The sequence below is a fragment of the Mauremys mutica genome, unplaced genomic scaffold (assembly GCF_020497125.1).
Source record: "Mauremys mutica isolate MM-2020 ecotype Southern unplaced genomic scaffold, ASM2049712v1 000658F_np12_obj, whole genome shotgun sequence".
NCBI classification, from domain to species: domain Eukaryota; kingdom Metazoa; phylum Chordata; order Testudines; family Geoemydidae; genus Mauremys; species Mauremys mutica.
This window is the reverse complement of record NW_025423025.1, coordinates 141,165-211,142: the sequence shown is the minus strand read 5'-3', so window position 1 is coordinate 211,142 and position 69,978 is coordinate 141,165. Positions and strand designations below refer to the sequence as shown.

General features: G+C 55.5%; 10 non-coding genes across 10 annotated transcripts; 4 read left to right on the top strand and 6 right to left on the bottom strand.

The window, feature by feature from the left end:
* Positions 1 to 3,754: 3,754 nt before the first annotated feature.
* Positions 3,755 to 3,836, bottom strand: TRNAS-GCU. Its single transcript has one exon. It is a non-coding gene; the product is annotated as a tRNA-Ser (tRNA).
* A 15,786-nt stretch (positions 3,837 to 19,622) lies between these two features.
* On the bottom strand, positions 19,623 to 19,695 carry TRNAA-CGC. The gene has a single exon. It is a non-coding gene; the product is annotated as a tRNA-Ala (tRNA).
* A 112-nt stretch (positions 19,696 to 19,807) lies between these two features.
* Positions 19,808 to 19,881, top strand: TRNAI-AAU. Its single transcript has one exon. It is a non-coding gene; the product is annotated as a tRNA-Ile (tRNA).
* Positions 19,882 to 23,802: 3,921 nt separating this feature from the next.
* LOC123357454 lies at positions 23,803 to 23,995 on the top strand. Its single transcript, XR_006575555.1, has one exon. It is a non-coding gene; the product is annotated as a U2 spliceosomal RNA (small nuclear RNA).
* A 14,204-nt stretch (positions 23,996 to 38,199) lies between these two features.
* Positions 38,200 to 38,281, bottom strand: TRNAS-AGA. Its single transcript has one exon. It is a non-coding gene; the product is annotated as a tRNA-Ser (tRNA).
* A 5,632-nt stretch (positions 38,282 to 43,913) lies between these two features.
* Positions 43,914 to 43,986, bottom strand: TRNAR-UCG. Its single transcript has one exon. It is a non-coding gene; the product is annotated as a tRNA-Arg (tRNA).
* Positions 43,987 to 51,871: 7,885 nt separating this feature from the next.
* Positions 51,872 to 51,944, bottom strand: TRNAF-GAA. The gene has a single exon. It is a non-coding gene; the product is annotated as a tRNA-Phe (tRNA).
* Positions 51,945 to 53,445: 1,501 nt separating this feature from the next.
* On the bottom strand, positions 53,446 to 53,527 carry TRNAS-UGA. Its single transcript has one exon. It is a non-coding gene; the product is annotated as a tRNA-Ser (tRNA).
* Positions 53,528 to 57,741: 4,214 nt separating this feature from the next.
* TRNAS-ACU lies at positions 57,742 to 57,823 on the top strand. The gene has a single exon. It is a non-coding gene; the product is annotated as a tRNA-Ser (tRNA).
* Positions 57,824 to 60,066: 2,243 nt separating this feature from the next.
* On the top strand, positions 60,067 to 60,140 carry TRNAT-UGU. The gene has a single exon. It is a non-coding gene; the product is annotated as a tRNA-Thr (tRNA).
* The last annotated feature ends 9,838 nt before the right edge of the window (positions 60,141 to 69,978 follow it).

The following is a 69,978-nucleotide window of genomic DNA, read 5'->3' as shown; positions in this document are numbered from 1 at the left end:
GAATAAAGGCCTCTGGGCATAGAGCATGTTCCTCCCCTGCACACACACACACACACATACAAACACACAGAATATCCCTAAGGAATTAGAATCACCTGCTGCCTTCCCCTGTCCTGCTGGATCCCCAAACGAGGATGCTCTTCAGCCTAAACCCAGGTCCCCTCTTTTCCCAGTGCCCCTCAGTCCCAACCCTCAGTCCCTCCTATGCTCACTGCTCCTCACTCCCAACCAGAGCCTGCTCCTCTTCACCCTTCTCCTCTGTCCCAACCCACAGCCCCCTCCTATTCCCAGTGCCCCTCAATCCCAACCCACAGCCCCCTCCTATTCACAGTGCCCCTCAATCCCAACCCACAGCCCCCTCCTATTCCCAGTGCTCCTCAATCCCAACCCACGGCTCCCTCCTTCCCTCCAGCAGCAGGTGCTTCAGACCCCCTCAGGAAGATTTTCTTGCAAGGTTTCATGTATGAGTCTGCATGTGGATTTTACAGTATGTTGGAAATAGGTTGGGTTGCTTGCCGAAATGATCACTTGTGGCTGGTGTTGGATTCCCAGTCTCCATGTGATAGGGGCAGGAGAAATAAAGGGTTGTTATCCTTGTTGTGTGAATCGAGGGCAGCACAACTGTGCTTGGCAGACCCCGATAGAGGGACTCACCCTCAATTCAATAGCACTTGCTAGGCAGGGGACATAGTGACTACAGTGCCTTCTTATTTTCCTCCTTTTCCACCCAGGATGGCAGGTGAACTCTACAGAGGCACCTCTGGGCTTGCACTGACTAAGGACAACAGCTGTGAATGGGGTGCAGAGAGGGGATGGCTCATGTTAAAGGACTTTTGGTTGCCGGACTTACAAATCGTAGGGAGAAGGACACTGCCCAGCTTATTTGGGGAGTGGGTCTTTCCCTCGTGGTTTATGTTAATGTGTTGGGGCTGCTGACATGACTTCTGCTAACCCTGGGCTTACATTGCAGTGTAGACATACCCTGAGAGGGCATCTATACTGTGATAAAATCCCGCTGGCCTGGATGATCTGATTTGGGCTCCTGGGGCTCAGGTTGTGGGGCTAAAAACTACAGTGTAGACATCTGGGCTCAGACTGGAGCCCAGGCTCGGAGACCCTCACCCCTTGTGGGGTCTCAGAGGCTGGGCTGAAGCCCAAGTGTCTACGCTGTTATTTTATAACCCTGCAGCACAAGCCCCACAAGCCTGAATCAACTGACCCAGGGTTTGAGAATAGTGACTTGGGAGTGTTAATGGCAGTGTAGACATAATGCTAGGCTATGTCCATACTGCAATGAAACACCCAGCGCTGTCCCATGCCAGTGCAAGCTCCCAGGCTAGGGCCGTGGGGTGGTAAATTGGTAGCGTAGACATCTCGGCTCAGGCTCAATACCGGGCTCTGGGAGCCCTCAAGGTTGGGAGGGAGTTTAGCAAGCAAAAAAGGTAGAACGGCAGTGGAGTATTACTCTGGACTCAATTGAATTTCTCCATTGGTCTGTCTGCTTTTTGGCAGGTACTATTACAATTACTGCTGCATTCCTTATTTCAAAGGGTGGTTTAGGATTTTCATTCTCACACACGGTTGCACAAAAGCAGGACTCAACCCTCGGTGCCAAACTAAATGAGCTGCCCACAGGTTCTTCAGCAACAACGAGCCATTCAGTGTGAGAGCCCAGACCTGCCCCTGTCCCAGAGGAAGCAGGATCATCTGTGACAGGCTGGAACACTGACCTATCAGCTCTTAACTCCCAAACTTTCAGTAAGTCTGTTATCAGTGCCTGTGAGTATATTTTTAAACAACTATACTGGGCTGGACCAAAGAGCACTGTGTTTTGTTCCTCCCACAGTAGCCAATACCAGGTTGCCCAAGAGTTAGTCAACAAGGCACCACTGGCAATTGAAACCCAGGATCTCCTATTTACAAGGCAGGTGCTTTAACAGCTAAGCCATGGTGCCTGCCTGTGGCAACACAGCACAGTGTCTGCCCACACCTGACTCCCTACCATCCCCACTGGGGCCTGAAAAGATTTGCTTGTGTTTGGATTCTGCAAAGCAGAGGAGCAGGTGAGGTTTTCCTTGCAAGCTGTGTGTGTGTGTGTGTGTGTGTGTGTTTGTGTGTGTGAATCTTTGGCCAGGTCTGCACTACAAGGTTACTTCAGCATCATTATATTGCTCAGATGTGTGAAAAACACACAACGCTCCCTCGGTCAGCAGTTTTTGGCTGGTGCACACACTGCAATACCACGTCTGGCGACAAAATTGCCCTGTTTTGGTGACAAAATAAAACTACCTCGACGAGAGGCCTAGTGCTTTTTGCAGCAAACTTAAAGTGACAAATGTCAGTGTAAATGCTGCTGGTCATTATTTATCACCATAACTGGCCTCCACCAGTATCCCACCATGCCTGTCGTGAACTCGCCTGCCCTGCATTCCTGCTACAGAGGCTGGGCCCCTCCCCTTTTCATAGCTCCAGAAAGTTCTGACAGCTGAGCCACTATCTATACCGGTATTAGCTTGATAGAACTGCATTGCCAGCCTAAGAAATGTAATTTAACACCAACCTAATTTTGTAGTGTAGACCTGTCCAAAGAATCACACACACACCTTGGGAGCAAAACTTCATCTGCTTCTCTGCTTTATAGAATACAAAACGAACAACACTTCTCAGGGCCCAGTGGGGATTGGCAGAGAGTCAGGTGTGGGCCATCTTTATCCCAGGAGAGATGGACTCTAAGGGTACGTCTCCATTGCAATGGAAGCCCAGGTGTGGCACGCTGTGCTCAGAGCAGCACCGGGAAGCCCCATATTCACCACTCTCATATAATGATGACATGGGTTGTTCAAAGTCTGTCTTGTGATGTATCATTTCAAAAGTCTTGATCTGTTGAAGATTAATATCGTGTTGGATTGTGTGTGCTCGCATTGGTTGGGAAGTTATGAAGTTTTGCTCTGTGTGTTTTACTGAGATATGTTATGAGGTTGAGAAATGCCCCCCACCAGCCTTTCAGGTGTGACAAGGGAGGAGCCAGACTCGCTGCTGGCCCGTTGAAGGGATCCACAATCCCAAAGACTATCCCAGGAACCGTGTACAATGCAGACTTCTCCGAGATAGCACAGAGACAATGGACACTGCTTGACTCACATGGTAACAAAGGAGCTTCCTAGCAAGTTGGAAGAAACTATGAAAGAGGGGAAGAGACATCATGACTTGGCCTCTCTCCCCCACAACTCAGCAGCTGGAAACACACCTGGAGGACAAAGACTGAACTGATTCAGAAATCAGAAGAGAATAATAACAATAATACTTTCAAACCAAAGTCCCCAAACAGACTAGTATTAGTTTTTCAGCAGAAAATTTTCAGTTTGGGGAATTTTGTTTTCTCAGTCAGACCTTGCCAAGGGAAGCAGGGAGAAAATGTTGGAGTTGCCTCCTTCAGAACAGCTTGGCCTAGACACTAGCTCTGGTTCACTGCTCTGGCCTTGCTCGGGGTGAGGGTATTTTAATAATTTGGGCAGGTCCCAGGGTGTTTGGGGGAGATGATGAGGATGTTCCCTTTTGAGATAAAAACTAAGAAATACAGCACTAGAGAATTTCTTTTTTAAAGAAATCTGGGATTTAGACATTTTATTTAAAGCAAGGGAGTTCTGAGTTTCTGAGAAGGTTTTTGTTTGCAAGAAGCAACATTGTTTGATCTGTCATTGTACCAAAGGGGGAGATGGTTGTCTACAAAGGAGGGGTGAAAACTAAACGCATCCGATGAAAATGGGATTTGAATCCATGCGTGCAAAGCACAATGGATTAGCAGTCCATCACCTTAACCACTCGGCCACCTCATCTGAGCTGTTAGAAAACTGGACAGGAGGAGAAATCTAAGGTCAGCAGAGCTAGGGACAATAAGGAGTTTTTAAATACTAAGCGGAAGCAGGGGCTGAATGAGCTCCCCCCTCACATCTAGTGAGGAGCTGGGGGAAAGACTTCAGGAACAGACCGTGTTTGCATAGACACACCTACTCTGCCTAGCTATGCAGCATGATGGGGCCGCTTTCCCAAAATGACCAGTTTTGGCTGGTGGCGGGTTACAAATCACTTTAGGATTGAGTGGAATGAAACGTTATTATCCTTCCTGCATGAGTGAAGGGCAGCAGAACAGACCTAGTCCGTCCTGATGGAGGGGTCAGTGGGTGAGAAATAGCTTTTATTGGACTGCATAGATGTGATTGAGAACATCACCCTAAACCAGTGGTCCCCAAACATTTCACACTGTGCCCTCTTAGCCATGGCTGTGGCCCCTCGGAAGCCGCAGTCAAGAACCGAGGCTGGGAGTGGGGCTGTTGCTTGCTGGGGAGAGGGGTGCAGACAGAGGTAAGGGGGTCGAGGCTGAGCTGGGAGCCAGAGGCCCAGGCTGAGGGTGGGGTTGGGGAAGAGCTGGGGCAGAGTGGGGCTGAGTGCTGCTCCCTCCATGGGGGCTGGCTCAGGCCCTGAGGTGCCCCCATGAATGTTCCTCTGTGTCCCCCTAGGAGTCATGCCCCACATTTTGGGGACCACTGAACCCTACTCGCTAAGCAGGGGCTAGTGATGCCAAAGCCCAGGGAAAGGGAGAACAAGTGCGGGGCCCCAGCACTGGAGCCATGTGAAGGGGCTGCAGGAGAGGGGCAATGGCTGGTGGCCCAGGGAGTTAAGGGCAAAGGGGGCACAGGAGGGGGCAGGAGTTAGGGGTGAAGGAGGCGCAAGGGTTGGGAGTGCAGGAGCTAGCGGTAAAGGGGGAGTGGGGATCGTCCAGGGGCAATGGGGAAGTGCCAAAGTACAAGCTTTGCCCAGGGCACCATTTCCCCTAACGCTGGTCTGAGCAAACAACTGGAAATGACCCTTCAGTGAGACCAGAACCATCGTGTAGAAAAGCCTCTTTGTTAAGTGGTGGTGGCTGAGGGCTTAGGGAGATGGGTTAGAAAGCAACAGGCGTCTTTCTGTGGAGGTTTGATTCTTGCCTGCTGGGCAAGGCTGGTGTGTGGTGTCTCCATGGCTGCACGTTCAGTGTCTGATCTGCCACAGGGAGCCAAGTCTAGGACATATTCAGAGGCTCTATGCCAGGGTTTCTCAAACTTCCTTTCACTGTAACCCCCTTCTGCCAAAAAAAAAAAAAACAACTTACTACATGGCCCTGGAAAGAGGGACCAAGCCCCTTCACACTGGGCAGAGGCAGAGGAAACAAAGCCTGAGCCCTGCCCCAGTTAGGGGAGGGCAAAACCAGAGCTTGAGGGATTCAGCCCTGGGTGGTGGGGTTCAGACATTTGGCTTCAGCCCCAGGCCCCAACAAGTCTAATGCCAGCCCTGGGTGACCCCATTAAATCAGAGTCACATCCCACTTTGGGGTCCTGACCCACAGTTTGAGAACCACTGCTCTATGCTGAGGGGAGAGAGTTTTCCTGTGGGTGCAGTTATGCCACTTTGCAAGAGGTGGCAGCTATGTCAGTGGGAGAAGCTATATTGGTGGGTGTGCAAGCTGTGGTGTTTACCACATTTAAGAAGTTTAATCAAACCCCATTTTTAAAACCACCTGTGGTCTGGGAATGGCAAAGGACCTCGATGAAGCAGGGTCTGTCCTTCAAAGTCCAGGAGATCACGATTCCATAATCAGGTCATTGTGGGGGTATAGCTCAGTGGTAGAGTGCTTGACTGCAGCTCAAGTGATCCTCAAGTGGTCAGATTAGATGCTCTAATGGTCTCTTCTGGCCATAAAGTTGACTAATTTCTGAAAAACGGAGTGTAGCATTGGGAGCAGCGTCTGATGTTTTCCTGTCTATCCGGCTTGTTTCCTAGAACGAATGCTCCTTGAGTGGGGTGATCCACAGGGAGTAGCTCAAACCTCCACAGTGCCTGGGCAGGGGCAGGACATTAGCACAGCAAGGGAGGGGTGTGGCAGTGACATCACAAAGGCTTTTTGCAGGACCTCAGACTATTGGTCAAAGGTGGTGGGGAGGTGGTGACCTCACAGAGAGATGCTGACATCAGCCAGGCAGGACAGGGGCGAGTGGCCAGGGAAACCTCAGAGACCCTATGGCTTCGCTTCAGCAAGTCTCCTTCTCCAGGTCTCTCTTTGAGGACTGAGAGAGTATTCGGGTTCACGGACGTGAGCGCCAGGAGGAACCTCTTCCGAGTTTTCTCCTTCCCTTTTCTGATTTTACTAGAAAACAGCCGTCCCTGTTTAGAAGGTAAGAGCCTCCTGGAGGTTTGAAACCTGTTCAGTCTGATCCATCTGGTGACAGTTGAATTCTAGGCATGGAAAAGACGAGCTTAAGGAGGCAGAATTTTATTTCACACTTGGGATTATGTCCCATAGAATCACTGGGGACATTAGGGTTTGTCCTTTTTGTTTCACCTTTTCCTCCATCCCTCCCTCCCTCCTTTCTCTTTGTCTCTTGCTTCTTTTGTCCTTTCTCCTGTTCCCCTCCCAACACCAGGAGCAGTGTCGGGGTGTGTTTGGGGCGGGGGCAGAGAGGGGGATGGGCGGCACTGGGGGAGGGGGAGCTCGGGGGGGTGTTTGGGGGCGGGGGCAGAGGGGGGGAGGGGGGACGGGCGGCACTGGGGGAGGGGGCCTCGGGGGGATGATGGGGGCGGGGGCAGAAGAGGGGGATGGGCGGCACTGGGGGAGGGGGAGCTCGGGGGGGGTTGGGGGGGGGGGCAGAGAGGAGGATGGGCGGCACTGGGGGAGGGGGAGCTTGGGGGTGTGTGTTTGGGGGCGTGGGCAGAAGAGGGGGATGGGCAGCACTGGGGGAGGGGGAGCTCAGGGGGGGGTTGGGGGCGGGGGCAGAGAGGAGGATGGGCGGCATTGGGGGAGGGGGAGCTCGGGGGGTGTTGGGGGCGGGGGCCCACATGGGGCTGGGCGGCACGGGGGGAGCGGGAGCTCGGGGGGGGTGTTTGGGGCGGGGGCAGAGGGGGGGCCGCACTGGGGGAGGGGGAGCTCGGGGGGGGTGTTGGGGGCGGGGGCAGAGAGGGGGATGGGCGGCACTGGGGGAGGGGGAGCTCGGGGGGGTGTTTGGGGCGGGGGCAGAGGGGGGGCCACACTGGGGGAGGGGGAGCTCAGGGGGGTGTTGGGGGCGGGAGCAGAAGAGGGGGATGGGCGGCATCGAGGGATCTCGGTGGATGTGGGGAGCGGGGGCAGAACATGGAGAGGGGCGGAACTGGGGGAGGGGGAGCTCGGGGGAGTGTTTGGGGCGGGGGCAGAGAGAGGGGGAGGGGCGGCACTGGGGGAGGGGGAGCTTGGGGGTGTGTTTGGGGGCGGGGGTTAGAGAGGGGGATGGGCGGCACTGGGGGAGGGGGAGCTTGGGGGTGTGTTTGGGGGCGGGGGTAGAGAGGGGATGGGCGGCACTGGGGGAGGGGGAGCTCGGGGGGTGTTGGGGCAGGGGCAGAAGAGGGGGATGGGCGGCATCGGGGGAGCTCGGGGGGGGTTGGGGGCGGGGCAGAGGGGGGACGGGCAGCACTGGGGGAGGGGGCCCGGGGGGGTGTTTGGGGCTGGGGCAGAAGAGGGGGATGGGCGGCACTGGGGGAGGGGGCCTCGGGGGGGTGATGGGGCGGGGGCAGAAGAGGGGGATGGGCGGCACTGGGGGAGGGGGACCACGGGGGGGGGTTGGGGTGGGGACAGAGAGGGGGATGGGCGGCACTGGGGGAGGGGAAGCTCGGGGGGGGTGGTGGGGGGCGGGGCCGAGGGGGGGATGGGCGGCATTGGGGGAGGTCGAGCTCGGGGGGGGGTTGGGGGCGGGGCAGAGAGGGGGATGGGCGGCATCAGAGGGAGGGGGAGCTCGGGGGGGGGTTGGGGGCGGGGCAGAGAGGGGGATGGGCGGCACTGGGGGAGGGGGAGTTCGGGGGGGGGTTGGGGGCGGGGGCAGAGAGGGGGAGGGGCGGCATTGGGGGAGGGGGGAGGGGGAGCTCGGGGGGGTGTTGGGGCTGCTCAGGAGCCGCCTCGCGAACGCCTCAAGGCCACGTGACGCCCTCTGGGAAGCTCCGCCTCTCCCGAGACAAGCCAATAGGAAGAGGAGGCAGAGCCCTGACCAATGGGAGCGCAAGAAGAAACCTGCCCCCCCCGCCAGTTCCAGTGTGAGGTTGGGGGCTGCAGTGACCAGACCCCCCAGCAGTGTGCATCGGGGGGGGGCTGCAGTGACCAGAGCCCCCAGCAGGGTGCATCGGGAGGGGGCTGCAGTGACCAGAGCCCCCAGCAGGGTGCATCGGGGGGGGGCTGCAGTGACCAGAGCCCCCCGCAGGGTGCAGCGGGGGGGGGCTGCAGTGACCAGAGCCCCCAGCAGGGTGCATCGGGGGGGGGCTGCAGTGACCAGAGCCCCCAGCAGGGTGCAGCGGGGGGGGCTGCAGTGACTAGACCCCCCAGCAGGGTGCAGCGGGGGGGAGGGGGCTGCAGTGACTAGACCCCCCAGCAGGGTGCAGCGGGGGGGGGCTGCAGTGACCAGACCCCCCAGCAGGGGGGCTGCCGGCCGTGGGGTTCCCTGCAGTCTGGTGCCATTCACAGGGAGACCCGCAATTGCCTGACCCCCCCCCTGTCCGAGCTCCCGCCCTGCCCCCCTGCCCACTGACTCTTGATGAGCCCCACCTGCGGTGTCACCACTACCCCCCCCGGCTGTGTCACCCCCGCAGCTTCCCAGCCCCCACCGTGACCCCGCCCCACACTTCCTCCCTGCAGCCTGCCCCATCCCCCCCCCGAGTCCCAGCTTCACCCCCCGACATCTCTCCAACCCCACCTCCCCCCATCGCAGCCTCTGCCCCCCAGTGCCCCGGCCCTGCTCCCCGGGGGGGGCTTGAGAGGCCCCCACCCCCCGGCCGCTCCACTCCCCACAATGGGCAGCTGCTGGCACTGAGGAAGGGGGGTCTGGGCCAGGCCAGGTGCTGGGCCGATCCTGGTGAAAGAGAGACGAGCCGGCAAGGCTGAGAGGCCCCTCCCTTGTCTGGGGGGGGGACAGGGGCTCCCACAATTTGGCCAGTGTCACCCTACCCCATCCAGAGGAGACGTCCGCTCCCAGCAGGCCGTGCTCCATCTCCAGCCCCGCTGGGGGGAGCCCCCAGTCCAGCAGTGTCCCCCACCCCGTCCCCATCAGCAGCCAAGCCGGGAACCTGCCCCTTCTCCCCTGCGAGGGCTGCAGGACTCCCTGCCCCGCAGCACCTCTCCCCCATGTCCCCGGGGTGGGGTGGGGGAAGGGGGGATTCCTTCTTCCCATGGCCCAGATCCCACCCCGGGCTGCCCAGACGGGAGCCAGGGGCTGCAGCAGTTGGCTGCTTCCCCAGGGCTACCAAGGAGCCGCCAGGAGAAGGGACGAGATTCTCCACGGCGCTGCAGCCGTTCACACTGGGACCCGTCTCACACGGGGGAAACTGAGGCACCAGGGAGGGCGAGATGGGCTGCGCCAGCTCCGATTGGGAGTCTGTGGGAGAGCCAGGAATAGAACCCAGGAGTCCTGGCTCCATGGGCAGCTTGGGACTCCTGCATTTGGGGAGGCTGGGCGGGCCCGGACTGTGGCCCTGCCCCAAGGCCTGCTGCCACTCAGCCTCCTCCTGCTGAAGCCCCGCCCACACGCCCCCTCCAGCCCCGCCCACACGCCCCCTCCAGCCCCGCCCACACACCCTCTCCAGCCCCGCCCACACGCCCCCCTCAGGACCCCTTTGTTCCACTCCCCTGACCCCCCCGCCCACCTCTCACGTCTCTTCCCCCAGGCCCTGCCACTTGTGCCTCTTCGCCCCTGCCCCAAGGCCCCCCCCACCTGCCTCTCTGCCGTTTGCACCCCCGGCCTCTCCCCCCACGGCCCCATGTGGCCGGATGGAGCTTGGGAAAGGGCGAAGTGAGGATGGGGCCTTGCGGGGGAGAGGACGAGTGGGAGCAGGGCCTCTGGGTGGAGCACAGGCCAGGTGCCTCCCCGGGCCCCTTATACCCACTGCCCCTGCCTGGCTCCCGGCCTCCCCGGCTCTAACCACTAGACCCAGCGGCACTGGGACAATTTGTATAGTGGGAGGTGCTGAGAGCCAGTGAACAAACCTATAAACCCTGCACAGGATGGAAACCACTTCAAGCTGGGGGGGGCACCACGACTCGCCCCCACTCCCTTCCCAGAGCCAGTGGTGGGACCCGGATACCCTGGCTCCCAACCCCCCACTCTAACCACTAGCCTGCACTGCCCTGCCACAGCTGGGGAGAAGAACCAGGAGTCCTGGCTCCCAGCCTGGTCGTGGGTGGAGCAGGACGTACTGGCCATGGGCTCAGCTGGGCAGCGCTTACCATTAGGCTGGATGGTATCCCAGTGCTGACCTCCAGACCCACAGCTCTGCTGGTGCCCCTCACTCCCGACCCGCAGTCCCTGCTATCCAGTCCTGATCTCCAGACCCACAGCTCTGCTTCTGCCCCTCACTCCCGACCCGCAGCCCCTGTTATCCCATTCCTGACCTCCAGACCCACAGCTCTGCTGGTGCCCCTCACTCCCGACCCGCAGCCCCTGTTATCCCAGTCCTGATCTCCAGACCCACAGTTCTGCTGGTGCCCCTCACTCCCGACCTGCAGCGACTGGGCTTCCCGCGGAGCTCCCCAGTCACTGTGCTGCCGGTGCCCCTCACTCCTGACCCACAGACCCCTGGGCTTCCTTCAGCTCTACCGGTGCCCCTCACTCCCGACCCGCAGCCCCCTGGGTTCCCCCCAGCTCTAGTGGTGCCCCTCACTCCTGACCCGCAGCCCCTGCTATCCCAGTCCTGACCTCCAGACTCACAGTTCTGCCGGTGCCCCTCACTCCCGACCCGCAGCCCCTCCTATCCCAATCCTGATCTCCACACCCACAGCTCTGCTGGTGCCCCTCACACCCGACCCGCAGCCCCCTGGATTCCTCGCTGAGCTCCCCAGTTACTGCGCTGCCGGTGCCCCTCACTCCCGACCCGCAGCCCCTTAGGCGTACACCAGCTCTGACGGTGCCCCTCACTCCCGACCCGCAGCCTCTGCTTTCCCAGTCCTGACCTCCAGACTCACAGCGCTGCCAGTGCCCCTCACTCCCGTCCCGCAGCCCCCTGGGTTCCCCCCAGCTCTAGTGGTGCCCCTCACTCATGACCCGCAGCCCCTGCTATCCCAGTCCTGATCTCCACACCCACAGCTCTGCTGGTGCCCCTCACTCCCGACCCGCATCCCCCTGGATACCCCGCTGAGCTACCCAGTTACTGCGCTGCCAGTGCCCCTCACTCCCGACCCGCAGCCCCTACTATCCCAGTCCTGACCTCCAGCCTCACAGCTCTGCTGGTGCCCCTCACTCCCGACCCGCAGCCCCCTAGTCTCCCTCCAGCTCTGCCGGTGCCCCTCATTCCCGACCCGCAGCCCCTGCTATCCCAGTCCTGACTCCAGACTCACAGTTCTGCTGCTGCCCCCTACTCCCGACCCGGAGCCCCTTAGGCGTCCACCAGCTCTGACGGTGCCCCTCACTCCCGACCCGCAGCCCCCTGGTCTCCCTCCTGCTCTGCTGCTGCCCCTCACTCCCGACCCGCAGCCCCTCCTATCCCAGTCCTGATCTCCAGATCCACAGCTCTGCTGGTGCCCCTCACTCCCGACTTGCAGCGACTGGGCTTCCCGCAGATCTCCCCAGTCACTGTGCTGTCGGTGCCCCTCACTCCTGACCCACAGACCCCTGGGCTTCCTTCAGCTCTACCGGTGCCCCTCACTCCCGACCCGCAGCCCCCTGGGTTCCCCCCAGCTCTAGTGGTGCCCCTCACTCCTGACCCGCAGCCCCTGCTATCCCAGTCCTGACCTCCAGACTCACAGTTCTGCTGCTGCCCCTCACTCCCGACCCGCAGCCCCTCCTATCCCAATCCTGATCTCCACACCAAGAGCTCTGCTGGTGCCCCTCACTCCCGACCCGCAGCTCCCTGGATTTCCCGCTGAGCTCCCCAGTTACTGCGCTGCCAGTGCCCCTCACTCCCGACCCGCAGCCCCTACTATCCCAGTCCTGACCTCCAGCCTCACAACTCTGCTGGTGCCCCTCACTCCCGACCCGCAGCCCCTCCTATCCCAATCCTGATCTCCACACCTACAGCTCTGCTGGTGCCCCTCACTCCCGACCCGCAGGCCCTTAGGCGTCCACCAGTTCTGACGGTGCCCCTCACTCCCGACATGCAGCCCCTGCTTTCCCAGTCCTGACCTCCAGACTCACAGTTCTGCTGCTGCCCCTCACTCCCGACCCGCAGCCCCTCCTATCCCAATCCTGATCTTCAGACCCACAGCTCTGCTGATGCCCCTCACTCCCGACCTGCAGCGACTGGGCTTCCCGCGGAGCTCCCCAGTCACTGTGCTGCCGGTGCCCCTCACTCCCGACCCGCAGCCCCTCCTATCCCAATCCTGATCTCCACACCCACAGCTCTGCTGGTGCCCCTCACACCCGACCCGCAGCCCCCTAGATTCCTCGCTGAGCTCCCCAGTTACTGCGCTGCCGGTGCCCCTCACTCCCGACCCGCAGCCCCTACTATCCCAGACCTGACCTCCAGACTCACAGCTCTGCTGGTGCCCCTCACTCCCGACCCGCAGCCCCTCCTATCCCAATCCTGATCTCCACACCCACAGCTCTGCTGGTGCCCCTCACACCCGACCCGCAGCCCCCTAGATTCCTCGCTGAGCTCCCCAGTTACTGCGCTGCCGGTGCCCCTCACTCCCGACCCGCAGCCTCTGCTTTCCCAGTCCTGACCTCCAGACTCACAGCTCTGCTGGTGCCCCTCACTCCTGACCCACAGACCCCTGGGTTCCCTTCAGCTCTACCGGTGCCCCTCACTCCCGTCCCGCAGCCCCCTGGGTTCCCCCCAGCTCTAGTGGTGCCCCTCACTCCTGACCCGCAGCCCCTGCTATCCCAGTCCTGATCTCCACACCCACAGCTCTGCTGGTGCCCCTCACTCCCGACCCGCATCCCCCTGGATTCCCCGCTGAGCTACCCAGTTACTGCGCTGCCGGTGCCCCTCACTCCCGACCCGCAGCCCCTACTATCCCAGACCTGACCTCCAGCCTCACAGCTCTGCTGGTGCCCCTCACTCCCGACCTGCAGCCCCTGCTATCCCAGTCCTGACTCCAGACTCACAGTTCTGCTGCTGCCCCCTACTCCCGACCCGGAGCCCCTTAGGCGTCCACCAGCTCTGACGGTGCCCCTCACTCCCGACCCGCAGCCCCCTGGTCTCCCTCCTGCTCTGCTGCTGCCCCTCACTCCCGACCCGCAGCCCCTGCTATCCCAGTCCTGACCTCCAGACTCTCAGCTCTGCTGGTGCCCCTCACTCCCGACCCGCATGGGTCACCCCTGGAGCAGGGTAAAGCTGCAGGGTGACAGTGGGGTTGCTGCCCCTGTGAACAGCTGCTGTAGCACCGCCTGGGCAGGGCAGGGAGACCCAGTTATACCCCCCCCCAGCCTGTATCGGGGGATGGGAGCGCTCACACCCTGGGGCCCCTGAGTTGGGACGGAGGGAGGCCCCCGTGCACCAGGGATGCTGTAAGGGCGAACAGGGGCACCCACCCACGCACCCGAGATCTTCTAGGGGGGGAGAGTGGCACCCACACACCCAGGATCTTGTAGGGGGGGACAAGGGCATCCACACTCCGGGAACCTCTGCAGAGGGACGGACACCCACACATCCAGGATTCTGTATGGGGGGCAGAGGTACCCGGACACCTGGGCGGGGGAAGGCGGCACCAAAACATCCGGGATCTTACCTGGCAGGACAGCGGCGCCTGCAGCTCCACATGAGACGGGGGGGGAGGGGGAAGCAGGAGCATTTCCCAGTTCCAGGCTGTCCCCGTCTGGCCAAGGCACAGAGCTCACAAGCAGAGTTTAAAGCTCCAGCTGCCAGACGGCAAAACAAGCCGGGCTCCGTGGCTGGTGCCTGTGATCCCAGCTCCTGGGGAGGCTGAGGCCAGCGGATCACTTGAGCTCAGGAGTTCTGGGCTGCAGGAGGCTGTGCCGATCGGGTGTCCACACTAAGTTCAGCATCAATATGGTGATTCCAGGGAAGCTTGGGGTCCCCAGGTTGCCTAAGGAGGGTTGAACCTGAGCAGGTCAAAACTTCCCTGCTGATCAGTAGTGGGATCACACCTGTGAATAGCCCCTGCAGCGTAGACTGGGCAAGACAGTGAGACATGGTCTCTTTTTATACAGACACCCCCCGCAGAGCCTGCAGAGGGGGATGGGAGCACCCGCACGCTGGGGATTCTGACTTGGGGTGAGGGACGCCCCCCTGCAACACGGATCTTGAAAAGGGGAACAGAGACACCCACAGATCCTGGATGGGGGCAGGTAGGGGAAACCACACATGGGAGCTAGTTCATGGGGTGGGGGACAGAGACACCCACCAGAGATCCTGGATGGGAGCACCCACATGATGGGGATCTTGAACTGGGAGGAGGGAAGCACCATGTACCAGAGGTTCTGAAGGGGGAACAGGGACACTCACACACCAGGTGTCTTGCAGCAAGAGCTGCGGTCTTGATTTACACAGGGCAGTGATGGGGAATTAACCAATTCCTGCGCAGAACTTGTTCCACTATATAATTAGCCTCACGGCTAAAAATGGTAATTTCCAGTTGGCGTTTTGTGACATTGACTGCAAACCAAGGGGGTCGTGTTCAACCTTTGTCTGGTGAATTAAAGAACCCTTTCAAATCAGATATTCCCCCCTCTGGGAATTTTTAAAACTGTGTATTTAAAATCAGTGACTAAATCCCCCTTAACCTCCAGTCAATGAAATCAATTGAGTTTCTTCAATCTCTCGCTGTAGACAGAAGAGACCAATGCACATTTTCCTTGTTTTTAAAGGCAAAATTCCTGATCTTTCCAAGGGGATCTTCTGCTTCAGCTGTCAGTTTGGGGAAGGATTTGGCTTCCTGGGCTATAATCTGCCCGCTGGGTTATAATCTGCGGTCTGAAGGGTCAAATTTAGATGAGGCCGTTAGTGCTGCCCCCGTGTGGCCGGAGATGGGAGCTCACAAGCAGAGTTGAAAGCTGGAGCTGGAACGGACCTGGCTGGACACGTGGGGCACAAAGGCTCTCACGTGGGATCCTCGCTGTGCAGCAGGAGGCGGAGGGAAGCTGGTTGTCAGGGGTCAGGGCCATGGGCGCCAACTTATATGGGCTCGTGGAGCTAAAGCCCCAGGAATATTCAAAATCAGGGGCTCTGCTCCACCAATATTTGGAGCTAGGTTTTGCCCCTTTAAATCCCAGCCGCGGCTGGGAATCAGAGGGCTCTGGGCTGCCTGCAACCGCGGGAAGCCCAGAGCCCTTTAAATCCCAGCCGCGGCCGGGAATCAGAGGCTCTGGGCTGCCTGCAACCGCGGGGAGCCCAGAGCCCTTTAAATCCCAGCCGCGGCCGGGAATCAGAGGCTCTGGGCTGCCTGCAACCGCGGGGAGCCCAGAGCCCTTTAAATCCCAGCCGCAGCTGGGAATCAGAGGCTCTGGGCTGCCTACAAGCGCGGGGAGCCCAGAGCCCTTTAAATCTCAGCCGCGGCTGGGAATCAGAGGGCTCTGGGCTGCCTGCAACCGCGGGAAGCCCAGAGCCCTTTAAATCCCAGCCGCGGCCGGGAATCAGAGGCTCTGGGCTGCCTGCAACCGCGGGGAGCCCAGAGCCCTTTAAATCCCAGCCGCGGCTGGGAATCAGAGGCTCTGGGCTGCCTACAAGCGCTGGGAGCCCAGAGCCCTTTAAATCTCAGCCACGGCTGGGAATCAGAGGGCTCTGGGCTGCCCGCTGCGGCGGGGAACCCAGAGCCTTTTAAATCCCAGCCGCAGTTGGGAATCAGAGGGCGGCGGCTGGGATTTAAAGGGCTCAGGGCTCCCCGTGGCTGCCAGCAGCTCAGAGCCCTTTGAATCCCAGCCCCTGGCCGCTGATTGCCCCCTCCCCAGACCCCTGCCCCAACTGCCTCCTAGGACCCCCACCCCCTATCTAAGCACCACTGGTCCTTGTCCCCCGTTACCCACTCCTGAGACAACTGCCCCTAACTGCCCCTTGGGACCCCAGCCCCTATCTAAGCCTCCCTTCTCCTTGTCCCCAACTACCCCTTCCTGAGACCCCACCCAACTTTCCCCCAGGACCCCACCCCCTACCTGTCCCCTGATAAACCCCTGGACTCCCATGCCTATCCAATTGCTGCCTGTCCCCTGACTGCCCCTCCGAACCTCTGCCCCATCCAACCCCCCCTGCTCCTTGTCCCTTGACTGGCCCCTGGAACCCCCTACCCCTTCTCCAAGCTTGTAATCTTGTGGCACTGACGTGTTGTAGCTTCATTTTATATCAGCTTACAGGGCGGGAGTGGGGGGGCACCACCATTTTGGGTCCCACCAAAAATTATACAAACCTGCCGCCTATGGTCAGGGCTGCACCCTGCCATGCTGAGCCGGTGTCTGTGCTAAGCTCGGCATCAATCAGGTGACTCTGAGAAGTTCGGGGTCTGCAGGCTCCCACAGGAGGGTGAAGCAGGTCACCCCTGGAGCAGGTTAAAGCTGCAGGGTGACAGTGGGGTTGCTGCCCCTGTGAACAGCTGCTGTAGCACCGCCTGGGCAGGACAGGGAGAGCCAGTTATACCCCCCCCAGCCTGTATCGGGGGATGGGAGCACTCACACCCTGGGGACCCACCCACCAGAGATCTACTGGGAGGGAGAGTGGCACCCACACACCCAGGATCTTCTAGAGAGGGACAAGGGCATCCACACTCCGGGATCCTCTGCAGAGGGACGGACACCCACACATCCAGGATTCTGTATGGGGGGCAGAGGTACCCGGACACCTGGGCTCCTGGGCGGGGGAAGGGGGCACCGAAACATCCGGGATCTTACCTGGCAGGACAGCGGCGCCTGCAGCTCGACATGAGACGGGGACGGGGGGAGCAGGAGCATTTCCCAGTTCCAGGCTGTCCCCGTCTGGCCAAGGCACAGAGCTCACAAGCAGAGTTTAAAGCTCCAGCTGCCAGGCAGCAAAATAAGCCGGGCTCCCTGGCTGGTGCCTGTGATCCCAGCTCCTGGGGAGGCTGAGGCCGGTGGATCGCTTGAGCTCAGGAGTTCTGGGCTGCAGGGGGCTGTGCCGATTGGGTGTCTGTATTACGTTCAGCATCAATATGGTGATCCCTGGGAAGCTCAGGGTCTCCAGGTTGCCTAAGGAGGGATGAACCGGCCCAGGTCGGAAACAGAGCAGGTCAAAACTCCCATGCTGATCAGTAGTGGGGTTGTGCCTGTGAGTAGCCCCTGCAGCATAGACTGGGCAAGACAGTGAGACACGGTCTCTTTTAAGACCCCCCCCCCCGCAGAGCCTGGAGGGGGGATGGGAGCACCCACATGCTGGGGATTCTGACTTGGGGGGAGGGACGCCCCCCTGCACACGGATCTTGAAAAGGGGAACAGAGACACCCACAGAGCCTGGATGGGAGCAGGGGAACCATACATGGGAGCTAGTTCATGGGGTGGGGGACACACCCATATGCTCCGTTGCACCATTCTTAATGAGAAGAATGGGGGCATCCGCACAACACGGATCCTTAATGGGTGGGGGGACACCCACACACTCCACTATTAACCAGGAGGGACAGGGGCACCAGACACCCCCAGTAGCGTGGAGAACACCCACATCCACCGGATCCCTCATGGGGGGTAAGACAGAGGGGATTGTAATGGGGCCCAGCGCACCCACGCACCAGGGATTGTTAAGGGTTGAAGGGACAGGGACACCCACACACACTGAGATCACATCATTGGAGGAACGCAAACCCTCCACAGAAGGACCTGGTCTGTTCCATGATGGCAGCCCAGCCTGGGTGAGTCAAAGTCTCTTTTTATACAGGCACGTCCCAGAGATCCTGACTAGGGGGAGAGAGACACCCACCCACCAGAGATCCTTAATGGTCTAGGGTGCACCCACACCCTAGACGCTTGTGTAACGCTTGTTGGGTGGGCAGCTGAGCGTAGCTGATTGCCGGAGTTCAGGGCTGCACCCCGGGGTGCTGAGCAGGTGTCTGTGCTCAGGTTGGCCTCGCTATGAAGGTATCTGGGAAGTTTGGGGTCACCAGTCTCCCTAAAGAGAGGGGAGCCCGCCCAGGAAAGGAGGTTTTCAAAACTCTGGTACCAATTGGCAGTGGGACTGCCCCTGTGAAGAGCCGCTGCAGCCCTGCCAGGGAAAGCCGGTCTCTCTTTATGCAGCCCCCCCCCCCATTCCTCAGGACGAGGGCTGTGCTCAAAGATCTGTGCCCCGTGTTTTCACCTCCATGTGAACCGCACAGTGCAAATAACCCTCAGCGCATCAGCTCAGTTCCAGGCTCCACTTCCACCCGCTCAGGCAAGATGGTGCAGAGGAGCCCCTGGGTGGCTGTGGGCCTGGGGAGGCTTTTGATTTTTCGGCCTGACCGCTATGGGCAGCAAGGCCAAAAGTCAGATGGCCGGCTCTCCTGTCCACCACGCTCATCAGGAGCCCTTAGTCGACAGGCTCGGAGAATGCGGGCATCGCCCCCCACTACCTCTCGCATGCAAAGCGAGCGCTTTGCCGCTTGAGCTAATTCCCCGCAGCTGGCCTGACTCTCAGGCACCGGGCAAAAAAAGGCAAGGGCTCTGTGGCCTTAAGCAGAACACAGCCTGAAATGGGGAGGGGGGGCGCTACCCAGAGCTGGGGAAGGGGGTCCGAGTCCCAGCCACGCTCCTCGGCACAAACACCAACGCTCCCTCCCTGGAGTGTGTCTGGGCTGAGAGTTAGCCCCTGAAACAAGCACCAAACTTCAGAAGACAACGCAGGGATAGATCACTTGACGATTGCCTGCTCTGGCCATTGCCTCTGAAGCGCCTGGCATCGGTTACTGTCAGAAGACGGGATAGTGGCCTAGATGGACCATCGGTCTCACCCAGGAGGGCCGTTCCTATCTTCACCACTTTCCTCTAACCCAAGCAAAGCCAGGAGCAGGCCCAGCTCAGCAACTCTAGCAGACTCCCTGGCCCCTGGCCCAGCATACAGGAAAACGACCCTGCCTCCGCCAGGATAGACAGCCACCGACTCCCTCTTCCAGACCAACGCAGCCCTTCCCCGCTTTGGCTGTCTCCAAGCTGTCTGCGTGCTCTGCTCTGCTCCACGGCTGCCATGCTGCCTGAGATCAGGAGGCTGCGAGGTCTCACGGTCTCAGCTGAGCTGGTATCGCGTGCCACCCCGCCCATCTCCTCATTCCCTTCAGGGACCCCTGGGATGTGAGTAATTCTGTATTTGAGTGGCTCTCCCTCCCGGCCAATGAGCTTGGCGTAGACTAGCAGGGAGGGAGGAGGAAAGGGATTGTGCTCCAGTGAGAGCTCAGAAAGAAAGGTGCAGGTCCCCCACTAGAGCCCAGCCCAGCAGAGCAGAGCAGAGCAGAGCAGGCTGGAGAATGTGTGTATGGGTCTGACTACTTCTCCCATGGTCTTCCATTTGAGCTAACTTCCCCCAGCTGTCTCCAGCCTCCCAGTCAGCGCAAGGGGGAGAAGGGCCGGGGAGGAAGAGCTTTGTGCTCCGCAAGGGCTGTTTTTTTGGGAGGCCAAGCGGGGAGAGGGATGGAGGCCACTGGAGGAGCTGAGCCGGCTGACTGACCATGGCTTTTAAAAGAAGGGCAAGAGAAAGTCCTGCGGCTGCCTTGCCGCTGGAGAATGCGGGCATTGATCCCACTGCCTCTCGCATGCGAAGCGAGCGCTCTACCACTTGAGCTAATTCCCCTACTTTGGGGGATGGCGTCTTGATCCATCCATTCGATAACGGAGGCCACATCGTTCCCCGCGTCAGCTGGTGACTCCTTCCAAAAGGGTCAGGCAAGGACAGGCTTCCCGTAGGCTGGCTAGCTCAGCTGGTTAGAACATGGTGCTAATAACGCCAAGGTCATGGGTTCAAGCCCCATGCTGGCCACTCCGGGAGGGAGAGGGTGACTTCTGCTCTTTTGGCTGACTGCTAGGGGTGGCAGAGGCCAAAACCAGGTGGGCCGGGAGCGGGCAAGAGCCCTGCTGGGCACCGGGCAGGACGAGGCTCCGGACACCTCCTTGGTCTCCCCTCCCTGGGCTCCTCGCTCCACCTGCTGCCTGAAAGGAACTTGGGCCCGGGGAGGAGACGGGTGAGCCCGGCCAGCTGCCTTCCAGGCTCATAGGAGGCCAGGCTTGAGCTGCCCGCCCAGCGAAGCCAAAATCACAGGCCTGCCGGCTCGCCCCCATTGTCCACAGAGGGTTGACCTGATGGCCCGAATTCTTGCCGGCCGCCAGCTCCACCCAAATGTACCCGACGCCGGATCATGCTCCCCAGCCCAAGCCACAGAGGAAGGCTTAACACTCGGCACCCCAACCTAGGGGAGAGGCTTCACACTCCGCCGGCGCAGGGTGACCTTTGGGACTTCCCTGGACACCATCCTCCCACCGCCCACAGCCAGACCCCCCAAGCCCACCCCTCCGACCGGAAGGAGCAGGAGGACCACTCCGCCCAGGGGCACCACCACTCGAAGTCAGCTTCACTTGCTTTCTCTTCTACCCCTTTCCTCCCAAGTTATGCGCGCCTCACGGGAGCCGGCCCTGGGAAGACGCAGGCACCGCACTCTGACTGGCGCAAGCCAAACGCCCACACCGAGAGTTTTGCACAGGCTCTTGAGGCACTGGAGGAACCCCATACAGACGCACTGACGGAGCTAAGCTTTACGGCCAAGGGCCCTACCTGTGCAGAAAGCCAACTTGCTTGTGAAAAAGACTCCTCTTTCGGCTCCCCTTCCAAACTTCCAAATGCCTCCAAATGGGAAAACACACACACTGAAACACCCAAACGGTCCTAACGCTGGGGCCAGGCGAAAAAGAAAAGCAAGGAAAAGATTTCTAAATGGCCACCCTGCCAGAGTCGTACAGCTCCGCAAGTGAAACCCGTGGGAGGGACATTACACAGAAAAGGGGAATGGAAAGCTGCCCAAATTGAGATGCTGTGGAAAGGTACAGCCCCATCGCTACTCCTACTCTGCACACTTCTTGCAACAGCTGATGAACGGCCAGGTGCTTTTCGCATCCAAGCCCACACCAGGGGAAGACCTTGAGAAGCTTCCCGTGGCTTGCCTGGTTCAGCTGGTCAGAGTGCGGCACTCGTGGAGGCCAGGGGCACCAACTTATATGGGCTCCTGGGGCTAAAGCCCCAGGAATATTCAGTCAGGGGCTCTGCTCCACCAATATTTGGAGCTAGGTTTCTCTCCTGCTTGGAGCGCCGCCACTGCCTCCGCCTCTCATCCCCCCCACCACCACCAGGGCTCGATCTTCCCCCCCACTCCCTGCCCTGGAGCTTCCCTGCCTGAACGTAAAGAGTGTGCAGCGCGTGTCTCTCTCCCTTGCTGGTGCTGCTGCCGCCGCCTAAGGGCTACAGCATAACAGCAGTGCAAGCTGCTGGTGCTGTAGCACCTCAGGAGGGGGAGGGGAGTGGAGGGGGCCGTGCCGTGCTTGGCAGCCCTCCCCTCCCCTCCCCCTACCTGGAGGAGACGCGAAGGGACTTCCGGCCAGGAGACGGACATCACTCACCTTAGCAGCTGCTGGGGCTTCCGTGAGTGTTTGACCCTGTGATTCCTCCCCAGCCCCAGCCCCAGCCCCAGCCCCCACTCCTGCCCAGCGCTGGGGAAGGGGGGCAGCCCCACCCCCTCCCACCATCCCCTAGTGAGGCTGTGGTGAGGGGCAGCAGGCTGCAGCAGGGGTCAGGGAGGCAGGAAGCCACATGTGAAGGCAGTGCCCCTCCCCTCCACAGGGCAGATGGGGGAGGGGGTTCATAGGCCTACCTGAGCAGCTGGGGCTTGGGTGTATTTTGTGCCAACTTGCCCTCCCTGTCCCCCCGCCCCCAGCCACCACCCTGCAGCCCCTTCACTCCTGCCCCACGCTGGGGACGGGGAAGCCCCATCCCCTACCCCCAGTGAGGCGCAGCAGGCTGCACAGGGGAGGCAGGAAGCCACATGTGAAGGCAGTGCCCCCTCCCCCAGCACCCACCCACCCACCCGCCACAGGAGGGATGGGAGAGGGAGGCTTCCTAGACCTGAGCAGCTGGGGCTTGGGTGAATTTTATGACACCCTGCTCCCCCCACCCCATAGCCACCACCCTGCAGACCCCACTTCTGCCCCATGCTGGACAAGGGGCAGCCCCATCCCCCATCCACAGTGAAGTTATGGTGAGGGGCAGCAACATGGAAGGCCACCTGTGATGGCAACCCCGCCCCCCCCCCCCAGTACCCATCATAGGGGAGGCGAGTGGGCTTTCTGGACCTGAGAGAGTCCCTAGGAGCATGTGCAGTGATCGTGGTGCAGAGTGAGTGTGCTGCGGGGGGGGGGGAGGGGTCCCTCCCCTGGAGCTTGCGGCTGCCAGTGGTGGTGATGGGGAGTCCTCTCTGGTCCTAACCCTGGGGCAGCCTGTCTGCACCCCAAGTTCCTCATCCTCAGCCCTGCCTCACCCCAAAGCCTGCACCCCCAGCACCGAGCACACTCCTGCACTGTGAACCTCTCATCCCCAGCCCCACCCCAGAACCCTCACCTGAGGGGAAAAACGTGCAACTTAAATTTGGTGGTCAGTTTGGAGTATCATTTTGTTTAGCACGATACTTGACTATTTTACACCCCTTTAAAGTATATAACTAGTCGTATACAGGTGTTACAAAGTGGGAATGTTTTCTCTGAATACTGTGTGGGTGCTTCAGTTTCCTCTCTGCATTTCTCAAGGATCTAGATGCTGGGATAAGGAGGTGTGATTGTTGTAGAGCCCTAGAGGGACAGTGTGAGCTTTCTGCACAGAGAATGGCTGAAACCCTGTCTCCTGGCAACTGATGGCCTGGGCCACTCTGCTGCAAGGTGCCAACTGAAGGTGTTGGAGAACAGAGAGATCGGGTGGCCTCCTAATGCCTGGAAAAGAGACAAAGGCCAGAGGAGGGAGTGTCAGTGCCTGTGCGGACTTCTGGGAAGCACATGGTGTGGAAGGGGATGCTGGGATGCTTTGGAACAACTCCATACAAAGACTCTGGGGGAGCCTCCTCTCTCTGAGCAGACTGTCTCCAGGGCAAGAAGCTTACACCTTCCTGGGTCTGACCTCGGAGCATTCAGCATGCCCTTCCACATCATGCACTTTCCACAGCGAGTCTGCCCAGGCTGGTCCTGGGGCAACCAGAGGTCCCTGCACACCCAACTCCGCAGTCAGATGTGACTCTCAGCCAGACAGTAAAACAGAAGGTTTATTAGATGACGGGAACACAGTTTAAACAGAGCTTGTTGGTACAGAAAACAGAACCCCTCTGTCAGGTCCATCTTGGGGGGTGGGGAGCCCAGAACCAAGTTCTGGGTCTCTCCCCATTTCCCCAGCCAGCTCCAAAATGACACTCCCTCCTCTGGCCTCTGTCTCTCTTCCGGACAAGGAGGCCACCTGATCTCTTTGTTCCCAACACCTTCAGTTGGCATCTTGCAGGGGAAACTGAGGCACCCACACAGTATTCAGAGAAAATATTAAGAACATTCCCACTTCATCACAACAGGTGCAACAAAATATAATACTGTATATTGAAGTAGGCAAGTGCTGCTTCTGACTTTCCACTTTTAATTGACCCTTGTAATCTTGTGGCACTGACGCATTGTAGCTTCATTTTATATCAGCTTACAGGGCGGGAGCAGGGGGGCACCACCATTTTGGGCCCCACCAAAAATTATACAAACCTGCCGCCTATGCTTCGAGTTACCTAGTTATCAAAGTGTCGGGAATGGTGTTTGGTGCATGTCTGGTTGCTCCTCGTGCTGAAGTAGAAAGCAGTGGGGGAAGAGCGGCTGCCTAGCATCCGAGACTCTCAGCATCGCTTCTCAGCTCCTTGGAGCTAAGATCAAGCGTAGTGTCTGTTCTTATCAGTTTAATATCTGATAGGTCCTTTATTTGAGGACTGTATATTAAATTGATTTTTGAAACAAGGGGATGGAATAGGAGCTTGCTCTGTCCACCCCATGCATTGACCTGGTATTGCAGTGTCTCCAGGACCAGTGCCTCTCCTTTTGGGGAAAACTGTCTGGTTAGAAAAGCAGAAAAAGTTTCACTCTAAAGATGCTGATTTGAGAAGATTTTTTTAAAGTAGTTAAAAAAATCAGGCCTCTTTAGCACTTTGGTTTCTTCATGACAACATATTGTTAAAATATCTTGGGAGTGTTTTCTGAGTCTACAGATGTAAGTTTCTTTGTCTTGCTAGAGGATTGTTTTAAAAGCTGGGATTCTTCTGTTTGTTTTGAGTCTTTTCAACAACATGAGAGACAAATGCTTTCCAGACTGAGGGTCTGTTTGGGAGATGGTTGGTTGGCGGGGGGGGGTTGTGTGTGTCTGTGTGTGTGGGGGGGAACACAGATTGGTAATATTCGAGTCACATGTATATCAATAACTGGATGAGTTACACAGACTTCTCTCCACCCAGCCTACGTTCCATGTATCTTGACTGAGCCTGCCGCCCACCATCCCAGAGCAGAAGCCTGAGCCCCACCGCACTCCCTCAATTACAGCCCAGGAGGCTGTGGCCACAATAAAAGCCCCTGGTGGCCACATTTGAGAAATGCTGGAGCCTCACAGTAAACAAATCCCAGCAGGTTTGTCACTCCCTGTCCCCCACCCTGGGGATTTCCTGCCCTCTCCCACCCAGACCAACCTTCCTGGAAGTTCCCACCCCCTATGTATTTACTGCCCTTTCTCCTCGCCAAGGGAACCCGCCAGCAACTCCCTGATAATCCCTCCCTCAACTGGCTCCACCGCAGCCATTTCCCTTCCCCGGCCCCTGGGAGGACGGAATGAGCTGGAGCAAAACATGGATGTTGCGCTGCAGCCTGTTAGGGCAAAAAGGGCAATTGGGGACATGTCAGAACAGGAAATCATTTCACAGCACATTTCACAGGCTCCTGCGACTGTGGGGCTTGTTTCCGATCTTTAGTCCGTTCACGTATCCGGGCAGAGTTCCTCTGGGCGGCATCCGCTGGCTCCCTTGACGCCTTCGAGGAGCAGTGGGGGCTGTCCGGGCTTCTCTGCTCAGTGTCCCCGTCAGGCTCCCTTCTTATGACCCTTTGACCGCACTCCTGTCCCTGTTCGTTTATTAGTTGTCCCCCACAATTAGTGGGTTTCTGAGGCCCTGTGGAACCTCCCCTTAGGCTGGAGGGGGGGATGCGTTAGCATGGGGCGGGCTTTGGGTTTCCCGGAAACCCAATAGACACAGATATTCCAGCTTGTCCTGCATGTGACAGAAAAATTCAAATCTAGGGCTGTCAATTAATCGCAGTTATCTTACACAATTAACTTTAAAAAAATCACGATTAATCTCTTTTAATCACATCGTTAAACAATAGAATACCAATTTAAATTTATTTTTGTTTTTCTACATTTTCAATATATTGATTTCAATTACAACACAGAATACGAAGTGTACAGTGCTCACTATATATAGTTTTATTACAAATATTTACACTGTAAAATATAAAGTACTGCAGTGCAATCTCTTTATCATTAAAGTGCAACTTGCATATGTAGATATTTTTTGTTGCGTAAGTGGACTCAAAAAGAAAACAATGTAAAACTTTAGAGTCCAGTCAGTCCTACTTCTTGTTCAGCCAATCGCTAAGACAAACAAGTTTGTTTACATTTACAAGAATAATGCTGCCCGTGTCTTATATACGTCACCTAAAAGTGAGAACAGGCTCTCTCATGGCACTTTTGTAGCCAGCGTTGCAAGGTATTAATGTGCCAGATATGCTAACATCCATATGCCTTCATACTTCAACCACCATTCCAGAGGACATGCTTCCATGCTGATAATGCTCGTTAAAAGAAAATGCGTTAATTTGTGACTAAAGACCTTGATGAAGAACTGTATGTCTCCTGCTCCATGATTTTATCCGCATTCTGCCATATATTTCGTTTTATGGCAGTCTTGGGTGATGCCCCAGCACATGTTGTTCACTTTAAGAACACTTTCAATGCAAATTTGACAAAACACACAGAAGGTACAACGGGAGATTTCTAGAGATAGCTACAGCGCTCGAGCCAAGGTTTAAGAATCTGAAGAGCCTTCCAAAATCCAAGAGGGACGAGGTGTGAAACATGTTGTCAGAAGTCCTCAAAGAGCAACACTCTGATGCGAACAGTACAGAACCTGAACCACTAGACAGGAAAATCAATCTTTGGTTGGTGGCATCTGACTCAGATGAGGAATATGAATGTACTTTCGCAGGGGCGGCTCTAGCCATTTCGCCACCCCAAGCACGGTGGCACGCCACGGGGGGCGCTCTGCCGGTCGCCTGTCCAGCGGCTCCGGTGGACCTCCCACAGACATGCCTGCGGATGCTCCACCCCAGCTGTGGGACCAGCGGACCCTCTGCAGGCACGTCTGTGGGAGGTCCACTGGAGCCGACTGCCGCCCTCCCGGGACCAGCAGAGCGCCCCCCGTGGCTCCTCTTGGCGTGCTGGGGTCTGGAGCCGTCCCTGTACTTTGGATCATTATTGAGCAGTACCTGTCATCAGCATGGAAGCATGTCCCTGGCCTCTGATTGCTAGAAGCTGGGAGGGGAGAACAGGGGCTGGAGCTCTCCATGGTCGCCTGGTCTGGTCACTCCCTCTGAAGCCCATAGCCAGGGCAGCCTTAGGGGTGGGTGACACCAGGGAATTGCCCAGGGGTACCATGGTCAAGGGTGGTGCTGTACAGTAGCAGAGAGGTGTGTGCTGCTGGTGTAAAGTCAGAATCTGCTCCCAGCTGGCAGGGGAGTGCTGCTTGGGGTGGTGCCCAGATTTCTCCCTGCTCCCTCCCGGCATAGGAACATGGGGGGAGGGAGGGGAAGAGAAGGGGGAGAGAGCGGTGATGAGCGGATACTGCTCCCCCCAATGTTCCTCCGTGCCCCCCTAGGGGGGAGCAAGGAGCGACATCAGGGCTCCCTGCATCCAGGTCACCTTCCCCTTATGCAGCCCAGGTGGGGAAGGTGACCTGGATGCAGGGAGCCCTGATGTCGCTCCTTGCTCCCCCCTCACAGCCCCCTAGCGATGTGCGGAGGAGAAGTGTTCAGGGGCGGCGGGGGGAGCGAGCAGCAATGCCAGCTACTCCGTGCATCCAGGTCAGTTTCCCCAAGTGGGCACAGGAGGGGGTGCAGGGGTTAGGGGAAAAGGGGGCACAGTGCAGGGATTACGGGTGCAGGAGGAGGCAGGGGTTAGGGGTGGCAGAGGGGGGCACAGGGTTAGGGGTGCAGAGGTTAGGGGTGCCAGAGGGGGGCACAGGATTAGGGGCGTGGGGGAGGACGCAGGGTGAACAGTGCAGGGTTAGAAGCACAGGAAGGGGCATGGGGCTCTCCTGTGGCCCAACCCCACAGGAGACTGACCCCATGTTTAAAGAACAAACCTCTATACTAAGGGCTGCAATATCCACTGGGGTGAGACAAACGGCACCAGCCCCTTGCTGCCCAGCCTGTGAGAGCTCTGACCCTGCGTCTATAAAGGGACCAGCGAATGGAAGTGAAGTGGCTCCGGTTCGCGCTCTGTTAGAGCCCCACCGGGAACAGTGAGCAGAAGTTAAGTTGCCTCCTGTTCTAACTGATGGGGGGGGGGGCCGCCGGGATTAGGGGCATGGAGACCGGGGGGGCCTGACAGGCATTGGGCTGCGGGGTTCCCTGCTGCGGGGCTCCCTGCTGCAGCTCCGCAGACTGGAGCCTGCTCCTCCTGTGCAGGGCCAGCTCCAGCTTTTCTGCCGCCCCAAGCAGGAGGGGGGAAAAGGACAAGCTGTGGCTCTTCGGCGGCAGCTCAACCACACTGCTGCTTCTGCGGCAGTTCGGCGGCGAGTCCTCCCCCCCTTCCTCTTTGGCAGCAATTCGGCGGCAGCTCAAAGACTAAGACAGGGAATGAGGGACCCGCCGCCGAATTTCCGCCAAAGGCCCAGACCTGCTGCCCCGATACCGGACGGGCCGCCCCTTTGAACTGGCCGCTCCAAGCACCTGCTTGCTACACTGGTGCCTGGAGCCAGCCCTGCTCCCGGGACAAGCAGGGGCTGGTGCAGAGCGTGGCAGGGCAGGGAGATGACATCTCCCCTAATGGCGGGGCCCTTTCACAGCAAGGGCAGCACCTCCCCGCAGGAGCACAGACCCCACCTACTCCTCCTGCTTTCTCCTGACACCAGCACCACCCTTCCCAGCACCGCCTCATGGCAGCATCTGCTTCCGGACTCGCACCAGAAATGGGAAGTCTGGGCCGGGCCTGGCAGCAGCTGTCAGGAAATGGAAGCAGGAGACACGACCACTCCCATGGTGCTGTGGGGCCCGTCCTGGCTGGTGGGAGATGGAGGCAGTGGACACGACCACTCCCATGGTGCCGTAGGGTTTTCAGGTGGGGTGCCCCCCCCCCAGGGTTGGGCTCCAGGGGAGGTTTGGCAGCTTAAGGGACTGGGGGGGGGGGGGTTGCTTGGAGGAGGTTTGAGGACCAACAGCGAAGGGGAAGTTGGACACCGGCCAGAATACCAGGAGACAAGGCAGGTGAGGTGATACCTGTTACTGGACCAGCATTGGAGCCACACAGGGTCTTCTTCATGTAGGGGAAAGGTGCTCAGAGCATCACAGTTCAATAGAAGGTGGAACGCTCTTCCCCGAACACCAGACATTCCCCTACTTCCTGGAATGGGGGGGGCTGTCCCCATTGTCCTGTAAACAGCCCCACCATGTACCCCAGAGGTGGCTGCATCTTAGCACCAAGACACCAGTTGTCACTGCTCCAGAGGAGATGCTACATACAGGCCACTGCCCTCCGTGGCCACCAGACGTCACAGACTGTGCACTGTCTTAGCTGGCCCCACACGTTACTGCCCCAAGAGGTGAGGTACACACAGGCTACTACTCAAACTGGGCACCTGGGGTCACTGCAGCAATGGTTGGGGGGGATACATGCAGGGCACTGCTGCACATGGCCACCAGGGAGCACTGCTGCAATGGTGGTGGTGTGGGGGGATGATAAACAGGCCACTGCCTGAAGTGGCCACTACCACAATGGTGTGGGGAGAGGGGGAGGGAGATACCAATAGGGCACTGCCACACCAGGGCACCACGGGGAGGTCACTGCTCCAATTAGTAGAGATACACATCGGGTAGTGCCCCAACTGGGGGCCCTACCGCAGAGAGAGAGGGCGGGGAGCGAAGAGGAAATCAAAGGCCACTGCCTCACTTAGCCACCAGGGTTCACTACCTAAATAGGGGGGATAAACACACGGGGCACTGCCCCACCTGACCAGCAGGGGTCATTGCCCCAATTGGGGGATATACAGAGGGTATTGCCCCATGGGGATGCCAGGGATCAGTGCCTGCCATACCTGGCACAGGGGTAGAGGGGATAGGGTGACCAGATGTCCCAATTTAATAGGGACAGTCCCAATATTCGGAGCTTTCTCTTATGTAGGTGCCTATTACCCTCCACCCCGTCCCGATTCTTCACACTTTCTATCTGGTCACCCTGGGGGGGGGGGGAGGAGGCTACACACAGGGCACTGCCATACTTGGCCACCAGTGCACATCCCTAGTGGGGGAGTGACGCACACCAGGAGCAGGGCTCACTGCCACAGAGGGGTTGGAAGATACCCAGGGCACTGCCTGACACGGCCACCCAGGCACCCTGCCACCTTGGGGGAGGTGAAGAACACACCTCAGGCACTGACTCCTCTGGCTACCAGTGCTCACTGGCCCAATGCAGGGGTTGGGGGGAGTAAATACACACAGGGGACTGCCCCACCTGGGCATCACGAGTCACCGAGATGAGAGTGGGATACGCAGAGGGCACTGCCCCAATGGCTGATATACATACAGGGCCCTGCCTCACCTACCCACCAGCGCTCACAGGCGCAATGGCAGTGGTGGGGTCACATAGGCAACTGCCCTCAGTGGCCACCAGGGGTCGCTGCAGCAATGCTAGGGGGGATACATGCCAGGCATTGCTGCCCCTCGCCACCAGGAGTCACTGCTCCTACAAGAAGGCACCTACAGGACACTCCCGTGCCTGGCCAGCAGGGGTCACTATCACTGGGGAGGGGCTATGGGGAAGCAGAGAAAGAGCAACTAACTGCAGTGGGGAAAATCGTCATCTACCGGGGAGAAAGAACGGACTCCGCTAGGACATCGCACCAACTCCGGCCAGGCTGGAGACCAGCAATTCGGGGCTGGAGCAGCTCCAGCTGGAGGCTGGGCAGAGGCAGGTGACCTCGGTCTCTGTGCTGAGCAGGCAGCGAGGAGGGACAGGGAACCCCCCGGCCAGGGTCTTGCAGCCCAAGGAGGGGGAGATCTGTGGCAGTTTTGGAGTAGCTGGTTCAGCAGCCGTGAGCCGCACGCTTGTCCCTGCCTGAGCTCTCCAGGAGCACATAACACACAGGTGTGCACTGGGTGTAGGCACCAGTGTAACGACAGGGCCAGACCCTGCTGAGTGCTGCCTGTGAGAGACAGGGGCAGAGTCAGACGGGCAGATGGGGGCAGGAGATGACAGGGCCAGCGGCCATGAGCTGAACCCATCACAAGTCCAGCCTGTGACGTCACCATCCGTCCCTGCAGCTCTCCATCTGTCCCGCTGTCCGTCAACTCTCAACTCCCATCCATCCCCAATGTATGCCACACCCCCCCCTTCACCCATCTGCCTCACACACTCATCTATTTCCTCATGCATCCTGCTGTCCCTCTGATTGGCCCTGCAGTGCCCAGCACAAGGAGGCATAGTGGACCCTGAGCGAGGCTTTTGGGTGATGCAGTAATGGAGCTAGCGGGTGATAAGGGGGGTTCTGAGCATCTCTAATCCTGTGCCCAAAGCCATGACTGCGAGCCCACTCCTCTCAGTCTCAGACCCCACAGCCCCAAAGACATGACTGGCCACTCACGTTGTGACCCAGTGACAGCAATGAGGTCTCCCCGAAGATAGGGGGTGGGAGGAGCAACCCCCTTATCCTGGCAGGCAGGACACATCCTTCCCAGTATGGCACAGACCTTGCCCGTGGGCAGACAGACCCAGCTGAGCCCATAGGAGACTGGGGGAGGAGGAGCAGAGGAAGAGGATGAAGGCAACTGAACATGACAGGTGTCCATGAAAGGAGAGAGAGAGTTTGAGTGTAAGTTGGCCAACACAGAGAGAGAAATCTCGGAGAAAGAAAGAAACTCAGAACAGAGAGTCACCCTCATGGATCCAACTTTCTGCTAGGGAGCACACACCACTCCTGGCCAGAGAGATGATCAGCCCCCACAAATGGCAACATCATCTCCCTTGAAGCCACAGCTAGTCCGGAAACCCACACCCAGGTAACGGGACGTCCCTGCCTGGAGCCGGAGGGCTGTGACCAGAGCCCTTCCCAAACCAGACACTTCTCTCACCGACAGAGACAGCTACTCTCATCCCAGCTGGGCAGGTCTTGCCTGGCATCAACAGGATTCACCCTGTCACTGCTCTCGCTCACTTGCCATCTCACCTCCGGGCTGGACTCCGTCCCCGCGACTTCTTTCCCCTTGGTATGAAATACAACACAAAAGGAAAAGAAAAAGCAATGGTGGCGAGGCTCCTCTTCTCGCTACTCCCGCACCCCAGGGCTCCGGCTTCAACCCTCCTCCCATTCTGCCATCACAGCTACAATTAGAAATCTGAGCCCGGGACTCACACCTGGTTGTCTCCCCAATCCTTGGCGCTGTCCAGCATGTCTCCCTCCACAGAAGTCACCTGGCCTCATCTTAGACTCCATCTTCATATTGCTCTTCTCCTTCCCAGAGCTCCTGCTCTGCTCCTCAGACCTGTCTGTGCTCAGCTCTGCAGGCAGAGGGGAAGGGGCATGATGGGAACACACGCCCCATTGCAGACACCACGCAGCATCCACAGGGCTACCAAACCACGTCACCTTCGGCCAAAACCACCCCCCACCCTGAGGGAGCAAAAAGCCTTTGTGAGCTCAGCACACGCAAGCCAGGAAAAGATTAACACCCACACCCAGCCCAGCCAAAGTGGGAGCTTCCCCCCCTTCCCGGCCACAGGCCCACGGGGCTCATGGATGGAGGAGTTTGGGGGGCTGTGGGGGCCCCTGAAGGACTAGCTCAGCGTGTGATGAGTGACTGGGATGTATGTGGGGGCCGGACTGCGGGTTGGGGTGTCCAGGAGGACCCCAGGGAAGGGACTAGGGGGATTAGGGATAGAGGAGGGTGGGGTTACCAAGGTGCATTGTGGGAATGTGGGATTTAGAGAGCCCAGAGTGGATGGGTGGGGGCGGGTTGGAGGACCCCACAGTGGCTGAAAAGGGGAACCCGGCAGGTTGGGGGGCAGCAGAGATTGGAGATGAGGAAACCCCCACCCTGGGGATGGACTGGGAGAGGGGGGGGAGGGGAAAGTGGGGCCCAGCAATGGAGAAATGGGCTGGAGGCGATTAGGGGCAGGGCGCTGAGGACGGGGAGGGGCAGGAGGAAGGGGGGATGGGGCGCTGAGGACAGGGGGGAGGAGGAGGAGGTCATCGGGGGTGGGGTGAGAGGAGGAGGTTGGCGTTGGGGCGCTGAGGATGGGGGGGAGGAGGTCAGGGGCGAAGGGAAAGGCCAGGCAGAGTGTACAGGATGGGGGAGGGGACGCTGGGGGCTGAGGGATCCCCACAGATGGGGATGGGGATGGCGAGAGGGTCACAACAGAAGGGGAGACACGGGGGGGCAGGTTGGGGGGGCTTGAAGGGGCTGTTGGGGCCCTACAGAGGGGGAGGAGGGTAGGAGTGCTGAGGATGAGGATGGGGGGGAGGAGGAATGGGGGCAGGGTGCTGAGGAGAGGGAGGAGGAGGTCGGGGTGCTGAGGATGGGGGGAGGAGGAGGGTGGGGTGCTGAGGGGGAGGGGATGGGAGGGGAGGGTGCTGAGGACAGGGATGGGGGAGGAGGAGGCGGGGGGCAGGGTGCTGAGGACGGGGATGGGGGAAGGAGGAGGAAGGGTGGGGGGGGCAAAGGGAAAGGCCAGGCAGAGCGGACAGGGTGGGGGAGGGGACGCCGGGGGCGGGGCTGGGCCTGGCGCCTGAAACTGGGGGGTCTGAGCCCCCGGCACCCTTCCGCGCGTGGAGCCGCCAATCACCGCCCCGCCCCAGCGCCCCTCGGACCGGCCCCACCCCGCCGGCTCCCACGCGGGATTCGAATCCCAACGGCCGCAGCGCGCGCCGGGGGTGGGAGGCAGCGAAGCCTCGGGGCGAGGGAACTGGGGCCTCCCCCCACGCGCCGAGTCTCTGTCCCGCGCTCTCTCCGCCAATCAGGGAGCGGGGAGGGGCGCGGCGAAGTGACGAGTTACGGCCCCTCCTCCAATAGAGGCCGCGTGTGAGAGAGAGAGAGAGAGAGAGAGAGAGAGAGAGAACTACGCTTCCCAGAGTGCACCGGGAGGGGCGCGTTGTCTGAGCAACCGAGTCGTCATCTCAGCTCTGAGACGAGCCAGGAACTACAACTCCCAGCCTGCCCCGGGGCGCCTCCGTCCTCTCCAGCCCAGGTGAGGGCGGGTCCCTGGGTCAACCCGACACCTCCCCCCCGCGCAACTCCCCACCCCCGCCCCCCCCCGCCCCCCCCGGCTCCTGACGCGAACGCGCAGCCCCCGGCCCCCCCCCCCCCCCCCCCCCCGTTTCTCCCTTGGCCTCATCTCGCCCCACTCAGGGGCGGGGCTGTTGGATGGAGCCATATGGAAATACGGGGGAGGGGCAGGGCTGGGAGCCAGGACTCCTGGGTTCTCCCCCAGCTCTGGGAGGAGAGGAGAGGAGAGGGGAGGGGGGTAGAGTGGTGGAGGGGTTGGGATGCCTGCTGCCCTCGCGGTGACCAGCAGAGCCCCCCCCTGCAGCTTGCCCCCCCCCCACACACACTGGGTGTGCTGGTGCCTGGAGCCGCCCCTGGTTCCAGCCCCTCTGCCCAGGCAGCTCCCCCAGCCTGACACACACACCCAGCCCCTGCACCCGCCCCACCCCAGGGCTCCTCAGCCCAGAGGGGAGCCCCCCGGCTGAGTGGGGAATCAGAACCCCCCGAAATTACCCTGGGACCAGCATGATCTGCCTCCGCCCTGCCCTGCTCCGCATGTATTCGGAGTGAGTCAGTTTCCCTGTCCCAAGGTGTGTCCTGCCCTGTGTCTCTTCTCCTCCCCAGTTCCCTCCAAACCAGCCCATTTCCCTGTACCCCGGGCTGGGTCTCTGCCAACCCCCCTTCTCCCCTCCTGACCCCAAGATCCCCTGCCCCTGCAGGTCTATGGGGCTGGGTCTCTCCCTCCCCCCTTCTCCCCCCATCCCCTCATCCCTTCCCCCAATAGCTCCCTGCCCCAGGCTGTCTATGGGGCTGGGTCTCTCCCTGAAGCCCCGCCCCCAGCGCGGGGCTCACAGACAATCCCCGCCCGCCGGCTGTGACGTGCGCTGACGTTATCACTCTCTGCAGGCGACTCATCCACTCGAGACCAAAACGACAGAAGGTGTCACGTGTCCATGGGCGGGGCTATGCAGATGAGCAGTGTCTGGCGGCAGGACGCAGAGCAGCGAGAGGAACCGAAGGAGCCCGGCGGAGAGAATTCTCTGCGTGTGGACAGAATCCGGTGTGGGGAGTTCGTGCTGTGGGTGCCTGCGCCGGAGTCACTTCGGGGCAGTGATTGCCACTGAGCTACACAGTGACCAAAGGCGTGTGACTGGGGTGTGGTGCCTGGCGGGGAGCAGCTCATGGTGAAAAGAAAGCAGCAGATCCTGTGCTAGCAGTGGTTTGTGGGGGTTTCTTTGCAACCATGAGTGGGATTGTTGTGGGTGCAACTAGACCCCCCACTTCTCTGGTGGGGCGGGGCTTCTACTGTCTGCCTTGGGGAGGGAGGGGTCCATGATGTCACAGCCCATGGGGGAGGGGAGGTTGAATCATGTTTCTGAAGTGGGAGAGCAACTTCCTCGGCTCCCACTCACTCTGCACTAGGGGGCTGGGCTGGGATCTCTAGGGAGGGGAGCACAGGAAAAAAACAGTCTCCCCTATGGAACCCAGGAGTCCTGGCTCCCAGTCCCCCTGCTCTAGACCCCCTCCACTCCCAGAGCCAGGGATAGAACCCAGGAGTCCTGGCTCTCCCCCTGACACACACTGTAACCACTGGACCCCACTCCCCTCCCAGGGCTGGAGATAGAATCCAGGAATTCTGACCACCAACCCCCCGCCCCCGCTCTGACCACTAGACCCCACACTCCCCTTTTAGATTTTAGTCCCGCTGCCTCTTCTATCCACCCACCCCACCTGTCCATCCCTTTGCTGCAGGTTTCTGGGGTGTCACCCCTGCTCTGCACTCCCCCAGTGCAGCCCAAGGCTTTTCCTCCCCCCAACCACACATCCTCACCCCCCTCGTGCTGGATCATCTGCTTGGCCCCCTGCCCCCTCTCGGGATGCGCTGTGCGGCGTGGCTGGGGATTGTGCAACAGCCGAGCACCAGGCAACACAGAATGGACACCACATGCCCTGCCCCACCTCATCTGAGCTGCTCTCCAGGTGCACCTGGGCCCTTCTGCCCCACAGGGGGTGAGCTGCAGCCTCCGCCACACTTCACAGAGGGGTTAAGTGTCAGGCCAGCCAGCCCTTGTAAGATGGGGAAATCACCACCAGGGTCGACGGTATGGGGGCTGTGACATATAGAGAAACGGTTGTTGCACTGGCAGAGGGCAGCTGAGCATGCACACACACACACACACACACACAATTGCAAACATACACGAACACATGCATGAATCCAGCCACACACACACACAATTGCTAATATACACAAACACCCACATAAATCCAGCCAACATCAACACAACTACTAACAGATGCCAACACGTGCACAAATCCAGCCACATGAACACACAAACATTTGCAAAGCCACAAACACAACCCCCAGAGCTGTAATAACACCCCCCCCACACACACAAAACCCTTGCAGAAACCACACAAACACATGCAGAAATCAATTCATCCATCCATCCACCCACCCACACATACACCATCCCCATTCTGTGCACACACCTTGGGTCACTGTGACACTGAAGACTTCAGTTGGATGAGGGGCCCAGCACCATGTGTCTTTCCAAAAAAGGTTGAGCAATTCCCTATGTGTGGCTTCATGCAGGTGATGGCTGATTCCCCCAACTTACAGCCAGGGGTGAGCTCCAGCCAGTTCACACCCATTCACAAGAACCGGTTGTTAAATTTAGAAGCCTTTTTAGAACCGGTGGTTCCAGGACACCTGGGGTCTGTACTATTGACACAGACTAAGTGACAGGGACAAAACACTCAAATCCCGCCTGGTGCGGGGAGCCAGGTTTGCTCTTCAAATTCTGTCGCTGGTACATTTCCAGGCCTGGGAATGTCCCACAACAGCATTTAATGGGAAGCTGCCTGCAGAACAGTTACACTGCACAGAGCTCCTGTGGAGGAGGGGTGGGAATTAGTAACATTTTGAGGATCGTTTGGGAAAGGAGCCTTTGCTGACAAGATTTGTCTCTGTTCATATTTCACCTTCAGGTGTTATGTTGAGGGATCTTTAGTATATTTTTGTGAGGTTAATAACTATCTCCTCAACTTTATTTACTCAACTTAAAAATTGGTGTCACTTGATTTTTGCATCTCCCTGTGAAAATACAACTGACGCGTGTGGCTTTCCACAGGGGGTCATGATGTTAAAGTTAAGGAATTCAGTCTCTGTACTTCTGGGGGGAGTGTTGCTTTTTTACAGCTGCCTCAGGGCCAGGCACACTGGGCTGTTAGCTGCACCCACTGTCCTTGCCAGAGGCCCCTGCTGAACCCTGGGCGGCTGAACTACAGTGCTGGGGTGACTCTGCAGGTAGAGAAGCTGCTGTGGAGCAATGTAGAGCAGGTGCAGGAAGGAGACGGGGTCACTATTCTCATTCTGAACTGCACCGTTTTCCAAATTTGGGACTAGATTCATAGCTTCATAGAATCAGAGGCGGCTCTAGGCACCAGCAAACCAAGCTGTTGCCTAGGGCGGCCAAATCTAGGGGGCAGCAGGCTGGGCCGGTGGACCTGCCGCAGTCATGCCTGCGGGAGGTCCACCGGAGCCGCGGACGAGCGGACCTGCCGCAGGCATGACTGCGGAGGGGGCGCTCGTCCCGCGGCTCGGCTGGACCTCCCGCAGGCATGACTGCGGCAGCTCAAGCGGAGCCGCCGGACCCGCGAACCGTCCGCAGCCGTGCCCGCGGGAGGTCCGCTCGTCCCGGGGCTCCGGTGGACCTGCCGCGGGAGCTCAACCGGAGCCGCGGGAAGAGGGGACCCGCCGCGGGACCGAGCAAGGGCGGCGCAGCACACCGCGCTGCTTGGGGCAGCCTATTTTCTAGAGCCGCCCCTGCATAGAATTAAGGTCAGAAGGGACCATTATGATCATCTAGTCTGACCTCCTGCACAATGCAGGCCACAGAATCTCACCCACCCACTCCTGTAACAAACCCCTAACCTATGTCTGAGTTATTGAAGTCCTCAAATTGTGGCTTAAAGACATCAAGGTGCAGGGAATCCTCCAGCAAGTGACCTGAGCCCCATGCTGCAGAGGAAGTCGAATGTCCGAGAACAATTCTAGGGGAAGGTGAACGCAGAGCAATGACACTGGAGATGCCCAGACCTCCAATAGGGGCAGTGTGGCAATTACTAATGGGAAGATCATTTGTGAAATTAGTCGTCACTGACAAGATTTGTCTCTGTTCCTATTTCACGCTATGGTGTTAGTTAGAGGAATCAGTACAGATTTTTACTATATTAATTAAACACTTAATTTTATTTAATCAAGCCAAAAACTAAGTATCACTTATTTTTTCTCTGTCCTAGCAAGAATGAATTGAATTTTGTGACTTTCTGGAAAGTGCAGCGAGATTAGTCTCTGTGTTTATGAGCTGATGTTTTCCTCTCACAGGTCAGTGCCTGCATTGAAATACCAAGAGGGATCTAAGGGCTGGTGTACACTGGGCACTGAACTGGCAAAGCGATGTCTCCCAGGGTGTGACCCCCCGACAAACCCATATAGTTAAGGTGACCTAAGCCCGGGTTAGATAGTGCTAAAGAAAAGGAAGAATTGTTCTGTCCATGCAGCTATTACAGGGATGGGAAAATCCCTCCAGTCACTGTCTACTCCAAAGTGCTATAGCAGTGCCACAGCAGCGTTTTAAGTGTAGACAGAGTGAAACTAGATTTATCTCCAGTTCGCACTATGGATGCTCAGGCACTAAGACTACAATAATAACAACAGCGCTTGCGTAGTTGGTAGGATTCGAACCTGCGCAGGGAGACCCCAATGGATTTCTAGCCCATCGCCTTAACCACTCGGCCACAACTACTTGGCATGCATCCCTTTCACTGCATGATGATTTTGTTCTCACTGAATTGTCACTTCAAATTGTTTGTTCAGACCAGCTTCCCCAGCACACTCACGGCTGCATTAGTGTAAGAGTGTCCTTGGGTGAACAGCGAGAATTCCTGCCCATTTCCCTTCCGGCTGGAGCAGGATGAGAGTGTGTTTGTGTGAACGACATTGCTGTAGACTGTTGTTCATTCCCCACTCTGACAATTCAGACAGTCCCTTTCCTAGTCAAATCTCCAGCACATCGTTCCAATAGCAGGGGGCAGGATTTCTCTGGGGCACTGAGGGCTGGTGCGTGAACTCAGCCTTGCATTCCACCCTTGATGTTTGATGGACTAACAACAGCAGCAGAAAGAAAGAGCGGAGCCAATATCTCCCTGGCGGGGATGCAGGTGCCATGACCCCTCTGTCTGACCGTCGTCATTGCAGGAGAAAAAGGTTCACTGGCATCGAATGCCCTGGCTCAGACCAGAGACACAGGGAGGTTTTGCTGTTCATGGATCTGTGCAAAGGAAATTTTGTCTCTGTGTGAAACTGAGGTCAGAAATGAAACGTCCACATGGTGGCCCAGTGCTCTAGGGAATGTGGGTGAAGGACTCAGGCTGAGAAATGATTTAACAGGGGTTTGTTTCAATTTATTGCCCTGATTAAAATCTATGGCTAAAAGGCAGCCATGTTGTTAGTACTTGTACCTGTGTAGGGACACCCCAGTGGGTGTCAAGTCCAGGGGCAGTTGATTATTTTATCAAGGTACAAATTTCTTGGTCAAGGCCTAGGCTCCAGAGAAAACAATACACTGCTGATAAGAAGAAGTACATCAAAAGATTTTGCAGCCACCATGGGCATAACTATGATGTGTCGTGTTTCACTCTTTATACCTGGCGCCACCTCCTTTCCCTTTAGCCTTGTAGTTGACCAAGGGCAAAGCTGAACATCTCCTCAGATACCAGGGAGTGTTTGTGTCCATTCCTGGGAGCTACACAGGGGTTTGATGTTGTTGCTTTCAATCCTCTGGCTCTGCCGGGATAAGGAACAATTCAGGCTGTCACTGAACTGAAGGAGGAGGATCAGTTTGTGACAGGGAGAGGGCCGCCTCCTCTTAAAGGTGTTTGTCTGGCTGGCAGTCCTGGTTCCCAGGTCTCGCCCATGGGGCTCCAGCAGTTTTGGGACCAGGTCACTCCCTTGGCCCCACCTGCTGCCCCCAGGCGCTCCCTGCCAGGGACCCCAGCAGTGCAGCGGAGCTGAGCAGCATCTGTCTGCTCGCTCCAGTGGCTGCCGGCCCCTCCCCATGGCAGGGCAGGGTGGGTCTGTGCCTCCGTGCGCTGCCCCTGTCCTGAGCCCCTGCATCCAATAGGACACTGCGGGGGTGATGCCTGGGGGCAGCAGCACATGGAGGCCCCCCAGCCTGCCCCGCCTTGGAACCCCAGGTAAGCGCCGCACCCCTGACCCCCTCCCAGAGCCTGCACCCCCACCCCTCCTCCTGTTCCTCCTACCCCCTGCCCCAGCCCAGAGCCTGCACCACCATCCCCTCCCCACATACACCCTCCTCCCTGCAAACTCCTTCCCAGAGCCTGCACCCCTCTCCACAGACACCTGCCCCCAACTCCCTCCCACAGCCTGCACCCCCTCCCTCCACACACACCCTCCCACCCACCCTAATCTCCCTCCCAGAGCCTGCACCCCCACCCCTCCTCCTGTTCCCCCCACCCCCTGCCCCAGCCCAGAGCCTGCACCCAGCACCCAAACTCCCAGAGCCATAACAAGGAATTTTTGTGCCTGAGGCAAGGGCCGGCTCCAGGCTCTTTGGCTGCAGGTCCTTGAGTCCCTGTCGGAGGGAAGGACCTGCCGCCCAATTGCCGCCGCTGCTTCATTCATCCTTCGGCGTCAATTGGGCAGCGGGTCCCTGAGTCCCTCTTGGAGAAAAGGACCCACTGACGAATTGCAGCTGAAGAAGTGGCAGCAGTAGAGCTGCCGCCGAAGCGCCTCTGATCGTGGTAGAGCTGCGCCCCTCCACTTTGCGCGCCCGAGGCAAGTGCCTCACTCGCCTCGCCCATGTTACAGCGCTGCAAACTCCATCCCAGAACCTGCCCCCCAGAACCCCTCCCCCACCCAAACTCCCTCCCAGAGACCAGCCTCTCACCCCTTCTGCACCCAAACTCCCCCCACAGCCTGCACGCCTCCTGCACCCCAATCCCCAGCCCCAGCCCAGGGCCTGCACCCTAGACCTCCTCCCCCACACCCAAACTCCCTCCCAGAGCCTTAGGCAGGTGGAGGGTGGAGTTCTGGGGGGTGGGTTCTGGGCAGTATGAGTGACATTATTGGCCCACTGGGAGGACTGGAGGACTGGCACTGGCCCTAAGGTAAATTGAGGTTGAGACCCTGCTTTAAGGGATTGGAGCAATGCTGGAGAGACAGACGGGCAGGGAGCTGGGGAGCTGGTGACACAGAGCGGGGGTGGGGAGTTTGTAAACTGTGGTGTTTGTATAGAGATAAAGTTTACTAACCCCCAGGTTAAAAACTGGTCCTGCTCTGGGCTATACAGGACACTCTCTGTTGTGAGGGTAGCTCAGTGGGTGAATGTTTCCCTGCAGGGTGATGGGTTCCTAATTCCAATCCAAGTGATTCCCTTTAAAAACTTTTTTGAATGAAAATCGATTTCCAGACCCATCTCCAGTATGTTCAGGAGTTCGCTGAAGGGGGGCAGGGGGCTTGAAATGAATTTAAACACTCAGCATTTTCCTGTGCAAATGAATAAAGACCTAGCAGAGCTGTCCAGCAGCTGAAATCAGTTCCAGTCCTCAGTGTCTCTAAGAGGGACACTCGGTAGCTGAGGCAGGTGGGACACCTCTGTGGTGAGGACAGGTGAAAAAATGCTGGATTCAATGAAAGCTGAGCCCATAGGAGGGGAAGGTGAACGGCAGCACCACACAGGGTCATAACACTCAGACATGGGGCTCCACTGTCACTGCCCCTGTGTTTTCCATCATTTCTATCCTAAGGAACACACCCTCCCCCTCCCCCACACACACTGTCACACAGAACCTTCTCCCCTTGAGCCCCATCCCACCCCTACCACTCCCCCCCACACGCCATGGGACACAGCCTCTCGGTGACTCACCCAGATGGGGGCTTGTCTATGCATCTCCCCAACAGGGGAGCAGAGAGCCGAAAGGGCCACAGGAGACCAATGGAGCTAGGCAGGGATAGAAAATACTTCCCTTCCCTTCCCAAGAGTCCCATTAATCTCACCCATGGGACATTCCAGCACCGGGTGGGATCAAAGCACCAACCTTCCCCTGAGCAACGGAAGGGGCAACCAGCTCTATCACATGGAAGGAGACACCCCACCTTTGCTGCTGCCATCCTGCAGCCTTTAATATGGATTTGTTTTAGCTAATGCAACCCCCCCTCCGCTAATCCATCCATGAAACATGGACACAAGCTCCTGAAAGCAGGGTACAGTGGTGCAATGGGTTAGTGCCCAGTACTCACAAAGCAGTGCTGAGTGGAGTCATGCTGAGGTTGTGAGTTCAAACCTCACCTACAGCACTAGTTTCCTTTAAGCAAATGGCTTCTGCCAATCATTTTGCCCTGCAGCTCAGAAGACACCGAGGTCCCCTTGCTTTACAGAGAGCAGGGCAGATTCCACAGATCTCCCAGGCTCTGCTCTCCACCAGCCACCTGTGTCAGGAGGGGTCGAGCAGAGCCCAGAGCACTGCCCCCGACTCCCCCTCAGTCTTTGCTCCCCAAACCACCTGTGTGCTCACCCTCTTCGCTGTGAGACTCAAACCCTGCCTGGCTTTCTGTATGTCGGTGGTTTTTGTTGTCTGTCGTATTGATGTGCATGTGGGTCCTGTGTAATTTTTGTGGATGCCATGCATAGTTGTGTGTGTGTGTGTATGACTTTTGCATGCAGATTGTTTTTTGCTAAGTATTCTTTTGGTATGTGGTTTTTGTGCTTTCCTGTTGTGGGCTTTTGCTGTACTTTTTGGTGCGGATTTGTTCTATGTTTTCTGTGGCTTTCCCTTATGTGTATATGGCTCTGTGTGCTGTGTGGGTTTGGTTTTTGTTTATGTCTGTGTGGGCCTGTGCAGTCTGTGATGGTCTCTTTCTCTCTGTTTGTATCTTCATGTGTAAATTCACTGGAACTTTTCAAACTCTCCACAGCTTTGCCAATTTTCACCAGGAATTTTACTCATTAACAAATTCTCACTTGTTCCCTACCAGTTGGTGACCATTGCCCCAGGGGCCTGTCAGTCTCAGGGTCCTGATTTCCCATTGACCCTTCCCCCTTCTATTGGAACTGGGAACTAGCCAACCAAAAAAACCCCACTCAGTTTTAGTAAAGGGCCAACAGTCCCCTTACACAAACTGGCCCTGTGAGGGAGGGAGAGCTCAGTGGTTTGAGTATTAGCCTGCTAAACCCAGGTTTGTGAGCTCAGTCCTTGAGGGGGACATTTAGGGATCTGGGATAAAAATCTGTCTGTGGATTGGCCCTGCTTTGAGCAGCGGGCTGGACTAGATACCTCCTGAGGTCCCTTTCAACCCTGGTATTCTATGATAGAGTCACCAATGTTCAGAGAAACTAGCACAAGCTGGTATAATGGTTGGCATGCTGAAATCTGAGTTCACATCTCAGTGGCACCTTGTGGAAAATCCCTGGAGATCCAAGTGCTTTCCTATCTCCAGCTGTATGAGAATGAGTTGTTTACCTTGTGCTGAGTGACTCATACCCACTGGAGCCAGGTCTTTGGTTGGAATGGGGTCTAGAAGTGGCTATGGTTTGACTGGGTGTTTGGGATTTCTGATGCCCACAAGTTTGGCCCTTGTGCTTTCTACCACACTTTCCTCTTGCCCACATGGCACTTGAAGAAAGGAGTGTCAGGGCCAGGTTTCATAGTCAGGGAAAGGCAGGAGGGAGGAAGAGTCCCAGGCTGGAGCCCAGCACCTCTCCTCCTCTGGGCACCTAGAGCAGAGGTGGCTGGTGCTGACGGCTCCAAGGGAAGGCTTAAAAGCCACAGAGCAACCGAGGGCAGGGCAAGAGGAAGGGAGGACCATGCCTATGCGTGGCCAGCAGACAGCCACAGAGACACCCAGACAGGCTGCTCCCTTGCATGCCGAACCCCCACTGAAAACCACCCACAGCCAGCTGCTGCTGCTCTGTGGCCAACATCAGAAGATGGTAAGAAAGCAGGGCCAGCCCCCCTGGGGGGCCTCTTACCATTCCCACTCCAGGTGCTCACTTTGGCAGTGGGGCAGGAGATTTTACCCCAAGAGGCTTTTCCCCAGCTGGCGAGAAGCAGAGAAACCCAGGCTCCCAAGGCGCTATGTGGCAAGTATCCTCCAGCACAGGGACAGGCGCACACTTGGAAGAGGGAAACTGCTCCACACGCTAGCCCGGGCAGCCGCCCATTGTCTTTGGCAAGTCAGGAATGGCAAAGGCGAGACTGGAAGCACCTGGGGCTCATGCACCAGCCTTTGTGACACCCAACCCCCAACTCCTTCCTGGGGCTCTAGCTGAAGCCAGAGCATTGGCCTGAGCGGCCAAGAAGAGGTTCCAGCCCTGAAGGGAGCAGGACTTTCAGCCCAAAGGTAAAACTGCACAATCACAACCACGAAGGGACTTGAACCCTCAATCGCCTGATCCGAAGTCAGATGCCTTATCCATTAGGCCACATGGTCACAGGAATAAAACCTCTCCAAGCACTTATTTGGAAAAGGCAGACACTGTGTTTCTCTGGTCCTCTACTGAGTGGGGCCGAGACTCTCTGGGCACAAGAAGTCGAGTTCCCAGCGAGATGTGAGACAATTCTCTGGAGCCAGGCACAGGACTTTGGCAGGGAGGCTCAGGCATGAGGGATTGGGGTGCAGCGGACAGACCAGCTGTCTAGGTGCTTAGATTTGGTCTCACTGAGGAGAAGGAGGAATCCTGCTGATAGGCAGTGGCTGTGGAGAAAAAGTGGGATCTCCAGGCTGCTCAGGTCTCCTTCTTCCAGCTCCTCATCTGGCTGAGCTGCTCCACCGGCCTGGACAAGTCCTCTGCGTGCACAGCAAATAGCCCAAGAGCCATTTCTGCCCAAACCTGTGCTGGGGGGTGAGCGTCTGTCTTCCCTGTCCCATCCGCGCTAGAGCAGACCTCTAGATTGAGAGAGACAGTCAACAACGATTAAGGCTAAGATTATAAAAGAGGGTCACAGAATCTGTGACTTTCAGAGATCTCAGTGACATTTTCCACCTCAGCCCTGGGGCAGCAAGACTGGAGCTGTCGGCCGATGGGGGCCTCACAGCTATCAGCCACCAGTGTCGGAAGGGGCTCCCACAGGCCCATGCCACCACGGATGGACCCCACAGCTCTCAGCTACTGTGGGTGGATCCCAGAGCTCCCAGACACCACATGTGACAGGCGGACCCTGGAGCTCCCAGTGGGGTGACCAGGTTATAAAGTCCGGTCAGCCATGCTGCGGGGCTCAGGCAGGCTGGTCCCTACGTGTCCTAGGGCACCGCACTGTGCCCTGGAAATGGCCAGTAGGTCCCCCCTGCTGCACCGCTGACCAGGAGCCGCCCGAGGTAAGTCTGCACCCCAACCCCCTGCCCCAGCCCTGAACCCCCCCAAACCCAGAGCCCCCTCTTGCACCCCAGAGCCCTCACCCCCCTGCACTTCAACCTCCTGCCCCAGCCCAGAGCTTCCTCCCACACCTGGAACCCATCATCCCTGCCCCCACCCCAGAGCCATCACCCCGTCCTGGACCCCAACCCCCTGCCTCAACCCACAGCCCCCTCCTGCACTCTGAATTCCTCGGCCCCATCCTGCAGCCTGGAGCCCCCTCCTCCACCCCAAACCCCTCATCTCCCCACAGCTTCCACAGGCAGACCCTGGAGCTCCCAGCAGCCATGGGTGGCCGGGGAGCCCCCACAGCCCCACACCACTGCGTATGGACCCTGCAGCTCCTACGAGTGGACCCCAGAGCTCCCAGCCGCTGCGGAGGGACCCAGGGTTTCCCAACAGGCCTTGATGGCGGGAGGACCCTGCAGCCCCACGTCATTGCTAACAGACCCTGCAGCCCTGCAGCCCCGGGAGCTCCCGGCCACCCCAGGCAGGAGAGGAGCCCCCAGCGCTCAGACACCGCAGGCAGAGCCGGGAGCTCCCAGTCACCGGGGGGGGGGAGGAGAAGCCGCAGCCCCCGGCCAGTGCAGGTGGCCCCGCAGCTCCCAGCCGCCGCGGGCGGGTGGACGCCAGAGCCCCCCGCTGCCATCGGGACCCCGCGGCCCCAACGGGCAGGACCCGTCACCCCGCGACCGGCAGGAAACAGCCGCGCGCGGAAGCGCCTCGCGCGCTGTGACCCCCCCCGGTGCTGCGGCTTCTCGCCAGGCGGGAGGCAGCGCCGCTGCTGCGGTCTCGGTTCCTCCGCCCGGCAGCGGGACCCGCCCCGCGCGGCCTCGCGCCGCTTCTCGCGGGCCGCGCTGAGCTCTGAGCGCAGAAGGCCCTGGCGGCTCCGCCCCGCATCGCTGTCAGACAACGTCACCAATGGGAGATGAGCCCGTCAGAAACGTCAGTAGGGGAGGGCCCAATGGGAGACCAGCTTTCAGAGACCCGCCCCGCGCGAGGGCCAATGGGAGATCAGCTGTCAGAGAACACTAGGCACGCCGGCACCAGCCAACCAGGAACCGCCCCTCATCTCAAGCACCCAGACAGCCCCACCCCCACCTGTACTATGTCCCACAGCAGCAGCCAGCACCGGCTGGCTTGTGTCGTGCCCCCCCAGCAACCCCCAAAGCAGAGTCTCAATTCCCCTCCCCCACCGCTGCTTTTCATTAGGTACCGAGACCCCCACCCAGACAGGCAAAAAAAAAAAGGATCTGCTTCCCACAACCAAGCTTCTCCCTCCCCCCCTTCCCCATGTCTGGCCACACGCTCCCAGCTTAGGGTGACCACACACACACCCCGTCGGGGCAGGCTCTGCTCAGCCCGGCTCCCCACAGCCTGCACTAAACATGTGGGGCCCAACCCCAAAACTTACTCGCTCACTTCCCTTTCTCGCGTCGGCTTCAGCCCCCGGGTCACAAACGCACCAACCGGGGAGCAGGAGTGCGGGGCTGCTCCAGGGTGACCAGATGTCCCGTTTTTAAAGGGACAGTCCGGTTTGGCTGGACTTTTTCTCATATAGGAGCCTATTACCCCCCACCCCCGTCCCGTTTTCCACAATTGCTTTAAGGTCACCCCATGGGGCAGCTCTGCGGGGACGGACTTGCACACTTGGGATGTTAGTGCAAAAAACTCCTCCTGGGCTGAGTAAAGGGCAGAGACCTGCCCTGAGCCTGCCCTGAGTGGGGGTCACCCAAACCGACCCTCACTCGCCAGGCAGGTGTCACCCTGCTGCCTGGGGAAAAGGCAACAGGCCCCCACTCCCCAGCTCTGCGCGGGCAGAGAGCCAATGAGAACTTCTATTAAAAGAGAAAGAGAATCTAGCCTGAGTTTGGGAAAACCCCACAACCACATTCACATCTACGCTCATCAGCAACCCCCCCACCCCAGAGTACGCTGGGCAGTGCTGTGCCTCAGTTTCTCACCTTGCAGTGTGACAGGCCAATCCAATGTTCCTTTAACAGACCCCTCCGCTCTCCTTCCCCCAACCCCCACTCCCCTTGGGCAGCAAAGCCCCAGGGGTGGGGGAGGCAGCGAGTGATATTTCAGCTTCTGCTGCCACTCCCTCAACTGGCTCTCAGTTTGCCCTCTTCACTCTGCATCGCTGCTGCTCCACGGCATTGTCCGTCACCCTGCTGCTGAGAGCTCCTGTGTCGCCATTTCCCCTGCGGCCACCTGCCTGTCTCCTGCAGCCTCTGCGCGGCCACCTAGTGGGGGAACCTCGCTACAAGTGCAGCCTGGGCAGCCTCTTTCATTGCAACACCATGGGCAGGGCGTGAACCGCCAGCTGGGGGAGACTAACGCCCTGCCCCGCCCCTTCCACTTGAGGCCCTGCCCCTTCTGCAAACACCCCTGTGCCCAGCGTACACCAGCCCTTAGATCCCTCTTGGTATTTCAATGCAGGCACTGACCTGTGAGAGGAAAACATCAGCTCACAAACACAGAGACTGAATTCCCCACATTTAATCTCTCTGCACTTTCCAGAAAGTCACAAAATTCATTTAGTTCTTGCTAGAACAGAGAAAAAATAAGTGACACTAAGTTTTTGGCTCAGTTAAATAAAATTAAGTATTTAATTAACATAGTAAAAATATGTCCTGATTCCGCTAAATAACACCATAACATGAAATAAGAAGAGACAAATCTTGTCAGTGACGACTAATTTCGCAAATGATCTTCCCATTATTAATTTCCACACCGCCCCTGTTGGAGGTCTGGGCACCTCCAGTGTCACTGCTCTGCATTCACTTTCCCCTTAGAATTGTTCTCGGACATTCCCAAATTTGGAAAATTGTGCAGTTCAGAATGTGAATAGTGACCCCGGCTTCTTCCTGCACCTGCTCTACATTGCTCCACAGCAGCTTCTCCCCCTGCAGAGTCACCCCAGCACTGCAGTGCAGCTGCCCAGGGCTTTGCAAAAATTAATAATACAGAGTTTGGAGGTAAGTAAACATTTTTGAGTTGTGGAAATAGTAAAAGGCAACAGTTGTGGTGTTACAAGAAGGGCAGTTGTTGGTTTAATAATAAAACCCAGTTATATAAATGTAACTGTATGTGCAGCTCTGTGCACTCACGTTGGATGGAAGCTTAGTAATTAAATTATACAAGAGGGTCAGGTAAAGTGGCTGCTACCACCACTATGTTTTGTCCCAAGAAGCATTTACAGACATTCTGAGGGGAAATGGGCAATTTTCCTGCAATTAGCAAGGAAATTTGTAAAAGGAAGTGGTATTATTATTATTAAGCACTAATCTGTCCCCACCGGGGGCGTGTGTGGAAATTGTTTCTTTTGTTTTTCAGACACTCTACAAGCAAGCTGGTGCCAGCAAAAGACTAACCCATAATACCATGGATCTATGTTTTGTGTTGTTTGTCTGTGGTGTTTGCCTTGTTGTTAGCATTGTTGTGTTTCAGTGAACAGAAAACCTCATGACATGGGTGGGGATGGCTTCAAAAGGCTGACCTGGGGGAAGATGTGTATGGAAATTCAAAATGCTCGACTAGGAGGCCAGCACCTGTGTAATAGCTACCATGGTATCTGAATGGGCAGCTAAGGTGGGCCCCACAAGCCCTATGGGAATAATGAGAAGGGGATTTGCTCGCTGGGAATCAATGGAGGGGTGTGTAAAATGGTGTAAATCCAGAGAAGATGTCTGACTGTGCCCCTCCCTGATGGCCATGGAGGAGCACACCCAATGGCCCGTGGCAAGGGGTGGACAATTGGGTGTACTGTGTATGAGGTGTTTTGCTGGAAATGTACATATTACTGGGGGCACAATTACACCAGCCCCTAACCAAATTCCACACTACACGCTGCTCTCTGGGCTTTGGCGCACAGATAGATCTGTGAATCTTACTGCTTTGAATAATCGAACCAGCACATACAGCCTGATTCCACACCATGTGGTTAAGTTGGTTTGGACAATAACCCATTTCTCTGTGGACATTCAATGGACTTATGCTATGGACAAAAGCACGAAAACCTGCAGCGGCAGCGTATTGCAACTGCCAGCAACTGGACATGTTAAGAGCTTGACCCCGTCGAAGGAGGAGAGGAGGTGTTTCGGTGGTGGCCAGGATGTTGGACCATGCGGCAGTGCTCAGGTCTCTCGGTGTTGCTGTGGATTATTACAGCGGCTGGTGTATTGCTAAGTATACTTGTGTTACGTTGCCTACGGAAATAACCTAGAAGTAATGGAGTAAGCCCCTCCCCCCTGTACTAGACAACCTGGACCCAACCTTCTCAGGCCCACTATAGTGGGAAGCCTGGAACGCTAATTGGAACAGGTGTGGCACGCCCGTACGAGAAGGGCACTGTACTACACACGGGGCAGTGGGACAAATGGAATATCAACACCTTCCACCTTGATGCCTGGCCCTATCAGGAAATGTGTCACCACATGTCCTATGTTTTGCTAAGAGGGAGAATGGAAACAGGGACACAGGCAAGGTTCTGTGGCGTCAGGGCTGGGATGGGGACACTGAGGAAGAAAACTGGAATCATTGTTTGCTGGAAGTTCAATCCAATAAACATCTAATTGTTTGCACCTTCGGACTTTGGGTATTGCTGCTCTGTGTGTACGCAAGAAGGACCCGCTAATGGGAGGGTGAAGGGATAAACCCTCTAACACACATTTGAACCTCTTCTTTTCACACCGTTGCTCATTCTCAGGGACTGCTTTGTCTCCAGACAGATCCATTCTCTTTCAGGACGGCCTTGCTCTTTCCCTCACCGAGGTGTGGGAGTAAACACTCCCCTTCCCTCTTGTCTCAGACAAACACTAGTATTAACTGTTTGCTACTGAGGGGTTTAGAAAGCATTTGTCAAGCTGCCATTTCTGGGGGATTTTTCCCAAGATCCAGTATTTTGTGTTCGAACATCTCCCAGCTTCCTTGCTGAAAATAAGGTCAAGGTTTCCTTGCAATATACAGGAAGAAGGCAGTTTTTCACCCCAGACGGAACTCGAACCCACAATCTCTGACTTAGAAAGCCATTGCCTTATCCATTAGGCCACTGGGGCACTGATGAAAGAATGGAAATTCCATCTCCTAAATGCATATTTCTCATATTAACTTGGAAGCCAAATACCCTCTTTCTGCACCTTACAGAAATGTCTGAATCCCCTGGCAGCGAGGCTACTGGGCAGGTCGCTTACAGAGCTGAGCACCACCTTTCTGCCAGCCATCTTTAGAGAAGAAGGCTCTTTCCCCTGACAGCCACACAGCGCTGCCTAGCATCCCGAGAGCCTCCCTCGTGTTCTCCTGCAGCAGCCGCCTGCCACTGTGGGTGGGAAAAGGGGACCAGGAAGCACTGTGGCCTCATTCCGGGACAGGAGGCCCTCGCCACGCCCAGGCCTGCCTCTTGCCTTCAGCCCAGGCAGCCAGAGGTGCCGGGGAGCTCCCTGGCAGGCCGCCACCTCAGCCAGGAAATAAGGAAAAGGGGATGAATGAAGAAGTCAGGAAATAACAAGGAAATGAAGAGGTTTGTCGAACGGGTTTCTGCCCGATTTACCATCTTCTCAGCTACCGCTCAAAGTTAAAGACCTAAAGTCGACCTATCGGCATAAGTACAGATGGTTAGATGGGAATTAAAAGGAGCTGCTGTCACTAGTGTTAGGTGTCTGCAAGCAGCATGCAGACTGTTTAAAAACACCGCAATTAGAGGCTCAGATGAAACGTTTGCCCTAAATCAGAAACGACAATAGGACGACCAGCAGAACGCCACTCTAGGTAAACGGCCGAGTACTGGAGGCTGTTAGAGGCAAAAAGTCATTCCTCAAAATTTGGAAATCAGATCCTAGTGAGGATAATAGGAAGGTGCACAAACTCTGGCCTGTTAAGTGTCAAAGTGTAACAAGTCAGGCCAAGAAAGAATCTGAGAAGCAACGTGCTAAAGATACAAAAGCTAAGCATAAATCCGGTCAATGCGAGTCCTGGTCTGTCCCCGCAGAAAGGTGAACCCCCTCTGTGGCTGGAGTGAGCTCCTCTAAGCCAACCTCACTACAGACCTGCGCCAGGTAGTGCTCATTGTAAAAATGTTTCCTCTGACGGTTGGGAAAACAGGACCAGCGGTGCTCAGGCCGGCTGACACAATTAAAATCCCCCCCAACAACAAACATCATGCAGCCCAGAGGAAGGGAGCCTTTGATCTTCCCTCTCATGCCTTAACTGGGGACCATACACACTAATATAGCAGTAACCAGTGCCACAGAGCACAAAGCCCACCAGTAATGCCCTCCCTGGTCGGAGCTCCACCACCTTCTGTACTCGCACCATGAATGTGACTCCAGCCCCATCATTCTTCCCTGGCCAGGAGGCCCTTCCTCCAATCACCCTCTGCCTATTGAGCTACCCTAGAGTTATTAATGGGCATTTCCTGAACACTCACCATGGCTAAGTCCAGCTGCTCCAAGGCACTGAACATCAAGCGCCTCCTCCTGGGCCCCCAAATCCCTTCCACCTTCTACACAGCCACTTTTACAGATGCCCCTTCCCTGGTACTGCCCTTGCTGAGCTGCGCAGAGGAGTTTTCATCCCCTATTCCTGCCTGTCACTGCCCAGCAGCCCTCTGGCACCATTCCTGAGGGTCACCCTGCATTGCTCTCTTCCTGCCATGTTGGGAAAGACAGCTCTCATCCTTAAAGGTCAGGTGGGCCAACTAGGGGCAGAAGCCCATTCTATGTTTTCCTACAGCAGAGCCCAAGATCAGAGACTCACCTTCAGGGCCACCCAGAGGGGAGGCAAGTGGGGCAATTTGCCTCAGGCCCTGCAGGGGCCCCGTGAGAATACAGTATTGCCACTTTTTTTTAATGGAAGGGGCCCCCAAAATTGCTTTACCCCAGGGAAACCCTGCTCATCTTGGGTGCAGGCACCACTGGGCTTCTAGAAAACAAGTTGCCCCTGCACAAAGAGGATGAAAGCACCTGCCAAAGCCTGGGATTGAACCAGGGACCTTTAGATCTTCAGTCTAACGCTCTCCCAACTGAGCTACTTTGGCAGCTGTATGCCTGTATTTTGGCCTGTTGCTTCTCTGCCCGGGATGTTTTTGCAGCAGTTGCACACAAAAGGACGTCATTGGGAGGTGCCCATGAAGACAAGACTCGCTTTTCCCTGCCTTGCTCAGCTTGACTTGCTGCCTCACCCCGTTCCTGCCCTAGTGCCCGGGTTGACCTGGTGGTGGAAGGGGACTGGGGGCCAGTGGCGCGGGGAGGAAGTTGAGCTGGACCCTGAGCTAGACTAGACCCTGGGGGTGAGAGTCTGGCCACCACTTGCCGCCCCACCCTGTTGTCCTGCCTTCCCCCACTGGGCGTCATTTCGGGAGGGAAGTGGGGCTTCTGCCTCCCCTCCCCGATTTTCACACGGCAGAGGAGTGCGAACAGGAAAACGAACGGCTGCTCCACACCCCCACCGGAGGAACCCGGCGCCCTTAGCTGTGGGGAGTAAGAAGTGGCTGTTGGCTGACAGGGCCTGTCCCCGAGCAGCTGGAACAGCAGCTGCCGCTTCCCCCTCGGCTCCAGGCGGTGGGAAATGCTCATTGCCTGGCTGCATGGGCGGCTGCTGCTCTGTGCTCTGGAGAGCGTCTGTATTGCTCTGTCAATCCCCCGTCTTCACTGAGCCAGTCTGGTAAGGTCCCAAGTGCCCCCTCCGGCCTGGCAGCTGAGAGTCTGTGCAGACATCAGCCCCCCTGCCAGCCCTACAGGCAGCAGCAGCACCAGCCCCCCAGCACCACAGGGGTACTCAATGCACTTCCTGTGGGGAAATGGCTCCTTGGGGTCCAGCTGCTAGAGTGAGAGCCAGGAGAGAGCAGTGTCTGGCTCACCGTGGGGGAGAGAAGAGACCTGGTGAGTGCGGATCTCCCTCAGCCTCCCCCGCAAGGCTGGTCACTTCTATTGTCACTGTGAGAGTCGGTGCTTCCCTTCAGGGCCGGCCCTAGAGGGATCCGGGGTATGGGACAAATCCCCCCTTTCCTCCCCAGGCCCTGCCCTCCACTACACCCCTTCCCCCAAGCCCCCACCTCTTCCCGCCCTGCACCTTCCTGCCCCATTCCTTTCCCTCTTCCACTCTCCCTGCTCCTCCCCCAGCGCCTCCTGCACCCCACTGAACAGCTGATCACTGGCAAGTGTGAGGAGCTTGTCAGCAAGGCCTGTAGTGGGTGGGGGGGAGCTGGCTGCCAGTGGGCACTGAGCACCTTTTTTTCTCTCTGTTGGTTCTGCAGCCCCGTAGCTCCCATGGAGTCGCTGACTCAGCTCCTTTCACACTCTAGAGAGAGGAGCAGAACCAGGGCTATGGCTGATCTATGGGGCACCAGGTGAGTGGCAGAGGCTTCAGGTGCTGAGAGTTTGCCCAACCCCTCAACAACACAGTGTGAGGTGGTGTCCCAGGCATCTCGATGAAAGGAGCAGAACAGAATTTACTTGGAGTGGGGAGAGAATTGAGAGTGTCTCAGGGGGTTGTACAGAGGTATTGCCCGGGTGAGAGACTGGCTAAAACACAGGCCTCGCTGTGAGCAGGATTTGAACCTGCGCAGGGGAACCCTATTGGATTTCAAGTCCAACACCTTAACCACTCGGCCATCACAGCTGGGAGCACAAAACTGCCCCAATGCCAGAGAAACTGGTAAAAAATCCCAATGCCCAGGCGTGAAGTCATCTGAACTACAGAATTCCCACCACAAACCTGGCTCCCAAAGCACAGGGGGGATTTGGGGTTTGTTCTGTTTGTTTAGCCAGGTGCCACAGGAGTCTTTGCTGCTTTTACAAATCCAGACTAACACGGCCCCTCTGATACTCCTAGTGACACTCTCCAATGGATCCCCATCCTCCACCCACCTTGAGCTAGGTAGGAGCGGATCATCATTATCCCTACTTGAGAGAGGGAGAAGCAAAGGCTGAGAAAGGAGAATTGACTTGTCTTAGGTCACACAGCCAGCCAGTGGCAGAGTTGGGAATAGGACCCAAGAGCCCTGATTTTGAAACTAACCATCAGATCGTGAATTTCAAACACTGAATGACCTGAATAAAGTGCTCTCAGATGAGCTCCAGACCAACAACAGTTCACAGTAATTATTCAGCAAGTATTTGAGGAGAACTGCAATGTTAGAGAGAATCATGAACTGCTCAGAGACCATTAATGCAGCAAAGCAGAAAAATTTGTCAACATATAAGAGGTTATGACTTATTTCCTTGGTCTTAAAAGAGAACAACAAGGACCTGAATCTCCTCCCTGTCAATAACCCCCTGCTCAGCCAATCAGGGTAGAGACTGAGGACGGGAGGCTGAGGGTTCTCACCAGAGAGCCCAAAGGATGGCCCAGGTCACTGGTGGGGATCACTGCCCGAGCACTATTTCAGCCCCACATTTTTGGGTGGACCTCCCACAGTGGGAGCTGCAGAGCACTCCCCCGCAACACACACATACACACACACACACACACACCGCTCCTGCTGTTGGGAGGGGAACAGGTGAAAGAACAAAAGAAGCAAGAGACAAAGAGAAAGGAGGGAGGGATGGATGGAGGAAAAGGTGAAACAGAAAGGACAAACCCTAATGTCCCCACTGATTCTATGGGACAAAATCCCAGGTGCGGAATAAAATTCTGCCTCCTTAAGTTTGTGTTTTCCATGCCTAGAATTCAACTGTCACCAGATGGATCAGACTGAACAGGTTTCAAACCTCAAGGAGGCTTCAACCTTCTAAACAGGGATGGCTGTTTTCTAGTAAAATCAGGAAAAGGGAAGGAGAAAACTCGAAAAAGCTTCCTCCTGGCACTCACGTCCGTGAACCCGAATACTCTCAGTCCTCAAAAAGAGACCTAGAGAAGGAGACTTGCTGAAGCAAAGCCACAGGGGTCTCTGAGGTTTCCCTGGCCCCTCACCCCTGTCCTGCCTGACTGATGTCAGCATCTCTCTGTGAGGTCACCACCTCCCCACCACCTTTGACCAATAGTCTGAGGTCCTGCCAAAGGCCTTTGTGATGTCACTACCACACCCCTCCCTTGCTGTGCTAATGTCCTGCCCCTGGCCAGGCACTTTGGAGGTTTGAGCTACTCCCTGTGGATCACCCCACTCAAGGAGCGTTCGTTCTAGGAAGCAAGCCGGCTAGACAGGAAAACACAAGACGCTGCTCCCAATGCTACACTCAGTTTTTCAGAAATTAGTCAACTTTATGGCCAGAAGAGACCATTAGAGCATCTAATCTGAGCCCCTGCATATCACAGGCCTCCTGTATGACACAATATCTACTTTTGGGGCAAACACATTCCAGAAAGATAGCTAGTCTTCATGAAATGACATCAGGACATGGCGAATCCACCACTTTCCTTGGGAGATTGTTCCTGTGGTGAATCATCCTCGATGTTGAATATTTGTGCCTTAGTTGTAATATGAATTTGTCTCTTTTCACCTTCCAGCCATTGGGTCTTGTTATGCCTTTCTCTGCGAGATTAAAGAGCCCTTTAATACCCCATCTTTTCTCTCCATTAAGGCCCTTCAACACTTCAATGAAGTCACCTTTCAATTGTCTTTTGATAACCTAAACAGGTTGAGCTCATTCAATAGCTCACTAGAAGGCATTTTTCTCCAGCCCTCAGAACACTTCGTGGCTCTTTGGTCATCAGATTCCTGAACTGCAACTGGATGTGGTTCTTGTTCTTCTGCACAACATAGCCCCTGGAGAAGAGGGATCTGTGAATGTACATTCGTATGATACCTTTGTTTAACTGATGAAAACATAAACTAGACACTTAGAGGATTGGAGCTGATTTCAGCTGAAGGACAGGTTTGCTACGTTTTTATGCATTTGGACAGCAAAATGTTGAGTGTTTACATTGATATCAAGCACTCCTGTATAGAGGAGCCCTTGAACATAATGGAGAATGGAAATGAAAATGTTTAACTTTTTAAAAAAAAAAAGAAAGAAGGTTATAAGAGAACACAGGGGTTTGAACTGAGGACTACGTGAAAACTGCAATCAAGCACTCTAACACTGAGCAATATCCCCATGATAACAGGAGTATGGAATCATGATGTCCAGGACTTTGAAGGACATACCCTGATTCATCGAGCTCCTTTGCCATTCCCAGACCACAGGTGGTTTTAAAAATGGGGTTTGATTAAACTTCTTAAATGTGGTAAACACCACAGCTTGCACACCCACCGATATAGCTTCTCCCACTGACATAGCTGCCACCTCTTGGAAAGTGGATTAACTACACCCCCAGGAAAACTCTCTCCCATCAGCCTAGAGCAGTGGTTCTCAAACTGTGAGTCAGGACCCCAAAGTGGGTCATAACCCTGTTTTAATGGGGTCGCCGGGGCTGGCATTAGACTTGTTGGTGCGTGGGGCTGAAACCAAAAGTCTGAGCCCCACCACCCAAGGCTGAATCCCTCAAGCTCTGGTTTTGCCTTCTCCTAACTGGGGCAGGGCTCAGGCTTTGTCTCCTCTGCCTGTGCTCAGTGTAGAGGGGCTTGGTGCGTCTATCTAGGGTCATGTAGTAAGTTTTTTGGTTATTTTTTGGCAAAAATCAGTTACAGTGAAAGAAAGTTTGAGAAACCCTGGCATAGAGCCTCTGAATATGTCTAGACTTGGCTCCCTGTGGCAGATCAGACACTGAAAGTACAGCCATGGAGACACCACACACCAGCCTGGCCTAGCAGGCAAGAATCAAACCTCCACAGACAAGTGGTTGTTGTTTTCTAACCCATCTCCCTAAGCCCTCAGCCACCACCACTTAACAAAGGGGCTTTTCTACATGATGGTTCTGGTCTCACTGAAGGGTCATTTCCAATTGTTTGCTCAGACCAGCATTAGGGGAAATGGTGCCCTGGGCAAAGCTTGTACTTGGGCACTTCCCCACTGCCCCTGGACGATGCCCACTCCCCCTTTACCACTAGCTCCTGCACTCCCAGCCCTTGCACCTCCTTCACCCCTAACTCCTGCCCCCTCCTGTGCCCCCTTTGCCCTTAACTCCCTGTGTCACCAGCCATTGCCCCTCTCCTGCAGCCCCTTCACATGGCTCCAGTGCTGGGGGCCCCGCACTTGTTCTCCCTTTCCCTGGGCTTTGGCATCACTAGCCCCTGTTTAACGAGTAGGGTTCAGTGGTCCCCAAAATGTGGGGCATGACTCCTAGGGGGACACAGAGGAACATTCATGGGGGCACCTCAGGGCCTGAGCCAGTCTCCATGGAGGGAGCAGCACTCAGCCCCACTCTGTCCCAGCTCTTCCCCAACCCCACCCTCAGCCTGGGGCTCTGACTCCCTGCTCGGCCTCGATCCCCTTACCCCTGTCTACACCCCTCTCCCCAGCAAGCAACAGACCCACTCCCAGCCTCGGTTCTTGACTGCGGCTTCCGAGGGGCCACAGACATGGATAAGAGGGCACAGTGCGAAATGTTTGGGGCCCACTGGTTTAGGGTGATGTTCTCAATCACTTCTATGAAGTCCAATAAAAGCAATTCCTCACCCACCCACCCATCAGGACGGACTAGGTATGTTCTGCTGCCCTTCACTCATGGAGGAAGGATAATAACATTTGATTCTATTCACTCCTAAAGTGATTTGTAACCTGCCACCAGCCAAAACTGGTCATTTTGGGAAAGCGGCCCCATCATGCTGCATAGCTAGGCAGGTGTGTCTATGCAAACACCGTCTGTTCCTGAAGTCTTTCCCCCAGCTCCTCACTAGATGTGAGGGGGGAGCTCATTCAGCCTCTGTTTCCGCTTAGTATTTAAAAAATCCTTATTGTCCCTAGCTCTGCTGGCCTTAGATTTCTCCTCCTGTCCCTTTTTTTAACAGCTCAGGTGAGGTGGTCGAGTGGTTAAGGTGATGGACTACTAATCCATTGTGCTCTGCATGCATGGGTTCAAATCCTATTCTCATTGGATATGTTTAGTTTTCACCCCTCCTTTGTAGACAACCATCTCCCCCTTTGGTACAATGACAGATCAAACAATGTTGCTTCTTGCAAACAAAAACCTTCTCAGAAACTCAGAACTCCCTTGCTTTAAATAAAATGTCTAAATCCCAGATTTCTTAAAAAAAGAAATTCTCTAGTGTTGTATTTCTTAGTTTTTATCTCAAAAGAGAACATCCTCATCATCTCCCCCAAACACCCTGGGACCTGCCCAAATTATTAAAATACCCTCAACCCGAGCAAGGCCAGAGCAGTGAACCAGAGCTAGTGTCTAGGCCAAGCTGTTCTGAAGGAGGCAACTCCAACATTTTCTCCCTGTTTCCCTTGGCAAGGTCTGACTGAGAAAACAAAATTCCCCAAACTGAAAATTTTCTGCTGAAAAACCAATGCTAGTCTGTTTGGGGACTTTGGTTTGCAAGTATTATTGTTATTATTCTCTTCTGATTTCTAAATCAGTTCAGTTCAGTCTTTGTCCTCCAGGTGTGATTCCACCTGCTGAGTTGTGGGGGAGAGAGGCCAGGTCATGATGTCTCTTCCCCTCTTTCATAGTTTCTTCCAACTTGCTAGGAAGCTCCTTTGTTACCATGGGAGTCAAGCAGTGTCCATTGTCGCTGTGCTATCTCGGAGAAGTCTGCATTGTACACGGTTCCTGGGCTAGTCCTTGGGAGTGTGGATCCCTTCAATGGGCCAGCAGCGAGTCTGGCTCCTCCATTGTCACACCTGAAAGGCTGGGGGGGGGGGGGATTTCCCCACCTCATAACATATCTCAGTAACACACACAGAGCAAAACTTCATAACTTCCCAACCAATGCTACACACACAATCCAACACGATATTAATGTTCAACAGATCAAGACTTTTGAAATGATACCTCACCAGGCAGACTTTGTACAAACCATGTCATCATTATATGAGAGTGGTGAATATGGGGCTTGCAGGTGCTGCTTTGAGCACAGCATGCCACACCTGGGCTTACATTGCAGTGGAGACGTACCCTTAGAGTCCATCTCTCCTGGGATAAAGATGGCAACAGGGCTGGCCTGGGTCATCTGACTTGGGCTCCTAGACGTAAAGCTGAGGGGCTAAAAACTTTGGTGCAGATATTTGTGTTCACGCTGAAGCCTGGGTTCAGAAACCCTCGCGCCTCAGAGGTTGGGCTCAAGCCCATATGTCTGCAGTGTAATTTTGTAGAGGTTGGGAGGGAGTTTAGCAAGTGGAAACAGTAAAACCGCATTGAGGGGAGTGGACCACAGACCTATCAGTTCTTAACCCCCAAACTTTCAGTAACTCTATTATCAGTGCCTGTGAGTGTAATTTAAACCATAGGTACATCTAGCTCTGAATCTTGTCTTCTGACAGTAGCCAATACCAGGGGCCCCAAAGCAATTCCCAAGGGACTACAAGGAGTTGAACCCAGGATCTCCTGTTTACAAAACAGGGGTTTTAACCAGCTAACCCAGGATACCTACTGTTATTTAAAATGCTGTGTTTGCCCACACCTGACTCTGCCAATCCCCACTGGGCCCTGATAAGTGTTGTTCGTGTTTGTATTCTGTGAAGCAGAGGAGCAGGTGAAGTTTTGCTCCCAAGGTATGTGTGTTATTCTTTGGACAGGTCTACACTACAAAATTAGGTTGGTGTAATTACAGTACTTAGGCTGGCAATGCAGTTCTATCAAGCTAATCCCGGTATAGATAGTGGCTCAGCTGTCAGAACTTACTGGAGCTATGAAAGGGGAGGGACCCAGCCTCTGTAGCAGGAATGCAGGACAGGTGAGTTCACGGCAGATGTGGTGGGATACTGGTGGAAACCAGTTATGGTGATATAATGACCAGCAGCATTTACACTGACATTTGTCACTTTAAGTTTGCTGCAAAAAGCACTAGGCCTCTCGTCGAGGTGGTTTTATTTTGTCACCAAAACAGGGCAATTTTGTCGCCAGACGTGGCATTGCAGTGTGTGCACCAGCCAAAAACTGCCGACCGAGGGAGCGTTGTGTGTTTTTCACACATCTGAGCAATATAATGATGCTGAAGTAATCTTATAGTGCAGACCTGGCCAAAGATTCACACACACACACACACAGCTTGCAAGGAAAACCTCACCTGCTCCTCTGCTTTGCAGAATCTAAACACAAGCAAAGCTTTTCAGGCCCCAGTGGGGATGGCAGGGAGTCAGGTGTGGGTAGACACTGTGCTGTTGCCACAGGGAGGCACCATGGCTTAGCTGGCTAAAGCACCTGTCTTGTAAACAGGAGATCCTGGGTTCAATTTCCAGTGGTGCCTTGTTAACTAACTTTTGGGCAACGTGGTATTGTGGGAAGACAAAACACAGAGCTCTTTGGTCCAGCCCAGTATAGTTGTTTAAATTATACTCACAGGCACTGATAACAGACTTACTGAAAGTTTGGGAGATAAGAGCTGATAGGTCAGTGTTCCAGCCTGTCACAGAGGATCCTGCTTTCTCTGGGACAGGGTCAGGTCTGGGCTCTCATGCTGAATGGCTCATTGTGGCTGCCAGAACCTGTGGGCAGCTCATTTAGTTTACACCGAGGGTTGAGTCCTGCTTTGTGCACCGTGTGTGAGAATGAAAATCCTAAACCACCCTTTGAAATAACGAATGCAGCAGGACGTGTTATTGTCCCTGCTCCAAAGCAGACAGACCAATGGAGAAATGCCACTGAGTCCAGGGTAATACTCCACTGCCATTTTACCTTTTTCACTTGCTAAACTCCCTCCCAATTTTGTGGGGTCCCAGATCCCGGTATTGAGCCTGAGCCGAGATGTCTAGAGTGCAAATTTACCACCCCCATGGCCGAAGCCCCGGGAGCCTGCACTGGCACGGGACAGCCGTGGGTGTTTCATTGCAGTGTGGACATAGCCTAGCATTATGTCTACACTGCCATTAACACACCCAAGTCACTATTCTCAAACCCTGGGTCAGTTGATTCAGGCTTGTGGGGCTTGTGCTGCAGGGTTATAAAATAACAGCGTAGACACTTGGGCTTCAGCCCAGCCTCCGAGACCCCACGAGGGGTGAGGGTCTTCGAGCCTGGGCTCCAGTCTGAGCCCCAGGAGCCCAAATCAGATCATCCAGGCCAGCCGGGCCAGTGGGATTTTGTCACAGTGTAGATGCCCTCTCAGGATATGTCTACACTGCAATGTAAGCCCAGGGTTAGTAGAAGTCATGTCAGCATCCCCAACACATAAACCACGAGGGAAAGACCCACCCCCCAGATAAGCTGGGCAGTGTCCTTCTCCCTACGGTTCATAAGTCCAGCAACCAAAAGTCCTTTAACATGAGCCATCCCCTGTCTGCACCCCACTCACAGCTGTTGTCCTTAGTCAGTGCAAGCCCAGAGGTGCCTCTGTAGAGTTCACCTGCCATCCTGGGTGGAAAAGGGGGAAAATAAGAAGGCACCATAGTCACTATGTCCCCTGCCTAGCAAGTGCTATTGAATTGAGGGTGAGTCCCTCTATCGGGGTCTGCCAAGCACAGTTGTGCTGCCCTCGATTCACACAACAAGGATAACAACCCTTTATTTCTCCTGCCCCTATAACAAGGAGACTGGGAATCCAGCACCAGCCACAAGTGATCATTTCGGCAACCCAACCTATTTCCAACACACTGTAAAATCCACATGCAGACTCATACATGAAACCTTTCAAGAAAATCTTCCTGAGGGGGTCTGAAGCACTTGCTGCTGGAGGGAAGGAGGGAGCCGTGGGTTGGGATTGAGGAGCAGCTTGAGGAGGGGGGGTCTGTGGGTTGGGATTGAGGGTCACTGGGAATAGGAGGGGACATGGGTTTAGGCTGAATAGCATCTTCATTTGAGGATCCAGCAGGACAGGGGAAGGCAGCAGGTGATTCTAATTCCTTAGGGATATTCTGTGTGTGTGTGTGTGTGCAGGGGAGGAACATGCTCTATGCCCAAAGGCCTTTATTCCTCCAGGCTGCAAGGACAGAGGGGCTGTCAGGAAGTTGCCCCTTCAAACCCACACACAAAAAGGCCCTTCTGAGGAAAGGGTAAATCCTGCAGAGAAAAAGTAACATCAAAGAGGACTCCAGCAAGACACCTTAAGATCTTGGTGAGTAGTTTATCACCTGACCAGGGACTTGAACCCTGGACCCTCAGATTAAAATCTGATGCTCTGCCACCTGAGCTAGCCAGGCTCACAAAGCAAAATAGCAAGTTGGTGCGGAGGAGAAACTAGTCTAGGAAACAAGAGTGAGAAACAATAGGGGAAACCTGCTGCTCTCTCTGGCCTGGTGAGGGGGCTGTGCTGATCGGGTGTCCACACTAAGATCGGCATCAATATGGGGATCCCTGGGAAGCTTGGGGTCCCCAGGTTGCCTAAGGAGGGGTGAACTGGCCCAGGTCGGAAATGGAGCAGGTCAAAACTCCCGTGCTGATCAGTAGTGGGGTCGCGCCTGTGAATAGCCCCTGCAGCGTAGCCTGGGCAAGACAGTCAGACATAGTCTCTTTTTATACACTCCCCCTCCCCCGCAGAGACTGTATGGGTCGATGGGAGCACCCATTGTGGGGATCCAAAACTGGTAGGAGGGAGGCACCATGTACCAGGGATCCCGAAACGTGGAACAGGGACATCCACACACCAGGGATCTTGCCGCAAGAGCTGCAGTCTTGATTTACAAATTGCAAGTGATGGGGAATTTACGACCTCCCTTGCGGAGCTTGTTCCACTGGATAATTAGCCTCATGGTTAAAAAATGGTCATTTCCAGGTGGGATTTTCTGACATCGACTGCAAGCCAATGGGGTCTTGTTCAGTCTTTGTCTGGTGAATTAAAGAACCCTTTAAATCACATATTCCCCCCTCTGGGAATTTGTAAAACGTATTTAAACCAGTGATTAAATCGCCTCTTAACCTCCAGTCAATGAAATCAATTGAGCGTCTTCCGGCTCTCGCTGTAGACATTTCCCTTGTTTTTAAAGGCAAAAATCCTGATCTTTCCAATGGGAGCTGCTGCTTCAATGTTCAGTTTGGGGAGGGATTTGGCTGCACTCAGAGATCTGCCCGCGGGTTACAATCTGCGATCTGAAGGGTCCAACGCAAACAGCGTTTAGATGGGACCGTTAGTGCCGCCCCCGTGTGGCCAAAGACTAGAACTGACCAGCAGAGTTTAAAGCTTGAGCCTGGGACGCTCCTGAACAAACTGGGCACGAAGCCTCTCGCGTGGGATCCTCGCTGTGCAGCAGGAGGCGGAGGGAAGCTGATTGTCAGGGCTCAGGGCAGCTCCCTGCCATGCTGAGCCGGTGTCTGTGCTAAGCTCGGCATCAATCAGGTGATTCTGGGAAGTTCGGGGTCCCCGGGCTCCCACAGGAGGATGAAGTAGGTCACCCCTGGAGCAGGTACCCCTGCTACTCTGAAACCTGTGAATATAATGTAACTGGAACATGCTTCATGCAAAAGGTCTCTTGTACAGTATAATTACAAAGCTTATTATCAATTGTGTGTGTTCATCCTATTTGTATGAACTGATCATTCTTGTATCTGAAACTAGAAATATGAACTATGACTCTGAGGTCCTGTTGTAATGATGCAAAGTGTGGGCCATTAATAGTGGTTTGGACCCTTGATGGCTCCCATTAACCAGGACAATTGACTGGAGATGGCTCTGTCGTGCACCATCTGTGAGTCAGGCCAGGAAGAATGAAGGCTTGGGGGTCTCACAGGACATGTGACCATGTCACCTGGTACAGGAATCCATCTTAAACCTGGGGCTTTTCCCCAGGAGAGAGACAAAAGATTCCTGCCTTGTACCAAAGTTATATAAGGGGGTGGAACAGAAGAAAGGTGGCAGCAGTCATGAGAAATCCCCTAGCTACCACCTGAGCTGGAACAAGGACTATACCAGGCGAAAAGATTGGGCCCAGACAAGAAATAAGTCTAGTCTGCAAAAGAAGCTCATTGGAAGATCTCTGAGGGTGAGATTTTATCTGTATTGAGTTTCGTACTGTATTAGGCTTAGACTTGCATGTTTTTGTTTTATTTTGCTCTATGAAGAATACAAACTGCACAGAGAAGGAAAAGTTAATGCCTTGGAAAAGCCTCTGTGTGATAGATGGGTGGGAGGGTGTCTAAAAAACACGTTTCTCTACATTCCTTTAGAAAATCCAAAGCAGGAAACAGAACCATTGTCTTCTCTGAGGCTTGAGCTCCGAGACCTTCAAATTATGAGACTGACATGCTGCCAACTGTGCTAAGAAGGCCCAGTGAAATGTTTAGGCTCAGTACATATAGGATCCTCCTACAGCAGTGACTGGGGCAGGGAAAGAGCCAGGGTACCACCAGATGTCAGGGTAGATCTCATCCTGACTCTGCTTACACAAGAAATAAGTCTAGTCTGCAAAAGAAGCTTATTGGAAGATCTCTGAGGGTGAGATTTGATCTGTATTGAGGGAAGGAGCCAGGGGTGTGCTGGAAAAAGCAGGGAATCTGGTGCCCACAGACCTGTCCTGGCGACTTTCACAGGAGCAAATAAATCAATTCTCCCTGCCAGTGAATAATGTACTGGAGCTAATGGCAGCACAGGGTGGATGTTTCCAAGCTGTGCACCCACTGCCACATGTTAGAACTCAATCTCCTTTCCCTAGCAGGGCACTTTCCCTGTGCATTGGGCAAAACAAGTTGGGGAAGCTACATGGGTAACAAAATCCAGTGCTTCAGACAAGGCTTGAACTCATAACCCTGACAGTATCCCGCTTTATACCAACCAGTTGCACCACTGCAGGTGCTTTGGGGGGAAAGCTGGGAAGCAGGCAGTTATCAGTCTCTGGGGTTCACACCTTTGCCTGGTAATTGAAAGGCTGATGCATCAAACCTAACTCAAGATGCGGCTTTTCAGTGATGAGACTCCAGGACATTTTAACAGGAAGAAAATCTCCTCGATTCTGGTTTAGTCCCATTTGACTCCTGCCCATCTTCTCCCCCCGCCTCCCCGCCCTGCCCCACCCCGTCTCTTTCCTTCCCCACTGGGGCCGTGCAGAGAGAAGCCCCAGTCAGTCTCTGTCACAGAGTCTGTATCCCATAAAGGGAGGGAGGCAGGGGTCACTGTAAAACACTGATAATGGGGAGGGGAGGGGTGTCTGTGGTTAGGGGGAGAAAGGATGGAGAACTAACAGTGGGACCCAGAGAGATTGCCCCCAGATTGGGGAGATCCCCTGCTGCCCCCCATCAGCCAGCTGTGGGAAGAACAACTCACTATTGCTTGGGGAAGCCACCTTTAAAAACACAAGTGTAACATGCTAGTTACATTTTAATAAGACCAAAGCCTCAAACCCAGGGTCACAATCACTGGAATGATTTTGTCCTGATATTTTAAACCAGCCGCAGACACAAAGCAAGTCAAATTACAGTTTCCGTTTGGAGTCAGTGCACACACAAGAATCCAGAGGCTTTTAATTCCTTAGGTTCTGCCGCCATTTCATTTCTGTCCTGTTCCAAGATTTATTGTTGTACAAAGCAACGTTAGGCCCTTGGGAGTGTCCCCCTGGTCCTGCCTGCTGCCCCGGCCAAGTTAAAAGAGCCCGAGGACCCCTGCCACCACCAGCACAAGGGGGCTAAGGTGGTTTTCTGCCCACCCTCGCTCCATGTGGCACGCCACTCCCGGGAGCGGCTGGCACGTCCCTGTGGCCCCTGGGGTGGGGGGGTCTCTACGTGCTGCCCCCGCCCCGAGAGCCAACTCTGACAACTGTGGCAATGGGAGCTGCAGGGGTGGAGTCTGCCGGCAGACGTGCTCAAAGGCGCCCCCTGCCCTCCTGCTTATGGGCTGCTGCCAGAGGGGGGTGCGGGTTGCTTTCAGGAGATGCCCGAGGTAAATGCTGCACCCCTCACCCTCTCCTGCATCCCCAACCCAGACCCCACACCTGCACCCAAACTCTCTCCAAGACCCTGCCCCCCACACACCCTGCTGCAGCACAACCCCCTGACTGAGCTCAGACCCTGCATCCAAACTCTCTCCTAGAGCCCAATCCCTCTCCCTCCCACACCCAAACTCCCCCCGAGAGCCTTACACAGCTGTGGGGTGGGGCAGGACTTATACAAACCTGCCGCCCCTGTCCAGCCCAACCTTCTGCTGATGCACCTCAGCCCACACCCGTGCAGGGTTTGAAGCTTCCATTGCTTAAATTCCAGGACACTGAGGGATTTCGGCTCCCCTTTGCCCGCAGGGAGCTTTCACCCCACTGCCAACCAGGTTCATGTACATGGGATCACTGTAGGGGCGCTGGGTCCCTCGGTGTCTTTTCTCTCTCTACGACAGGCCAGGGTGCAATAACTGGGGCACCTGAGCACCCAGGACCGTCTGTGGGGCTGCCATTCCCCTTCCCCTTCTGTGGTCTCATCTGTCATTGACTCCAGCCTTTTTTCTATCCATCGTCAGCACCATCCCAAACCAGCTGCACTCGCCTCAAAAAGACAAAGAGTCCTGTGGCACCTTACAGACTAACAGACATATTGGAGCATAAGCTTTCGTGGGTGAATCCCCACTTCGTCAGATGAATGTCGTGGAAATTTCCAGGGGCAGGTATAAATATGCAGGCAAGAATCAGTCTAGAGATAAGGAGGTTAGTTCAATCAGGGAGGATGAGGCCCTCTTCTAGCAGTCCTGGTGTGAGCATCAAGGGAGGAGAAATTGCTTTTGTAGTTGGCTAGCCAGGCACAAAATTCCCACTCCATTCATCTGAGGAAGTGGGGATTCACCCACAAAAGCTTATGCTCCTGTAGGTCTGTTAGTCTATAAGGTGCCACAGGACTCTGTCGCTTTTTACAGATCCAGACTAACACAGCTACCCCTGTGATACTCAAAAAGACAGTGTCCCCTGGTGGGTGTGTCGAAGAAAAACTCAGTTCTCACTTTTTGTTTGGATGCAGCAAAATCAAATACTTTATTATTTCTCCAGTAATTACCATGGAGGGAGAGAGTGCCATAGGACACAGGGTCCTGGACAGGTCTCTCCACTGGTAAACAATCACAGCAAGCCTTTATACCTTTTACAGACAATTTCTAGCAATAATACAGACAGTAAAAAACAACAAATACATTTTGTTTATACATAAGCTTTCCTGCTATCTCACTAGAAAAACAAGACTGCAAGACTGCACATTGCAAGGTCGTAATAACTTTCACACAATTCACTCTGTCTTACATTATCTTGCTTCCTCACGTCACCAGGGTCACAGTTAACCTAACTCATGCTAACTAACATTCATTAAGATCTCTTCAAAACCTTGTTAATTATTTACTGGCTTCCACACTCCCCCCTTTTGTACTTTTAGTACAACAAACATTTCAAATCCCAATTTGCATCAAACCATGGATATCAGATTCTACAGCAAATATGTCAATCTTAGGGTTTTCATGGGATGTAATGACAATGCATGATCAGCACGAACATGAAAGGTATTGCTATTCTTACGTTATTTACAACAACAACAACAATAATATAATCCTAAATTAACTAACAACACTACAAATAATAACAATCCTATAGGAATAATATAATGGGGCTGTTGTACAATCGTGAACACAAAGCACAAAACATCATACCTAGTACATAAAGTAAACACTCTATAAGCTGTTTGAAAGGCATTCCTTCCAGCTTGATATACATTCTAAAACATGGGAATTTGCCCTTGCAATTCAGAGATTCTTCGAACCTTTGGTAACAATGAAAGCAAATTTTGAAACCAATCAGGTACTATTCAAGTCCAATTAAAATATACCTGAAATCTAAGAGCTACATGTAACATTCTATCTGCAGGCCAGGAAATGATATGATTGCCTGCAGCAGTGGTAAGATCAATATGTATATCTTGTAAAGTGGTGTCATTAACGCACACACAGCTATCATTAGCTTGAAAAAGTGGGTGTCCCGTCAGGGTAGTTCCTTGACCTCCACCCTCTCAACAAATATTGTCATAAACAGTGACAACTTCCCCTAGCTTCAGTTTATAGATACACTGAGCTGTGGTGGTTCTAACGGCCAAAATGTCCATTGACTCTCTATTCTTATCCAAAATGTCAGGTGTCATTCCAGGGGTACTGTCTAGAAATCAGTTGGAGATACCAGGTGGTCTAATTCCCCCAGATGTCTCGGTAAACAATTACAGTCCCACAGGCATCCTCCCCATGGACCCAGCAGGATTCGGTATGTGGGAGCCCACACCCACCCTAACCGGTCCATATGCTTGAAAGGAGCACTGTGAATGTCCACACTTCCATCCAGAAAGTGTCCAAGTATGTCTTCATGACCACAGATCAGATGGTACTCCTGACGTCTGTAAGGGCAGTGGGCCAAGTCTAGTCCAGATCCCACTGCAATGCCTTCCCAGCCTCAGTGATATTCAATACCATCTCTGTCAGTAACTTCTGGGTCATAGAACTAAGGGTGGAAATTATATGTAACTCAGCAACTCCAGCCTGTACTGAAGATAGCTGAGCTTCAAAAATAAGACTAGTGGCCTTTTCTAGTTGCCCCAATTTCTTATCATGTTCTTGGCCTGGAAGAATAGTCCAAATGGCTACTACACTATTGGCCAGATGAAATAACCCAGCCCACAGGGATCTGGTCAATTCCCTTTTTGTCCAGAGGAAATAACCCAGGCCTTTTTGTTGTGCTAATCTAATGGTAGCCCCTTGTGAGCAATCTGGGTATGTAGAAAACTGGATAAGGGCAATGTCAGGTAAAATCCAATTAGGGAGGGCAATACATACTGAAGGATTTATCCAAAACACAGGGCGCAGCCTGTAGAATAAACCCCAAAATCCAAATAATACCACAGCCCCAAGCATGGGTCCCACAAAGTTCTTCCTGCCAGTATGTAATTCTTTGTTTCTTCACCAGGGTCAGTTCTCAGTGTCCTTTTCAGTCAGGAATTCCTGGACTTTGGCAATGTCAGTGGAGTGAGTGTGTCTTCTTCTTTCCCAAAACAATCGAGGTTTAGCATCCTACAGGGGAGAGGTTTCCAGCACATATCACCCTGTAATAGCTGTGCTCTTTTCTAGAAAAGTCTAAAGGCACAGTTGGTCTGTCAGTGGTCAAGGGAGCTTTTTCCCCGCTGTCCAGAAGTACAGTAGAACTAGAAGAAAGAATAGGCTAATCATCAATAGGAAAATTCTTCTGATGTGGAGGGGTCTTTTTTTGCAGTGAGAATCCTGGGTCCAAGCAGTCAGTTTGTGGCACTTCACAGCGGTGTCGGTAGTCAGCAGGACTGGGAAAGGGCCTTTCCAGCATGGAGCCAAGGCAGTCTTTCGCTGATGGATCTTTATGTAGACCCAGGCTCCTGGTTCCAACGAGTGGCAAGGTTGCACAGGATCCTTTGGTAGTGCTTCCATCACCTGTGTATAAAAAGACTTAACACATTTCATTAGTGCCTGACAATATTTAAGCATTATGTTATCCAGCAAATGAATGTCCATCTGAGCTGGGGTTAGCGGGGGTGCAGTTGGTAGTCAGCATTGGGTGTCCTGTCAAATTTCATGAGGGCTGAGTCCAGTCGTTCGATTGGGAATGGTTCTCATACACCTCAGTGCCAAAAGAAGGGCATCCGGCCACCTTAAGTTCGTGTCAGCACAAATGTGGGCCAGTTTATTCTGTAAAATCCCGTTCTGGCGTTCCACTGTCCCAACTGTGGGTGGTGAGGGCAGTGAGTTGCACATAACTCCTTCACAATCGGTCCAGTAAAAATGAATTCCACGATCACTGTTGATACCCACAGGGATGGCAAAACGTGGCACAAAATCTTTAAGCAAAATGTCACAACAGTCCTGACACCTGCTTTCCTGCAGGGAAAAGCTTTAACCCAATTGGTAAATACATCAACTAAAACAAATACATATCCATAACCACAACATGTAGACATCGAAATAAAATCAATCTGAATATTTACAAAAGGTCCCCAAGGAGGAGAGTGGGCTGGCCGCTGCACACCAATCTCGTGTAACTGCAGCAAACATTTCCCCCCCCCCGTCCCTTGGTAGGCAGCCAAGCGGTGTCCGTGACTGGGGCCAGCGCATGTTAGCCATTCTCTACTTGGCTTTTTTTTTTCTTCATTTAACCCACAAAGGAAACTTTTACTCTTCAATTATACACCTTTTT